The sequence below is a fragment of the Equus asinus genome, chromosome 4 (assembly GCF_041296235.1).
Source record: "Equus asinus isolate D_3611 breed Donkey chromosome 4, EquAss-T2T_v2, whole genome shotgun sequence".
Taxonomy (NCBI): domain Eukaryota; kingdom Metazoa; phylum Chordata; class Mammalia; order Perissodactyla; family Equidae; genus Equus; species Equus asinus.
The window spans coordinates 120,692,284-120,764,372 of record NC_091793.1 but is presented as its reverse complement, the minus strand read 5'-3'; the positions used below and the strand labels follow the sequence as shown (position 1 = coordinate 120,764,372).

The 72,089-nt window shown below is 36.8% G+C and overlaps 1 protein-coding gene across 2 annotated transcripts; it reads right to left on the bottom strand.

The window, feature by feature from the left end:
• Positions 1-24,200: 24,200 nt before the first annotated feature.
• On the bottom strand, positions 24,201-64,014 carry NUP35 (nucleoporin 35). Of its 2 annotated transcripts, none has more exons than XM_044768603.2 (9): positions 63,878-64,014; positions 54,384-54,554; positions 52,231-52,358; positions 49,491-49,551; positions 33,224-33,365; positions 30,068-30,137; positions 28,911-29,039; positions 27,676-27,840; positions 24,201-26,733 (listed from the first exon to the last, which is right to left on the bottom strand). In XM_044768603.2, exons 1-9 carry the CDS (start codon positions 63,915-63,917, stop codon positions 26,656-26,658), a joined length of 984 nt encoding a protein of 327 aa, XP_044624538.1. In that variant the 5' UTR covers positions 63,918-64,014; the 3' UTR covers positions 24,201-26,655. The 2 variants fall into 2 exon arrangements, with proteins under 2 accessions (XP_044624538.1, XP_070364322.1); XM_070508221.1 differs by lacking the exon at positions 63,878-64,014 and adding an exon at positions 63,266-63,497.
• Positions 64,015-72,089: the final 8,075 nt, after the last annotated feature.

Here is a 72,089-nt window from a genome sequence, read left to right as displayed (position 1 = left end):
AGCCATTGTATTTAGCAACATGAAAGTCATTGGTTACCTGCATACAAGCAGTTTCATTGGAATGTTTGGGGTAAAAACACATTGTAGCAGGTTTAAGACGAACTGGAAGAGAGAGACTGGAAGCATTTGAGTTTTGCTATAAAAAAAAATTAGAGTCGTGCCACTAAAGGAGGGTAAAATTGCATTGGGAGGATGTGGTAGTGTTGTTGTTGTTGTTTTCAATGGGCATGTTAAGGACTAAATGTTTGCATCTTCCTCCCAAATGCATATGCTACAATCCTAACTCCCAATGTAATGGTATTAGGAGGTGGGGCCTTCAGAAGGTAACTAGGTCAGGTGGGCAGAGCCCTCATGACAGGATTTGTGCCCTTATAAGAAGAGACACTGAGAGCTTGCTCTCCCTCCCTCTGCTCTTCGCCACGTGATGACATAGCAAGAAGATGGCCTTCTACAAGCCGGGAAGCAGCCTCTCGCCAGACACCAGATCGGCCAGCACCTTAATCTTGGACTTGCCAACCTTCAGAACTATGAGAAATAAAGCCTTGTTTTATAAGCCACCCAGTCTATGATAATTTGTGATAGCAGTAGAAACTGACTAATACAGGACAGAAAGAGTACTACATTTGCTTCCTGATGAAATGATTCACAGCAAGCAAAGAACTGATGACTCAAAAGAGAAGGGAGAAGTGTTGCAGTAGGCAAGAAGGGACAGGATCCAGCGCCCTAGTAGAAGTGTTTGGCCTTAGATGGAAGACGAGACAATTCCTCTATAGTTATAAAAGTGAAAATAGAGTATATGGTCACAGAAGTTTGGAGGTGAGGGAGTGCAGTGATGGAAATCTGTGGAAGTTCTCTTCAGATTACTTTCACTTTCTTAGTGAGAAAGGAAGCCAGGCTATCAGCTGAAGGTGAGGACTAGAGGGGGAGGGGGCAATACAGCAGACTCATTAGCAAACTCTCAAATTTACACTACTCCTAAGACGAGCAAAGAAAAGTCTAACTTCTGTATTTTCTATAACTCGTTTAATAGTCTTCTCAATACTCCATCCCATTTGGAGGGAAGTCAGAACACAGAGACTTATATCTCAAAACTGCCAATTAACCGTTTCAGTCTAACAGTCTATAACGTAAACTATTCAATCAACTCAACGTTCAGCTCCTATCAGAGCCATTCTACTCACCCTCCTCTTCCCAAGCTGGCATCTGGGTATATGGGAAAGCTTACAGAATTCAAGGAATTGTCCCTTCCATGTAGCCTACCACCCTCGTCCTGGTCTCCACTGTGGGAGAGCTGGTATGATCCTTGGGTGTGCCAAACTGTGTGACTGAGGAGGACAAGATCTGTTTTCTTTGCTCAGTCATGGCCTGGTGAGACTCCATCCTCTATCCACCCAACCTTCAGTGACAGCACCCAGTCACACCCTGCTTGCTGAACAGATGTCCTCATGGAATCTGGTGGTAACTCCCACTGAGTGTCTGGCCTTGCCCACCACTGCAGCAAACCACTTTGGGCAAGATCGCAGCAAGATCCCAGTAAGATCCCTTGCAGACAGGCCTGGACTGTGGAGCCAGGAATGCTGCCTCAGACTCACCCTTCTAGCCACCTTCCTCAACCACTCCCACATTTTTGCCTGCCATGTTGGCACACGAGCCACCCTGAATGGCAGCCTGATACCAACATTCCAAAAGGAGCATGAAACAAAAGCTACTCTATTTTTGGCTTTCTTGCAAATTTATCAGCCTGAAGAAGGAAATTCAGACACCTATGTCTGCCTACCTCTTTCCCACAAATTCTGGGATCAGAAGAAACAAACTTGCCCTTTCCTTTTGGCAGAGTCTTCCAGAGCAAACACCCTCCTTCTTTTCTTTTGCGTACTAAACCTGACTCCTCAGTCTGAATGGTAGAAGGGTTATCTTTACTATGTAATGGAAGAAAAGATGTGATCTGAGTCCTCTTGACATGACTCAAAATAATGGAAGCCTTGGATCAACTTGGAACTTGGGATTACTACTAAAGATGAAATGTATTGGTTTAACATCCCTTTTATACCAACAACTACTTTCTCCTTGCTCTGTGTAATTTGGAGTTGAGTTAAAAATACCTGACCACCCACAATATTATGTCATTAAAAGAGTGACTTTTTCATTCTGTGTTTTAGTCGTTCATGTTTTGTTGTCATCACCATCTTTTTGCTTTAATTCTGCACTGAAGTGATTTCCCAAAGGGCACAATTTGTAAAAATCAAATCAATCAATAAATATGCTTTACTGCTATCTAAACTGTAAACCCAAATATTACACCAAGTGATTATGTCGAGATTATTTATGCACTCCCTTTTAAAGGACACTCCCCTAAATTGAAGGCTTTCTATCAAACTGACATTGCCTGTGTTTTGTTCATCATTATCTAACCTCTAACAAACCTGTTTTCCTCTTGGGAGGAGAAAAGCTCGTTAATTCACATTAATATACACAAGTTTGACAGCCACTGCTTTTAGGACTTCAATGCTTATTAATACTTGTGTACCACAACCTTACTGAGAACTTCGCTTCTTGTCAAATAATGCACGGAAAACATTATATAAAAATATAGCTTCCCCAAAGAGGTTTGCTTGTGAATTAACATTGTACATAATGGATCAAAAATATTACTCCATTGATTGTTCCTCTTCAATTCAAGGATTAACAGACTACTTCATTAATCATATAGAGCTGTTTTATGAAGGAGGGAGTCGATTCATTTGTGTTAAATGTGTTTTTGTGATGTGAGAACACGGATTTTTTGGGGCCAAACTACCCATATATTGGAGGTTAGGTAGAATGGTAAAGTAGTAATATGAATGTTTTATAATGGAAAAATAAGTTTTAAATTATATAGCAGGAGGAACTTAATGATATTGGGTCTATAACATCCCAAAATTTTATATTTCATTGTAGTGTTTATGTTATATCTTGTTAGTGGAATTTTTCTATTAATATTTTGTGCTTTATTTTATTTCACATTGAACACAGAAAGAGTCCGGAAAATATTTTCCAATCTAGCCAATTGAGGAAAAACATACAATGACAATTAAAACTATTTGTATTTATTAAATTTTCATCTTCTTATAAATGCCCTAAGGAACATTAAAAATAATTGATGGTTCTCGTCCTCAGATACTCCCAGTTTCCAGTTTTCTAGGACCAGTGGTTCCTACTTAATGAAAGCACATCTTTCACTGTCCTGGAGTCTATTTAATGTGAGCAGATATTTAGTGAACACCTACTAAATGCGTGTACTACTACACTAGGTAAATGAGAGGGATAGGTTCTTTTAAAAACTTGCTTTCAGTTCTCAAGGAGCTTACCACCCAGCTTTGAAGAAGCTGACACGTCTAACAGTTAAATAATAATCTAATGTATTTCCACGTGAGTGCACTAACTGTCCTATGTAATCATACAATGAGTTTCAAAAACGTCTAAGCTGTATTCAGAAGTCACCTTGTGTGAAAGTCCTAAACATAACACAGAGAAACAGATGTGCTCTGGTTAAGCAGCTGCATCAGAGGGTCCTGCAGAGCCAACTTGAAAATCACCATTTCTGCCTCCCTCTTTCACTTATTAGTACCCTCGTGATCACATTGGGTCCAACCAGATAATCCAGAATAACTAACCAAGAGCCCTAATTTGATCACATCTGCAAAGTCCCCTTTGCCACGTAAGGTAACATATTCATAGGTTCTGGGGATTAGGATATGGACATTTTGGGGGGCCATTATTCTGCCTACCACACTGAGGTTTTATTTTACAATTAGTTACCTATAAACCCTTTTCACAAACACTTCCAGGAGTTGCCATTTTTATTAGAAGTTTTCAGAAATAGACTGCATAGGGAGGGTGCAGTATCTAGAGACCTAAAGATAGGCAGTTCCTGGTATATGAGAAAGTCAAAATGAGAAAATTAGCCTTGTTACAACAGTCAAGAGGGGCCTATTGTTTGTGGGCTTCATACATGCAAGTAATCAATGTATTTGAAAAAGTGCTACAGCAATGTTCTTCCACAGAGGCGGAACTGATTCTTCGGTAGCTGGTGGATATGTCAGTTAGTTCTCTTGGTTAGTGAGCAGTTAGAGGGGATGTTTTTGGTTGTCAAAATGATTGGGAGGGTCACTAGCAGCATGTAATGGGTGGGGGTCAGACGTCTCAGATACACTGCAACGTGAGGACTAGGACTACACAAATTAAGTATGAAATGGCAACCCCCATGATTTGTATAGGTGAAAACCTGTAATTACTTGAGCTTAGAACCTAATTCCATTTTCCATGTAAATACAAAGTATTTTTTGCATTCTTTTATGCAATGATCATATATGTGATATCATGTAATCAAGGAAAAAATGCATTTCTTAAATTCAGAAGTTAACCAGGAGTTGCTCATCATTTTGGAAAATCATATCATCATCAATCAGGCTTTCTCAACATATCAGTACTAGATAGTCTTCATTAGGAGCTATTGCGTTCAGTGCGCTTCTACGTACACATGCAAGCCCCTCACAAAACCCTGATGTCTTCCAGGGTAACTGTGCTCGTGGATTTACATACTGAAATACATGTTTATGTCATTTTACTTTTGTTCCTTTATTATATTACAATTACAGCATTATATTTATTTTCCTAAATTCGTGAGTCTAAGTAGGTTAAATGATCTGTGAATTCCATGTTAAGACAGTAAAGGAAGCATAATGAAACATTTGTTATAAAAAGGGAGCCTTAGGACTGTCCTAGATTTTCAGGCCTATCACTAGCATCGATCTTCACTTTGGCATCGATTTTACGTAGCCTTTGAAAATTACAGATGCTTTTTACCACAATCACCAAATGACTCTGAAGATTTTGCTGGCCACTTTTAAACTTCAAACAATTTAGTCGGCTGCTTAGAGCTGTGTTATGTACCATGCCTAATTGTCTACTGTGTCCCTCTACTAGACCCCAGGGACTTGTTCCCCAACACTACTCAATCTACAGTTGTGGACTGTGGAGAATATAAGAACATTAAATAAAGTATTTTTTTTACACTAGTAATACAGGGTAATAACAAAATAGATCCCAATTTTTAAAAATGAAGAAGTCTTATGATATCAGCTGTTCAGAAAACTACAAGAAGAATTTGGCTTGTGTAAAAAGTGCATTTTATGTCAATAAGATAAACAGTATGCCCATAAGAAGGAATTAGATGTAGAGTGTTAGGTAGCAGGTGTCTGTAGAAGAGATAGTGATTTATTCTTTTTTAAAAAATGAATTAATATTTTCTATTCCTATCTTCAAACTTGGGGAAATAATTTTCCATCTCCTAGAGAATTTTTGATGTATATGTCAAGTTCTTAGAGGGGAGGCTCACTCTTTTAAGGGGAGATACACTGGAGAACCCTAGGTAAGAGGAGATACAGATGTAACCTAAATACCTCCTCCTAGCTGGGCTTCCATGAAGCCTATTTCTGCTTATCAACCAAAAAGAACTAAAAAACAAAAAAGCATTGCAGAAGACTTGAAAAATTATCTATTTACCACAGTTTTCCTAAAAAAGGCAGTACAAGGTAAGTTTTACATAGCACATAACACAGAAAGCTGCCTAAACTTCCTCTTGACATTTTTCCCTCCTCTCAAAGTGTCACATACGTGGCCATTATTAAACTTTCTTCACAGTCCCCATATATTTCCAAATTATGACCCTTCTTAGTAGCCTTTTAGGATAAGGATTTTGTACCCCAGGACAACTGCTTTTCTTAAGAGACCAGTCCACCAAGAACTCTGCCAAAGAAAATTCTCCTCAAATTTCCAGATTAAGGTTTATTAATCACATATCCCAAGTGGTTTGCAAGGCTTCTGCGCCCCCTCTTTGGTTCTGTCTTAGGGATCATCTTCCTCAGGTGCTCTGGGCACTTCTGCATCTCACCAGTCTACAAAACCACTTGCATCCTCCCAAATCAGGAGCCAGACCAGAAGTTTCTAAATCTGAGATAACTCTACGGTATCTGAGCCATTATAGTTATCACTAGAGTCTACTTGCATACGTTTTTCTGTGCTTTTCTTCATCTTCAAGTGCTTTCTTTCTATGAACCCTAGACCCAATTCCACCATCTCCAAAATCCATCCAAGATGGAGTTTTGCGTCTTCAGGAACTAGCCACATTAAACGGATTAGGAAGCAAGCATTTCAACCATTTTCCTTTCTTAAGATTTGTCATTTGTTTTGGATTTCTTAATGGTGAGACTATTTAAATATTCATTTTAAATTTTCTAAAATATTATTTACTGAGAAACCATTTGTACAGTCTTTATTGACAGAAAAACATTAAAATGTTGTGTGACTCAACTCCAATAAATCCTTTTCATTGCCTCTGTTACTCAGCAATGCGGGATTAAGTACAGTTTTTGTCCAGCGTTGCCCAAAGGAGACTGTGTATTTGGAAGACCTGACTGAGCCTTGTAACTAGAAATACGCATCCTATAGAGAAGAGTTCCACACAGTCTGCATTAAAGAGACCACAGAATTCCCCACCCTTTGCTCTGATTTACTTTGATACCCAACAGTAATCAGTGCATTGGAGTTAACTGGATAGATATGAGATAAATGGATGATAGATAGACAGATTACCTATTGAGGACTTTTTACTCCTGAAAATTGTGCTTTGCTTAGGTAGTTCAACCTGCAAATAGGTCAGCCATTTACTAGAACTAGTATATAGTCTCCTTATTACTAATTTGGTTATATCAGCTTTCCCATAACACCTGATTTTCTATTCTATGCAAAAATTCTCAAACAGAAAAACAAAAAAAGGAGGATAGACAAAATGAAGAAACAATTTCCTATTTATGTTCTTCAACTGATGTTCCTTTTAAATAATTTTCAGCCTGTTATATTGTGTATATTTTTGGAAGCTACTTCCAATGTTTTCTGGAAAGAACCAGAGTACAAACATAGACATACATACTTACATAACACAGTTATATTTTCTTCTGACCCTTCACATTCTAATTCTTGTAAAAGTATTTTTCCCAGGACCGGCCCGGTAGCCCAGCAGTTAAGTTCACATGTTCCGCTTTGGCGGCCTGGGGTTCGCTGGTTCGGATTCTGGGTGCAGACATGGCACCGCTTGTCAAGACATGTTGTGGTAGGCGTCCCACATATGAAGTAGAGGAAGATGGGCATGGAAGTTAGCTCAGGGCCAGTCCTCCTCAGCAAAAAGAGGAGGATTGGCAGTAGTTCGCTCAGGGATAATCTTCCAAAAAAAAAACATTTTTCCCCACTCTGGAAAAACCTCTTAAACAGACTGTGGTTTAAAAAAAAAAAAAATTAAAGCAACATCTATCAAGCTTAATATAAATATAAATAACTTTTTAAGAGCCTCAAATATCACCATCTTTAGCAGGGTGCAAAGGGCCTTATAGCTGCATGGTAATATTACTAGCTTCATGCCCAGCAAAGAACCAAAGCTAAAACTTTCAAGGATGTTTTTAAAGCTCTAAGGGTCCCTTTTTTTTGTACAGTCACAGTATGGCTAACCTCAAACTTCTATAGCTCTAAAACCACTCAGGGAAGCTCGCTTTAGCACATCTAACAGACTGGACATTTGCTCCTTGAGCTGATCCATAAGTGCTGTCACTTTTCTCCTGCCTGCTTGCCTGACGCTCTTTTCCAGCAAGGAAGTCTAAGCACATTTGGAGAGAAGGGATTGGAAATGGAATAAAATATTTCAAGAACATTAAGATTTATCCACCTCACTAATAAAATGATTTCTTGAAGACTGCTCTCTTTATGAAGTAATTTTTTTAAAGTACATTAGCTTTACAATTTCCTGCTAGTAGGAAATCTAAGCTTAACAATACTAAAAATAACTTGCTTAACATTTACGTATATAATATTTGCTACTTGTCGGGCATTATTCCAAGCACTTTATATACATTAACTCATGCAGTTCTTTCATCAGTCCCATGTGATAGACAGTAATAGCATCTCCCAAGATCACCCAGCTAGCAGGTGGAAGAATCTGCCCCAGAGGCCACACTCTTCATCATTACACTAAACTGTCTTCCATTTGTCTCTGTTGTGGAAACACGTTATTTTTAGGAGCATTACTGAATAGGATGTCTTTTTTTACGGATGTAGGTGATCAAAAGTGGGATGAGGGAGAGATGTGCTTTTGGGGGGAAACATGACCCTTTGTCACCACAAAATCTGTAATACTTTGAATTTAATTGACTGAAAATCTTTATAACTCTTTTTTTAGTGTCTATATATGTTTCCATGTAAATATACTTCGGGTAACTAAAGTTAGGCTTGGGCCACATAGTAATTATCAACAACAATGCTGCTTAATAAACTATCCCAAAACTTAGAATCTTAAAATAACAAGCATTTATTGTTTCTCATAAGTCTATCAGTCAGCTGGGCAGTTCTTCCGGTCCCAGCTGGCCTCACTCATACCTCTGCAGTCAGCTGTGGGGCAGGCAGGCAGCTCTTCTGATCTGCACCAGGCAGCATCCATTCAATTACCTGGGGTGTCTTGGCTTTGTTCTACCTACTCTCTCATCCTTCATCAGGCTAACCCAGGCTTGCTCTTATGATTAAGACGGCAGGGTTGCAAGAAAGAAAAGACGAGTGCAAGGTTCTTGAGGCCTAGATTTGGGACTTTCACAGGATCATTTCCATTGATTCCACTGGCCAAAGCAACTCACTAGGGCATCTCAGATTCAAGGGGTGGGAAAATGGATTGCACTTTGTGAAGCAAGGAACTGCCAAGTCACATTGCAAAGGGTATAGACATAAGGTGAATAATTGGGCTTTTTTGTGATCTAGCTGCCATTTCACATGCCATTTCTTTTGCAGTATTCTGAAACATTCTAACGTATTGTCAATTCCCAATTATTTCCAAGGGTATACAGAATACGCAACAAGATAGATTATATTCAAGGCCATAAAATAAACCTTATCAAATTTAAAACAGCAGAAATCATAAAAGTACATTCTCAGACCATAACAGAAGTAACTAGAAATCAATACTAGAAAGGTGTCTAGAAAATCCTCAAATACATGGAATGTAGACAACACATTTCTAACCAACCCATAGGTCAAAGAGGAAGTCGCAAGGAAATTTTAAAGTATTTTGAACTAAATGAAAATTAAAATACATTTCGAAATTTGTAGAATACAATTAAAGCAGTGCTTAAGGAAAAATTTATAGCATTAAGTGTCTATATGAGAAAAGAAGAAAGATCCAAAATCAATAATTTAAGCTCTACCTTAAGAAACCAGAAAAAGAACATATTAAAGCGAACACAAGGAATGAAATAATATTAGAGCAGAAATCAGTGAAATTAAAAATATAAAAACAATTGAGAAAAACCTATGAAATCAAAGTAGCTCTCACTAAATGAAACTGAAATGAGAACGTCCTTGAGATATTATAGGGTATTGGTTCTCACACTTCTTGGTCTCAGGACCCCTTTACACTCTTAGAAATTATTGAGAACAACCCCCCAGAATTTAAAACACAAGAATACACAATCACGTTTCATTAGCCATCACAGAGATATTATCATCACATGTCATGTAGCTTCTGAAAAATTCCACTGTGCACTCATGTAAGAACAACAGAACAGGCAAATAATGTCTTATTATTATGAAAAAACGCTTTGAGCTCATGGTCACCCAGAAAAGCTCTCAGAAACCCCCGGGTGTCCCCAGACAATACTTTTGAGAATCTCAACAGGAAGATATCCAAAGGATTAGGTAGACTGGAATGCTAGAGGAACTGATCATTTAAGACTTGCTCATCTACCCCCTAACTATATCTCCTGCCAGGGTCCAGAGGACACTCCTTTCACCAAGGCTGGGAACATCATTCATGAGGAGAGTCCCAGCATCCTTCAGCCCCAAAGTGCCTGTTCTCTGCAGGCCAGGAAAGATAGAGGAAACTCCTGCTATTGAACTAGGCTCCTTGAATTCAACAGGGATAGTGGCAGAGTGATGGAGTCCAGGTTGCAACACTAAATTGCCAAAGACAAGGTTGATGTGGTTGCCCATTCCAAATGGGTAAGAGAGCCAAAGCATTAATCAGAATAGTTTGACGTAAACAGATATCTTTGGCGTAATTGATCCTGGTGTCCCTAGAACTGAATTAGATGGGCAGCCTGCTAAAGTCTTAATTTGTAGAAGTGGAATGTTCTAGGTCTGACTTGAATCACCACAATAAAGAGTCTGGGTCCCCCACCAAATTCCCAGAGTGAAGCCTCTTAACTTATTATGCATAAGTTTATATTAAATTTCACCAGCCCTCAGTCTCCTTGGTTTTCAGTGCTGCATAGTACTAACTTTTCTTTCCTAAATTCATCACAATGTTAATCATTAATATTTTAAAAGTTATAGTACTAAATTTTCTTTCCTAAATTAATCATAATATTAAGCATGAATATTTCATAAGTTTTTACTTAAATCTGACAATGTTACTTTGGGGTTGGGTTTTAGTGGGAATAGGAACATGCTGCCCTGAGAAATTGCATTATGCTAAAGAGTCCATGTGAACAGGCTTTACTGACCCTTTGAGAACCAATTGCCTTAATGTTTGGTGCAATTTACAATGCATAAGTGAATTTAATCTTAGGTAAAGTAACTTCATCTTTTTTAGCTTAGAAAAAATTGTGGAAGCAGCAGATCCATTGTGCCCAGTATTTTACCACAAGGAAAGAAGATTAAATTCTTTCCTCTTCAGAGGAATGAGAGTTTCTCCCTAATACTTACATATTACAGTTCTATCACTTAAAAGTGATTGTTTAAAGCTAGTGGCCTTCTAGTACAGAGTTGGCCAGTTTATTTTGAAACACAAAAGCACAATAGAGGATTGGCTTCCATCAATGTGTATACAATACTGAACACGGATGATTTTGAGGAAATCTCTTTTTAAGAATATTCTATTCGTAACTGCTAAGTCTCATTTTTGGCCCTTCTGCATGCTGGCCCAGAGGTTTCCCTTTGTCATACTCTCCCACAGCTGCAAATTCTTATCAATAGCTGATTGGAGGGGCTCTGTGGGCTCCAGCTGAAATGTGTGGCCTCAGATGGAGCTGGGCTTTATTGAGTTACATTCCATACAAATTTAGAAGACAAACAGTTATTTACTGAAGGTTGTCTCACAAAACTCATGTGCTGCTTCTGCTTGGAATGCTGTGGAAAATATACCAAAATTTTAAGAAACATTCAGACAGGAGCTTAAAGACAATCTTAATATCTTTTTTTTCCCTGACTTAATCTTTGGTAACTTTGGTTTTAACAAGGACTTAGTTTGCGGAAAGAAAAAGGCAAAATAAGAAAAGAAATGGAAAAGGATTAGGATTGGCTTCGAAGATAATTCAGGTTTGGCTTTGCTATTAGGCATCATTTTTCTCTAAATGAATGAAATAATTTTACATTCATTTAATTGTTCCCGTCAACGAAAATAATCCATAACCAATCTATAAATGAAAATTTGGGTGAGTTTATTCTGAGTTTAAATCTTAGGATTATAACCCAGGAGAGTCTTTCCACAAAGGAACAGAGCACGCCAAACAAGTGGGGGTATACAGGGTGGTTATATACCCTCAAAGAGTATGTTTCACATATGATTGAAATGTCCCTTTGACAATAGTCACGAGGCTGCTCTGTCAGCACAGCGATTGATGGAAACGGCAGATAGGTCTGCTGTCTCAGTGAACACCGCGGGGTGGCAGGTGTGTGGCCTCCGGCTGGGGGGTCACAGATGAGCGCTACAATTGGTTCCCAGCCTAAAGAAAGATGCTTAATCTTTAAGGAGATGCCAACGTTGGGAGGGGGAGAGAAGTTGCACCTTTATCTCAAGGGACTTTTGCTCTTGCCATAGGGAATCTCTAAAGCAGATATACAATGCACGCTCAACGGCCTCGGTCAGGCCCTTTTGGAAAGACAGGTCAGGCCGAATTAGGTTTACACAAAATGGCTTCCTCATATACTCCAATATATCCTATTACTTGCCATTTTTATTTGTCATTCTGGATCAAACTACTCTGGAGTTCCCAGAAAAGAAATATATATTAATGGTGAAATTCGGAAAGTGAAAAAGAGTCTTCAAATTGTCAAAATAGCGTCCGATATCAAGGATATAAATTACTTGGCTTTCAACTACCAAAGTCAAAAGGTGATTACCCCCTAGTGAGAGATTAATTACAAAAACCACTTGTGTTCTCAAGAGATCACAGAAATTCACATAATTACTAAAAAAGACACAAGTCATATCATGATAGTCCTCTACTAAAAAGTATCCAACCACTCCCTGTCTCACTCAGAGTGCATTAGTTTTCTCTTACTGTCAAATCAAATTATCGCAAACTTAGTGGCTTAAAACAAGGCAAATTTATTATCTTACAGTTCCCATAGGTCAAAAGTCCAGTGAGCTCAGATGAGTCTCTGCCTAGATTCTCACCAGGCCAAAATCTGGAAGCCAGCAGGATGTGTTCCCTTAGGGAGTCTCTACTGGAGATTCTGTTTCCCTGCTCCTTCAGGTTGTTGCCCGAATTCTGTTTCTCGCAGCTGAAGGACTGATGTCTCCACTTCCTTGCTGGCTGTCGGCTGAGGGCTCTTCCCAGATTCCAGAGTCTCTATCTCTGATTTCGGGGAAGGAGGAGGCCCTCTGAATTTAAGGGTTAATGTGATTAGATTGGGCCCACCTGAATGAATATTCATTGATAATCTCCCTATCTCAAGGGCCATATTCTTTTGTTTGTTTGCTTGAGGTATCATTGACATATAACATTACATCAGTTTCATTACATTAGTATACAACATAATGATTTGGTATGTTTATGTATTGCCAAATGACCACCACAATAAATCTAGTTAATATCTGTCACCACACAGTTATAGAATTTTCTTGTGATGAGAACTTTTAAGATCTACACTCTTAGCAACTTTCAAACATGCAGTACAGTATTCTTAACTATACTCGCCATGGTATACCTTACATCCCCATGACTTATTTTATAACTAGAAGTTTATACCTTTTGACTACATTCACCCATTTTGCCCACCCCCACCTCTGCAACCACCAACCTGTTTTCTGTATCCATGACCTGGTTTGGGGTTTCTGCAGGGTTTTTTTAGATTCTATGTATAAGTGAGAGACATGGTATTTGTCTCTAACTTATTTCACTTAGTATAATGCCCTCAGGGTCCACTCACGTTGTTGCAAATGGCAAGATTTCTTTCTTTTTTATGGCTGAACAATATTCCATTATATGTATACGTGTATTTATATATATACACACACATCTTCTTTATCCATTCATCCATCAATGGAAACTTATATCTTTTCCATATCTTGGCTATTGTAAATAATGCTGCAATGAACATGGGAGTGCATTTATCTTTTTGAATTAATACTTTTGTTTTCTTTGGATAAATACCCAGAAGTGGATTGCTGGATCATACGATAGTTCTATTTTTAATGTTTTGAGGAACCTCTATATTGTTTTCTATAGTAGCTGTACCAAGTTACATTCCCACCAGTAGTGCACAAGGGTTCCCTGTTCTCCACATCCTCGCCAACACTTATTATTTGTCTTTCCGATAACAGCCATTCTAATACGTGTGAGGTGACATCTCATTATAGTTCTGATTTGCATTTCCCTGATGATTAGTGATGTTGAGCATCTTTTCCTAAGCCTGTTGTCAAGGTCTATACTTTTAATCACATCTGCAAAGTCCCCTTTGCCATATAATGTAACATATTCACAGGTTCTGGGGATTAGGACACCAACATCTTTGGGGGACATTATTCTGCCTACCACCAAGAGTAAAAGCCAAAATCCTTCTAAAGATCTAGAAGAGCCCATGTGATCTGAGCCCCACTACCTCTGATCTCTTTTCCTACTACTCTTCCCCTTGCTCACTCACCTCTAGCCTCCTCAATGCTGTTCCTTGAACACACCAGGCAAACTCCTGCCTTGTCCTTGCTGTTCCCTCTACCTGGAATGTTCTTCCTCAGATTCCACTCTGACAACCTCATCCCCTTCAAGTCTTTGCTCAAATCTCACCTTCTCAATGAGGCCTACCCTGAGTGCCCTACTTAAAACTCCAGCATTTCTGATCATTTTTTCCCCATTGTACCTATATGCCCTTTCATTACTCCATAACTTATTTATTACGATTATTTTCTGCTGTCTCTTTCTGCTGGAATATTAGCTCCACACAAGTGGGAACCTGTCTTTATTCCTCTGATGCATCCCAAGGTTCTAGCACATATTAGGAGCTCAATAATACTTGAATTGGCTGTTGAACAAAGTTTTCCAAATATTAACTGATTGATGGAATTACAGGTCTATGTTCTATGTTCTTTTTGTAGGTCATAAAAACTGCAGAGAGCTACTTGAAATACTGAATTATATCTCCTTGATCCTTACTAATTTCTCCTTTTTAAACCAAGGACATACCTCAATGTTTGCATATTTCAACTCATCAAGACCAACATTCCTTTTATTCTGGCTCAAAAGAAAACTTTGAAAAAGAAAAATGACTGACTTATACATGTCTATTCTCTCCAAAAAATATTTTTGATCTTTTATGATAAAAGTAAATATGTATGATAAGACGAACATCAAGCCTCAAAAAAAGGCAGAAAGAAACAAAGATGCAAAAAGGAAGTTGTCATTATTTCCAAAAGTTTAAATACAGCAATTGCTTTTTATCTCAGATTTTCCAGCTTCTGTTTTTAAAGTTTACTGTAAAATCTTTTCATTTTGGACACTTCTGACAGCCACCACAAGATGGAGGTACATCTGTAGTTTGAGTTAAATATGCTTCTGAAGTATTATGAACATGAATGTTATTTTAACAATAGAAAATCCAGCTATTTAAATTACACTTGAAATTACGCTTCAAAAACCGCCCCTGCAAGACTTAACAGCTACTTATAAGAAATAATCAGGAAGAGAGAAATGGTTAAAATTTATAAAATATCTTCCATCGATTAACCAAGAAATAACCTGATCATTTAAAATGTTACCCAAAGGCTCCAAAGAACCCTGTTTCACTGACCCACCTCTTAGAAGAAAGCTCTGAGTCACCTTCCCAGTGCCAATGTCCCTACTCCAGCACACACTGCCCTGAGGTTTATCCCTGTTTGCAGAAACTTGGAGCTAAAGGACACATATGTGTCCTCCGGGCCAGAGATGCCTTTTTGTCCCAAGAAGTTTCCCATGATCAAGCCTAGATAATAAGTGCTAGGACAAACAAATACACGAAGAATTCAGCAAACTTTAATAATATTTAAATATTCGTAATTAACAAATGTGTACAGTGATTTATGTTGAGATGATCCTTTGTATATTGTAAATTTTTAAGTAAACTTTATATGGCCAAAAATAATTCACTTATTTGGCTTTATGTTGTTTTTAATACTTTGTTTTCAAACATTCTTTTACATAGTAGTTAAATCTAGACCTGCAATTGGAACCCAGGAGATTCATTTAAAACACTCTTAAACTCTAGTGTATCTTGAATTGAAATGATTTAAAAATCAAGTAACCTAAGTATTAAAGAAAACACAATATGATTTCACAATGCTACATTCTAGAGTAAAGGATCTGAATTTCTGTCCTACTGCTATCAGTATATATCTATGTGATCTTAGATGAAACATTTATGTATTTTGTGTTCTTACCTTCTGTTCCAGTTGCTATGTAACCTACTCCCTAAAACTTAGCTTCAAACAACCACCATTTTACTATATCTTACAATCTTGTAAATCAGGAATTCAAGCAAGCCTGGGTAATTCCCCTGCTCCATGTAATGTGAATGGGCTCTTGGTGATGTTGAGCTGGCAGTCAGGCTGTGCAGAAAGGTCTGTGACAGTCTCACTCACATGCTTGGTACCTTGGTCAACTGGAAGGCTGGGTTTAGCCGAGTCCCTTTCCCACTCCATGTAGTCTCAGGCTCTTTCCATATCTCTCCCACAGGGTAACAGGTCTTCTTACATATAAGATCAGGAGTTCAAGAGACCAAGGTGGAAGTTGCTGGTCCTCTTATAGGCTAGTTCTGGAGCTGACACACCATCACTTCCCCTGTACCATATTGGCAAAAAAAAAAAAAAACCCACAGGGAGGAGAAATAGATCCTGTCTCTCAATGAAGAGGAATGTTAAAAATTTGCAGCCATCTTTAATCCATCACACACTCATTTTTTTAAAATGAGGCTAATTAGCAAGCATACTAACTAAACTTGCTAACTACTTAATAATGATAGTCAATGTTTAATGGGTGCTTAGTACATGCCAGTCACTATTCTAAATGATTTACATGTATTCATTCATTTATCTTTTTATTTGTCTATTTATCTATTCATTTATCTTCTTTGAAGAAGATACTATCATTATTACCATTTGATAGATGATGAAGCTGAGGCACAAAAATGCTTAAGGAACTTGTCCAAGGTTACAGAGCTAGTAGACAGAGACAGGATTTAGAACCAGCCTCACTCTAAAATCCATGCTCTCAATCATTATAAAAAGCAAATTCTAAGATTCCAGTAACTTTAACCACTACTTTTTAATTAACCAGTTAGTACGACAGTAATCTGAACTGCATAAGTTTACTGCAGAATGTTTACTGAAATTTTCAGCAAATTTGATATTGGACTCTGCCAATAGACAGTGCAGAAGGAACACTGCAAAGCTGGAAGAGGAAGAAAGGTGAAATCAAAATTGAGCAGGATAATGACAATGGAGACAAAAGGAAGAGAAATCCTTTTAAAAGTGGGGGAGTAAAACAGAATCAGAAAATAGCAAAAGGCAGGTGCCGTACTTTTGAACGCTATAAGAAAACAAAAGGAATCACTGTGAAGTTAGGAAGGGTTCCCTGAAACTCACCTTTTGTGAAAAGTTCAGGAAAACTAATTTCATATAAAAATAAGCGAGAGCAAAGTACTGAGGTCAAATCCCATACAAAGTTATTATGGGAAAAAAGAGAAGAATGACATAGACAATGAAAGCATGCCAGAAAGACATGACCCTGAAAAGATCAAAACTGTGACCTTCTATTTCACACTGTGCTAAAAGACATCAAGAAAATGATACAAGCACGAAAGAACAACATGAATCAGAATTAGAAAAACTAAGAAATGAGGTACAAAATTAAGAAAAGAAACAGAAATTAAAGAAAAAAATCATTTCAAAATGAGGACTAAACAAGAAGGAACACAAGACTGAAAAAATACAAGAAATAAAGCCATAAAAACAGAGAGCGAAAAGAAGGAATATTGAAAAACTCAAAAAGATACAGAAAGTATTTAATTTAGCTTTTCCCACCTTCTCTGTTTTTACTCATTTTTCCTCTCCTACTCAAATGGACAAGATTACATATTCTAAAAATATCTAGGATGGTGCTTTTACTGGTTTTTAATTTATAAATGATAAAATGCATTTCTACTACTACCTTCTTTCCGTGTTTCCTAGCACTCCTGTGCTGTCCAAACACTGACAACCAAATAATTAAATCGAAATAGATTATTAACTTCTTTATAAAACTTGCTCTGAAAAAAATGTCACGTTGGGAATAAAGCATTTGTCTAGATTCTCCCATTTATTCCTATGCTTTTAAAAAAGAACAACTGTGTAGGAGAAAAACAAATTTCCCTAGTCACTCCTTCTACTCTAATTATTGGAGTTAAGTAGAAAATTAAGTAGCTTCTATTATGTATATAAATATTAAAGAACACTATAATTACAAAAATAATTTGAAGATGAGCATATGTATAAACAGCATATAAGAAATATATTAAAATATACGTATTGTTCATATATTTTTTAATGCATTTAAGAGAAAGCAACGAATACTGAAGGTAGGCAAAGAAGATCCAACATACCAAAAATAGGGGTTTCTGCAAAGGAAAATCAAACCTATGGAACAGGATAAACAATAAAAGCAGTAACTCAAGAAAATTTTCCTAAAATTTAAAAAAAAAGATCTGAAAATAAATATGAAAATCTTATGGATCAGTATATTTACATACAATATTGAAGTTTCTGGATCAGAATTCACAGGTACTGCATTATATATCTGAGAATATTGACCCAGAATGACCAATACCAAAACATATTCTAGTAAAATTACTAAATTTTAAATTTAAAAAAATATTTTAGGGGCTGGCCTAGTGGTGCAGCAGTTAAGTTCACACATTCTGCTTTAACAGCCTGGGGTTCACCAGTTCAGATCCTGGGTGTGGACCTACACACCACTTGTCAAGCCATGCTGTGGTAGGCGTCCCACATATAAAGTAGAGGAAGATGGGCACAGATGTTAGCTCAGGGCTAGCCTTCCTCAAAAAAAATATATTTTATATATATATAGTTTATTATTATATATATTTTTTATTTATATTATGAAATATATATATATTTCATTCACGTAGGCAAAAAAAGCATGTGACTTATAAGGAAAATTAGAATATCATCAGATACTTTGACAGCAACACTATATGCCAGAAGAAAATGGAGTTATATATTTAGGATACTCAAGGGAAGAAAATACAAGCCAAAGGTTTTATACCTAGCAACACTGATTTTCAAGTATAAAGGGTAAAAACTTATCTACATGTAATAATTCAGTGTTCAAGCTTCCATGAACACTTCCTTAGCAATGTACTAGTTTCAACAACGAAAATGAATAAAAAGATATCTACATAAGCATGAGCATTAAATAGTTACTTGTACAACTAAGATAAAGTTAGAAGGGAGAGAGTATTGTATTGTAAAGGCCAAATGCTCAGAAAGTGTAGATATAGTAAAACAACTAAAAATGGGTGGGGCAGGGGAAGGTAGATTAAAAAAATGGTTTTCAACGATTATGTAGATGGAAGGAGTATTAGCATCATTATTCTGATGTGTATATAATGCAGGATAAAGTGAATGATTAATAATTCATTCTAATTCTATCATTACATGTCTTTTTCTTTTCAGCTTTACTGACGCATAGAAATTGTATATATTTAAGGTGTACAGTTTGATGTTTTGATATATGTATACATTGTGAAATGATCACAAGCAAGCTACTTAACATATTCAGCACCAAGTTACCATCTTTCTTCCTTCCTTCCTCCCTCCCTCTCTCTCCTCCTTCCTTCTTTTCCCTGTGTGTGGTGAGAACATTTAAGATCTTATCCTCTCACCAAATCTCAAGTATACAATACAGTACTGTTAATTGCAGTCACCATGCTGTACATTAGATCTTCAGAACTGATTTCTCTTGCATAACTGAAACTTTGTACCCTTTAACCAGTATCTCTTCATTTTCCCCTCTCCCCTGCCCCTGGTAACCACCATTCTACTCTCTGCTTCTATGAATTTGACTATTTTAGATTCCAGATACAAGTGAGATCATGCAGTATTTATCTTGCTGTGTCAGGCTTATTTCACTTAGTATAATGTCCTGTAGGTTCATCCATGTTATTGCAAATGGCAGGATTTCCTTCTTTCTCATGGCTGAATAACATTTAACCACATAATCTTTACTCATTCATCTGTCAACAGACATTTAGGTTGTTTCTGTATCTTAGCTACTGTGAATAATTGTGCAATGAACATGCGAGTGCAGACATCACTTCAATATCCTGTTTTCATTTCCTTTGGATAGAAATCCAAAGTTGGAATTGCTGGATTATATGGTAGTTCTATTTTTAATTTTGAGGAACCTCTATACTGTTCTCCATAGTGGTTATATCAGCTTACTTTCCCACCAACAGTGTACAAGGGTTCCCTTTCCTCCGTATCCTTGTCAGCATTTGTCATCCCTTTGTCTTTTTATAATAGCCTTTCTAGCAAGCATGAGGTGATACCTCATTGTGGTTTTGATTTGCATTTCCCTGATTAGTGATGATGATTAAGCACCTTCTCATGTCCCTTTTGACCATTTGTGTGTCTTCTTTTGAGAAACGTCTATTCAGGTCCTTTGCCCATTTTTTAAATCAGGGAGATTTTTTGCTATTGAGTTGTATGAGTTCCTTATATACTTTGGATAGTAACACTTGTCAGATATATGATTTGCAAATATTTTCTCCCATTTTGTAGGCTGTCTTTTCATTTTGTTGATGTTTCCTTTGGTGTGCAGAAGCTTTTTAGTTTGATGCAATCCCACTTGTCTATTTTTGCTTTTGTAGTCTGTGTTTTTGGTGTCATGACTAGTAAGCTGTTGCCAAAACCAATGTCAAGAAGCTTTTTCCCTATGTTTTTCTTCTACAAGTTTTATAGTTTCAGGTCTTACAATTAAGTGGTTAATCCATTTTGGGTTAATTTTTATACATAGTGTGAGGGTTCATTCTCATTCTTCTACATGTAAATATCCAGTTTTCCCAAAACCATTTATTGGAGAGACTATCCTTTCTCCATTGTGTTCTCAGCTCCCTACATTACCTATGTCTTTAAAAGCCAGAATTCTATGAGATATGAGTGTAATACAGAAGATATTAAGTTTATCAAACAAACAAAACTGTAGTCCTGAGTTTAAATTCTATCAGTATGAGCTCATGAAGTACTTTATTAAATATAATAACCAACTTAGTAGAAACAAGCAATTCCAAGTACTCAGATTACGGTCTGATCAAAAAGTTATTTTCCCTAAAAGGAGTTGGGGTTTATTGGAGAAATGAGGCAGTAAAATGTAACAAAATGACCACAGAACATCTTTTCACAGCAGATAATGAAGAAACTATCAGAGTACAAGGGTTAAGATAAAAGGACTCAGGAGCCAACTTGAGCCAACAAAGAAGCTCCCAAAGATGGGATGATTTGAGCTTCAATGTGTTTGTTATAATGGACTGAAACCATCAAACATACTTAATTTCAGGAGTTTGTAATGAAATAAAATTAATTTATTGGTCACCTCCAGAGAATGATAGGGAACTAATTCAGTAACTTCAAAACTGATACATACACATTCTGCTTTTTGTATAACCATACCATTTGGTAACAAAATGCAAGTGAAGGGAAAGTGTCTTTTTATAAAAACGCTATTAAATATAATAATAAAATTAGAACATCACCCTTTTTAACCCCCAGTGAATTAATGGAACGTTGATAAAAGAACACATTAGCTGTAGTCTTGCCAAGAGATCAAACCTGAATAGATCAAGTCTCTGGATCCATGTGTCAATTTGCAAAATACAGATGACAGAAGAACATGCAGAACCACTCAAGAGGATACAACCAGCAAACCTTGAATGTGGTCGACTCTATACATCAAATGACACTGATTCTTCAACAATAAATTGTAAGCAAAGAAAAGGATGCAGGAAGACTCTGTAGATTAAAAAAGATTAAAAGACATCAATTCTTTTTAAAGGGCAAGCTATAGTATCCAGGAATGTACATTTGAATAATAAAACTATTACCAATAAAGTAATTATAAAAGTTATATTAATTTTGTGGGGAAGGAGAGAATAAAGATTGGAATGGGGCATATGAAGACAGCTGGTAAAATTCTCTTTCTTGACTGAGTGATAGTTACAAGATAATTCACCTTACAATTTATTAAGTTGTATTTATATTTTATTTGGTAACTAAAATGCTTTTTATAAAGGAGGAAGGGGAAGGAGGCTAACAAAAGTATTGCTTTACATACAACTTCAAAAGATTAAGAGCAGATACGCAGAATGATGTCAGCTGCCACACAGCAGACATAATTCTTAGACCCAGGGTAAATGAGAGGGCAGTTCCAATCAAGAAGGAATTTTCAATGCCACAGTCAAGTTTCTACAGTAGCAATTCTCCCAGGACTTCCTCATTTCTTGGAGTAACTGTACACTGAAGAAGAGGAATACCCACATATTTCAAGGGCTGTTAGATACAGGGTCTTAGTCGACACTGATGAACCAAAATATTCTCATGGTTCCTGTTAGGGTGGGGCCAAAAGGAAGCCAAGAGATAAATGAAACCTTGGTCCATGATTGTCTCGCAGCAGGCAAGTCACAGTATAGTAAGAGAACTCTTGATCATTTGGACATTGTGCTGGTCCACTACATTGATAGCATCACGTTCACTGAACCTGCAAGCAATAAGTGGCAAATACTCTGGGCATCCTGGTAAGGCACATGTACGCCAAAAGGTGAAAGATAAGCCACAAACTCAGGTTCACCACATTGGTGAAGTTGTAAGTGGTCCAGCGGTCTGGAGCATGATGAGACATCCCTTCATACAGGATAAATTATTGCATCTTGCTCCTCCCATCACTGAAGAAGAGAGACAGTACTTGGTAGGCTTCTGGATGTTGGAGACAACACAAAATATAGATGGGAAAAATGCTTTGATCCACTTCTCAGGTGACTTGGAAGATTTTAGTGGGGTCCAGAGTGAGAGACGGCATAGAACAAGTGACTTAGCACCTAACCATCAACTACATCATAGCATATCAACTATGTGACAAAGCTGCTCATCATAAGCTCAGTCTTGTCAGATCCATCAAGCGATAAGCCTGGACCAGCACAGAAGTAACCCACTGTACATTCAGAATGTGGCTCAGGCATGATGAAAGGCTCCAAGTTTCATGAAAATGTGTCCCAGAACCCGACACCACTTACCTCCAAGACACTAACATCTCTCCCTCAATTCACAACCTATGACTTCATTGAAGTTCACTACCATCAGCTGGCAGAGGAGAGAAAAATCCAGGTTTGGTTCACAGATGCGTCAGCTTGGTATACTGCTGTAAGCCAAAACTTGACTATTGCCATCTTAGATCGAGAGTGGACTTGAAAGACAGTAATGAGGGAAAATCCACCCAATGGGCTGAGCTTCAAGCAATAAACCTGGTCAGCACTCTGGTCTAGTGATGTGATGTCAAATTTAATGCTTACCACAGACTTTATTTCAACATCTTTCTAGTTATTTAACTTGCCTGAGGGCATTCTCTAGTCCACTCTCTAGGAAGTACTCAACGGAAACATTGTTTCCTGAATTCTTGCATGTTGATAACGTCTCAACAGTGATTTACTAAAAATTCAGTTGTGTTAGATATAAAATATTTTGGGGTTTTCTGTGTGTGAGGAAGATGGTTGCTGAGCTAACACCTGTGCCAATCTTCCTCTATATGGGATGCCACTACAGTGTGGTTCCACCAGCAGGGCTAGGTCCGCCCCCAGGATCCGAACCCACGAACCCCGGGCCACTGAAGTGGAGCATGCAAACCATTACGCTACCAGGCCGGCCCTGATATAAAATCTGCTCACATTTCTTCCCCACAAATATCTTGAATGTGTTACTTTCTCCTGGCATAGTGCTGCTATTTAAGTCTTGCTCTTATATTTTAAGTCACTTGCTGTTTTTGTCTGGATAGCCAAACTCAAAGTTTTTATCTGGAATAATATTCTCAGTAGGCAAGGAGTTCTTTCAATATGTAGATCCAAATATATTTTTTTTGCAAAACATTCTTCACATAATTTTGCTCTGTATATTTTTATTTTGTCTCTAAAATTTGTCAATTTTCCCAATAATCCCTTTTTTTTCTGATTCCTAAAGCCATTCTTCTTTTTCACATTCTCTCTCTCTTTAGGCATTATCTGTTTTGTGTTTATCCTAGTTTAGTCTTCATTTCTAAATGATTTTTTCCCTTTATCTCTAACATTTTCTCAAGTGTTTCAAATTCTGATTTTTGGTATTCTTTCATATTTTGTGCCATTTTCAAAACATCCTGTAACCCATTTTTAAATAATAGGTCATAGTTTTAATCTATAGTCATGCACTGACCACATAAACACATTTCAGTCAACAAGAAACCACATATATGACGGTAGTCCCATAAGACTGGTACCATATAGCCTAGGTGTGTAGTAGGCTATGCCATCTAGGTTTGTGTAAGTATACTTCTATGATGTTCACACAATGACAAAATCGCCTAACGATGCGTTTCTCAGAACTTATCCCCATCACTGAGCAATGCATGACTGTATTTTATGGGCATGTCTTTCTGGTGTGCTTTCAATGTCTACAGAATGGTATTTTGTTCCTTATCTATTTTTGGTAAGAACTTTGCATGACTATCGTTTTACGTTACTTATTTTTGTGTGAAACCACCTTCTCTAAACTTTTCGAAAGAGGCTTTGTCCAGGGCAACTTTTCTAGCTTCAGAGATTTCCCACTTCTGTTGCTTCTGTATAGAATTGAAAAATATGGTAGCTTGGTTTCAGAAACTTTCCTGGCTCTCTTTCTCTTTTTTGGTTTCTTTTATTACTATATTTTTTTATTCAGCTATAGTTGACATAGAACATTGTGTAAGTGTGAGGTGTACAACGTGTTGGTTTGATACATTTATATATTTCCTGGCTTTTTAATAAATGATGTGATGGATACAAAGATAGGGAAGATACAACATTAGGTAAAAAAATACACCCAAACATAGCAAACAAATATTTTTAGCCACAAAGCAAACTTCATGCCCCTCAAAGGTCTATGGAAATAAAACGCTCTCTCAAAAAACTTTAAAAAACACAGCCCTTATACAAAAATGGATATAACTCAAATAGAAATGCAAGAGCTTAATGGAATTTAGTAGCCAGTTCTACCTTGAATAATTGAGTTCTGCACAAAATGAAATAGGATATAAAATACAATATTAAGTTTCAGATGAGAAATGCTTTCATCCATGCCAGTGCATTCCTTAGTAGCACCTCACCTCGAAGAACCAAACAAGTCTGCAATGGCACCTCGCTGTGACTGAAAAAGCATATCAAAACCTTCCATACAATGTGTTATTTTAATTATTCTCTATAAAGATCTGTTAAAGATAAGGAAAGATGCAGATTATCTAGATGTACTACATACACATGTACTATGGCGAAATATTATTTCAATTAAAAACTTCCTTTTCACACAAGAGCCAGTCTGATAAGGTCCTCACTGGCCAAGGGAGATAATCTGAACAAAAGAATAATGACTGCAAGTGATTACAAGTGAATTAAAAAACAAAAAATAAGCTACGAGTGCATAGTGATACCAAAGGAAAAAAATTGTTTTAACTCATAGGACATCAGTGGAGGGTGCTACAGTACCAAAAATTATTCTGAAAACTGATAAAGGAAAAGGATTAAATATTTGTCCTGCCATTCTGGTATCAATGTATTCCATGATAACCAAATAGGCCTTGTGGATGAAACAAAGTTCTTCTATACTAAAGAATTCCAGCTAATAAATCCAACTGGAATGACAGATTTGGAAAAACATCATTTTGCAAACCTTAATGAAATAACTGATTCAGGCAAGTATCATTAATGCATGTGTTTAAAAGCATTATGTAAAAAGGTTACAGGGAACTTTCCAATGAAGGTGTCAAGCTTCCGCCCGTGTGCCCAATGACCAATCCGAGTATCATTAAAACCAGACAACCACAATTAAATACCTCTTGATCTAATATAATAAAAAGTGCACCATACTACTATCAAGTACTGCTGCTCAAAAAAACGAATCAGAATCTAATTAATCCTCTCTAGATCTACCTTCTAAGATATGAGATAAATGATAAACAAGTTAAACAAGAAAGCAATCAACCAAATTGAGTCTGTGGGACACTCTGCAGGAAACTCACACGGTTCCTTCAATAAGTCATGGTGTGTGGGATAGCGGGGAAAAGAGGAGGAACTAATGTAGATTTCAAGACACTCCAAGGACAAAACAACCAAACACACTGTGTAGACCTAGTCTAAATAATGATTCGAACAAACAAACCACAAATACATTTAGGAGACAATTGGGAAATTTTAAAATTGACCAGCTATCAGATGTTGAGAAATTAATAAATCTGTTAGGTGTGATAATAATATTGCAGTTACATATGGAGATGTTCTTTTCTGATATATCCTCAAGTACTTAGATTAAAATGACATTATATCTGAGATATGCTTAAAGTAAAAGGGGAAGAGAAGAAACAAGTATGGCAAAATATTGATTGTTATTTAAGCTGGATTACAGGTACATAGTGGTTCATGACATTATTTTCTCTATTTCAGCAAACATGTTTTTGTAATAATTCATAAAATAATAAATCACTCTTTCAAAAAATGTGCAATACATATAATTGACAAAGTTTATTATCAAGAAATTTAGTAGGTTTTTAAAAAGACTGCTTTGGTTTTAGAATACTGAAAAATGACAACCCACAACAGGACATATACAAACAAGGATAATTAAAATATTAAATACTACCTGAATTAAAAGACCATAATTCAAATTGTTAGTTGTAATCTTTGTGTCTTATTAGAAGTGTACAGTCACCCTTCATGTAATTCACCCCACCAACTCACGAAGACTACAAAGCCTCACCACAAACTCAACTACACAATTTACAGTAATCAATGCTGAAGTCTTTGTGCTAAGCATGCACTATCCCAGAAAGCACAAAATCGTATTTACAGTGATTTTTTGTTTCTTTAAAAGGTATCTCAAGCATTTTGTAAAGTGCGAGCTACAAATATGCTGTATCCTTAAAGAAAAAGGTTTCTAAAGGAAGTATGAGATAGCCATCCAGCACTGCCAAGAGTGGTTATATAACTAACCCAAGGAAACCTGGCAGTACTTTGCTAAATCTGTTTAGTGTAGCAGCCCCCTCCTTTGTAGTTGAGTTCTTAGCTCTTATTATACTACCAGCCGAACATGTATTCCATGGCTTTGGATACAAGACTTTCATCTTTTTTTGGCGTTTGTCTGTCAGAAATAACCTATTAAAAAAAACACACAATTGTTAGGTTATAGTTTCTTCAGTGTCAGTCAATTCTAGAGTTAATGGCTAATTTAAAAGAGCCAAACACTGATATGCATTTGTAGCAATCCACTGTGTATTAAAAGTCTAAAATATGAATTTAGTTAGAACATCCTTATGTTTTTAAGAACGGCAAAATCTTATTCCTTTGGCAAGGCAAATTACATCTGCTCTTTAAATAAGGGAACCAAAGAAACAAATAACACAAAAGCTACAAGAGATGAGGGCACCAAAATATTGGTAAAAAGAAAACAACTAAAGGAAAAATTTTAGGGGAAGTCAAAAGATTAAATTGTCATTACCTGCCCTATAAAAGCACAAGTGTTTTATTTGCTGTTTAAAGACCTGTGTCTGCAGTTAGGCAAGTTCAGAACTCCTGGCTAATTAAGTATAAGACAATAACATAACGAATGAGAGTCACAATGCTTCTATCACTCTTTAATGAATACGATGAACTTATCATTTAAACTATTTTGAAATGGTAGCTGGTCAATATGCTTTTGATAACCAAAGCCACTCCAACCTGAGGTTGTTCATTTGTGATGCCATCACATTTAGTCGTCAATTTAATAGGGTTTAAATATTCCCTCATGCTAGAAATGCTGACAGGAGAAACTTTTTATGTATGCAAATATAACTCAGAAAAAGCTAACCTAACAAACTCTCAAAATGTCTTAAAAATGGCAAAGAAATACTTTTTAAATCTAAGATAACTTTCTAATGAGCCAAACCTCTAATTTTTAAAATAGGAAATTTAAGAATGCGACATTTGTAGGCTTCATCAAGGCAATCACTTCAGTAGGAAATATATAATGGCATACAAATTAATCCAATGAAAAAGTTAAACATACGATCTCTTCAATCTTTAAAGTACTTCCTTCTTATCCAATCCTTAAAATACCTGATAATCGCTAGTAGAAGCTTTGTATGCTGTAGCAAGAGGTCTCATGGTAGAAATCCTAGGAGCACTTCCAGGTTGGGTTGGTGTACCTAAGGTTTTGATTGGTGGTGTAAAGGCAAGAGATGGAGATGATAAAGCACACCTGTCACTGTTTTCCATAACACTCTGGAGAAACAAAGACAAAGAACTTCTCTGTTTATAAACATAATACAGATTATCCAATATTACATCCCACTTACAAAGAAAACTTTACCAAAAAGATGCATACTTCATTTGATCTAATTAACTTTTCAAATAATTTTAGGCTTGATAAAACAATATGTGCTTCTTTGCTAGCGTTTGAGATCTAACACTGAGCCAGAAATCTCACTTCAATGACTTCAAATATCCTGAAGACAACTATAGACTCACAAGAGTAAGAATCTCCTAACACTATGGAAAATCAGCAAGGAAGAAAGAGAACTCTTGGGAAAATCTAGGGGGTGGGGGAATCAGAGTTCAATGCTATTTAGTATCCAGTAATGCCGAATTCTCCTCTAGCCTCTGCAAACATCTGTTACAGCACAGTATAAAACTTACACAACTACACAGCGACACTAATGTTGAGAAGAGCAGCCTTGTCTGCTTTGTGCTCTAATGTATGCATACAAGCACCAAGCATAGTGCCCAGTAGGTAGTAGTTCACCTATATTTACTTAAAGAATGATCATGCTGATTTTACAAGCCACGAAGAAAATTTTAAATTATACTTAGTATTGTTTTATAAGTATAGAAATATATAATAATTTTTTAATATTTTAAAACAGAAAAAAGCTTCTGCCGTTTAAGTTAACCCTCAGTTACCATTTATGTGAAATTTCATTCAGAAATAGAACCATTTCTTTAAAGTACTCAAAGAATTTGATGTTGCTCTGCACAAGAAAGAATGGGTTACGAGTTAAGAGACCCAGAATCTAGGCCTCACCTTTAACAACTCTGAATAAATTACTTAAGTCCTCTTGGTCTCTTATCTTTATCTGTAAAATGAAGGGGTTAAGATGGATTACCTCTAAATTCTAAAGTCTTGTGACTAAATACCTTTGCCTTACCATTAAAAGAGTACCATAATATCATCACACTTTACAAACTAAGAAAAAGAGGCACAGTGAAGCAGTGACATAACCACCAACGTCAACACTCAGACTTGCGCTCTTAATAGAGATTAAGCTATATTCTTTACATCAGCGATAACTTACTTTATCTATACATGGTTTTACACCAATCATGATGGACTCTCCAAAAATCCTCCCATCTTTGCTTAAGGCTTTCCGGGCCTGCAATTTAGACTGGTAACGAATATGCATCCAATTTCCTGTGTTAGACATCTGCAAAGAATGAAATTGTCTCAAAATATAAAATATATAAAATCTAAACAATGAGTTCCATTAGAAAATAGAAAATAACAACAATAAATCTGCTTCCACTTTTTATTTGATCCCCTGTAAAAAGCTGTACACTGGAATTCACAAAATCCTATTAAACAATAATCTCAATAATTTCAATAATCTCTATGTTGCTCTCAATTCTCTAATCTAAAGAATATGTGGAATACATTCTCTGAAAGTAAAAAGTTATCAAAAGGTAACTGTTTCTATAAAAAGGTCCTATCAACACTTGCTATGAAATTTTTTTAAACTATATTTATCAATCTGATTTTGTGTAGGAATTAAATAAGTCAATCTCTAGTAACAGAAAAAAGATTCGTTATCTATAACTTGTGCAAGGTAAAACAATTTTTTTTAAAAAAAACCTCTCGGGGCAGGCCCCATGGCCAAGTGGTTAAGTTCGCGTGCTTGGCTTCAGCGGCCCAGGGTTTCACCGGTTCGCAGATCCTGGGCGCGGCCATGGCACTGCTCATCAGGCCACGCTGAGGTGGCGTCCCACATGCCACAACTAGAAGGACCCACAACTAAAAATATACAACTATGTACCAGGGTCCTTTGGGGAGAAAAAGGAAAAATAAAATCTTTAAAAAAGTGCTCTACAAGCTAAAAAGACTCTAAGAAATCTATAAGTCAGGAACTTCTCCATTTTCCTTTATTCCAAATAAAACAAGCTCAAACTGAAAAACAGTAATATAATATTTGGCATAATCTTTTTTAAGAGACTGAACTATTTAAGAAAAGGGGGGGTGGACCCTGAAACTCTCGCTGTCTTGCTTATCTTCTCTCTTTATCAAATACTATGCAACTTTCAGCCTTCCAGACTCCAAAAAAGACATATTCTACAAAAACTTGAAAAAAGAAAGAAAACCTTTAAGTTTGGGGAAAAGGGACAAAACTCAGCAGCAAAGTTACCCTCAATTCACAGTTTTCTTTCCTCAACCTAAACATTGAAAAGAATTAAACCTTACCACGTGTTTTAAGATATTCCCATATTGTGCAAACTGTAGTAATATATAGGAAGCAGATGCTTGAGGAAACCTGAAAGAAACAGAGTTGTCCAAAGAGTCAACTTCCACAATACAAATGCAAATTACCATACTTGCAAGTGTTTCGAGATAAATTCCCCCCAACTATCTAGAATATTAACGGGAGGTCCTTGATCATCCTGTTTTCCCCTTTAATCAGCTAAATCTATCACTGCCCATCACCCAAAAACGAAGACATTAAAATTAGTTTTGACTCAGCCATTGTTCTACATCCCCAGGTTCCACCTCTGAAATCTCTAAAATTCTACTCTCACTGCCATTATCAGAGTCCTTAGAAAAGAACTATGACGTTGTAGTCCGGTATATAATTTATATTACAAAGAGGGGGTGTGTGTGAAATATTTAACTATACTACAATTTTTAAAAGGAAAAGAATTTTAAATTATATAGAGTCTTATCGTTATACATTTAACACCACCTGAAAATTCAGGAATTTAGTCCTGAAACAAACCAGTACCAAGATCAATGGTATAAAAACATTTAAAAGGAGGGTTACCAAAATTTTAATAGCCATATATCCATGTACGGGAATTTTAAGTGAATTTTACTTTCTTTCTTACAAAGTTCTGTATGGTTTGAATAGTCTACAATGACACATTATTACTTTTATAGTTAAACAATAAATCTATTTTCAATTTGAAAGTCTAGAGTTTCATTAACCAGTAACTTAAGTTATCTGGAGCTTGGATTAGAACCCTAAAGAAAAAAATCTGAGTCACAAAAATAAATAAGAAACTCCACACATTAAAATCTATATGAGTAAAATAGTCACTGCATTCAGAAATGGCATTTAATGTTTTATAAGTTTGGATATAAGACTTCTAACCCAAATGAGGCAGGGTGCCTATGAAGCAGAGCTAAAGAAAATAAAAATGAGGGGCCGGCTCCGTGGCCAAGTGGTTAAGTTCGCGCGCTCCGCTGTGGCGGCCCAGCGTTCAGATCCTGGGCGTGGACATGGCACCACTCATCAGGCCACGTTGAGGCAGCGTCCCACATTCCACAACTAGAAGGACGTGCAACTAAGATATACAACTGTGTACAGCGGGGGTTGGGGGAGATAAAGCAGAAAAAAAAAAAAAGATTGGCAACAGTTGTTAGCCCAGGTGCCAATCTTTAAAAAAAAAAAAAAGAAAAGAAAAATGAAATAAAGAAATAATGGTTGCAAGTGAGAGAGGTACTCGAGAAATGCAACATAATTCTAAGACTCTAGGACTAGATCAGTAAAAACATTCCAAAATTCTGTAAAATAATCACCCTAAAACAATGAATGATATTTCATGATGATCCTGAATGAGTGGGAAAAGATTAAATTATCAAAGAAAGACCATATATCATATATTTTAGAAGCACCTCCCTACAAATGATCAAAATAAAATGTTTTATCCCTTAGAAGAAATGGTTCAGTTCTTGCAATTAAACTCATATAGAGGGTTACTAGCACATAAAACCAACAGAAAATAAATAACTGGGAAAGTGTATGTCCTAAAAATGAAAAAAAGGACTAGCAGAAGTACTTGAAGTAATTTATCCAACTACTAAGGAAACTTAAAAGTGACAGCACTACTACTGAGCCTGAAAAACAGACTTGGTAGTAGACATCCAAGCTCAAAAACATACAGTCATTTCATGGGAGAATACAAAAAGTTAAACACAAAAGAACAACAATGACAACAAAAGTCAAGAAGCCAGCCCAAGTGCTACGGATACAGCGCTGGGCGTGGGCTTTCTGGAGAACAATGGAAAGCAGTGATCCTGCCTTTTACCTAAATAGAACCAGCAACACGTAGACTCTCTCTGGAAAGTTACGCAAAAAAAAGATGGCACTTATTACCCTAAAGGGGAGAAAATTTGTAGCTGAGGATAAAAGTGGGAAGGAAAAATTTTCACTGTCTATTGTTATATATGTTTCGAGTTTTTAAATGTTAAATAAATTGAACATATAAATTCCACTAGTATTTACTGCACACTGTTCTTCCTTCAAGGAACTCGTGCTATTTTTTTAATTTTTTACCCTATTACTATATATAGTAAGGTCCAATATCACTATGACATATCATGCTTTCAGAAACAAATCTTACGTAGTAGAGTCTAAACAACAGCAGCTTGAAAAATCAAAAGACCTGGGGTTTTGCTGAAGCTTTACTAATAACTAGATGTAAACCTCTGAATAAATCACTTAATCTGTCTATGCCTCAGTCTCTTCATCTGTAAACAATGCAATATGATCTCTAAGATGCCTTAAAGTACTTTTTTAAACCTAAAAAATCTATTCAAAATGCATCTAGGACCATCATGAAAAATTTCTATTAATATTCAATATTCTATGACTAGAATGTATCAACTCTGTAATACAGTAGATATGTTATAAATGAAATTCAATTTGTTAGTTCAAAACTGGTTAAGTCCACTAGAAGCAGAGAAATAGCTACTAAAAAGAAAGAAAGGCGCTCTCTAAGTCTAAAGGGGCAACCCTATTCCAATATCCAGTAAATATGCTGAAGAGAAAATAGTTTAAGATGCAAACAGATAAATGATGAAAAACTATAAACAAATATTGAACACTAGTTAATCATATGCATGATGAACTGTCAGGGTGATAGGTACACTGAGGTCTGCAACTTACTCTGAAATGTACCAACAACAATACAATGCATTAAAGGAAGGATACATAGATAGATGAAACAAATGTAGCAAACTGTGAACAACAGCAGAATCTAGGTGGTAGGTATATGTGTGTTTGCTGTACAATTCTTTTTTCCCCCTATGTTTGATAATATTCATTATGAAACACTGGGGAGGGAGTATTCTTTTTCAAAAAGGTAAATGATCCTGGGGCTGGCCCCATGGCTGAGTGGTTAAGTTCGCCCACTCCGCTGCAGGTGGTCCAGTGTTTCGTTGGTTCGAATCCTGGGCGCGGACATGGCACTGCTCATCAAACCACGCTGAGGCGGCGTCCCACACGCCACAACTAGAAGGACCCACAACGAAGAATATACAACTATGTACTAGAGGGCTTTGGGAAGGAAAAAAATAAAATTTTTTTTAAAAAAAAAAAGGTAAATGATCTAGAAACCTTACCCGAATACAGTCACCCAAGTGTCATCGAGGTGATCTTCCGAAGTCAGAGAATCTCCTTGAGTATAAAAAGGATCCAACTGGGCAGGAGATAATGTTGTCTTTCGTGGTTGACCAATGTTTGCTGGACTAAACATACTTTGCCCTACATTAGTATATTTAGTAAGTTAGTTACCAACATAAACATCTTGGTTTATTTCAAATCAAAGCTCTTAGTTTCACATGAAAAAGCATATTAAAAGTTGGAAACCACATAAATAGTTCAAAATATCCAACTGTAATCAACTAATTTTATACTACTGTACAAGTTGAGAGGAAGTCATTAATAATTGAGCATAATTTGTGATTTTGCAAATGTTTTATTTTATTATTTATTATAAATTTGCTAAATGTTTTATTAATTTCAGGTTAATCCTATACCAGAAGAACCTCCAGTCAATCTCAAGGACTTCTGTTGGATTCATCTCCCAAACTTACCACTTGCATCATGGTACTTCAGCCTTAAAAATATCCAATAATTGCTCGTTACCCACAGAACAGAATCCAAAAGCCTGGGCCTCCGCAATAGAGTTCTAATCTTACTTTTCCAATATGCACCCAAACAGTACCTACCCTAGCCCCTAACGTGTGAATGCAGTTTTCTTCTATTCAGATTGTTTCTACCTGAAATGTCTGATTCTGTTCTTTCTTTTCTTATCCTGCAATAACAGTGACCAATTAATGAGTACCTCTACATGTCCAACATGCCAAGCTAAACACTTCACATGTTCATTTTATCTCAGAGGCACTATCCTCTTGAGAAGACACATTTCTGAGAAGCACAGACTATTTTCCTTTCATCTTTGAAGTAGGAATAATGATTTACTCATACAAGAAATATTTTTTTCAGCACTTAAATATGCACCAAGTATCATTCTAGGTATTGAAGATACAGAAGAGAACAAGTTAGACCAAAAAAAACACCTGTCTCTAATGGAGCTTAAATTCTAGTGGAAGAGAGACAAGTAAGTAAATACCTAGTATGCTAGAGAACAGAAAATCCTAAAAAAAAAAAAAAGAGAGAGAGAGAAGGGAGCTAGGGAGTAAGTATGTACATATGTATGTCGAAGGGTTAAATGAAGAAAAGATTTCACTAAGATGTCATTAAAACAAAACCTGAAGGAGATGGGAGGCAGAATAAGCCAATTATCTGACTAAGTGAATGTTAGGTGGAGAAAAAAGCCAGTACAAAGGTCGTGAGAAAGGACATGACTGGTGTTTGAGGAACAGCAACAAGGCCAGTATTTGCGCAGTGTGGAGGGGCATTTGAGGTCAGAAGCACATGAGCACAGGGAGGTAACAAGATGTCAGATCACGAAGAAAAACTTCGTAAGCCACCATAAAGACTTTGGCTTTTACCTTAAAAGAGTTAGGAAGCCAACGGAAAATTATGAACAAAGGTGACACAACAGGACAGAAATTTTAAATGATAATGAATGGTACTGCTTTATTGAGTACTTCTTACACCATTCTTGACATGTATAATTTTATTTGATCCTAACAATCTTGTAAGATAGGTTCTATTAGTAGCTCCATTTAACAAATTAGGAAACAGGGTGACGATAAACAACATCCAGAAGGGAAGTTAGAATTCCAATCTAGGCAATCCAAATGCAAAGCACGAGCTCTAAAGCAGTCATCCAGCACTCGTGTTTACTCGAGCAGCAGTTCTAAAGTGTAGTCCAGAGACTCCCTCATCCCAGAGGGCTCCCCAAGACCCTCTCACGGGATCAGCCAAGTCAAATCACAACAATTTAAGATTTTCGTATTAATTTAAGGTTTCATTCGTCTTTTTCACTCTCACTCTCTCATGAGTGAACAATGGACTTTTCCAGAAGCTACCTGATGTGAGTCAATTGATTCAGATCGAATACAGAAGCAGATATGAGAATTCAACTATATTGTAAGGCAGACATTAAGATTTGAAAAACATAAAACAATGTCACTCTTTGCAAGAAAATCTTTTCTTATAGAAAATGGTTTTCACCTTAAAAAAGATTATTTATGTTTACATAAAACATTGTTAAGTGAATTAATACATACTTTAAAATGTTCTCAGTTTTAAATTCTAATGCAGTAATTATCAATAGCTGTAATCCAAAAGCTCCTTGGTCTTCAATTTTTAAGAGAGTATTAAGGGCCCTAAAACTAAAAAGTCTGAAAATAAATGCTCTATAGGGCCTTGTATATGATTCACACTCCATGTTTACCAATGTTCTAGAGGCTCTCTGCTCAACACATTCTAACTCTATATCTGCTGCCTTGTCATTTCTCCTGAATTCCCAAATGAGTTGAAAATATCCCTAAGTCATTCTAAAGTGTTTACAGTCAAATGGATTTCTCAAAGTATGCTCTTAAAAAATAAAGTAGATACTCTACAGAGGGGGAAAGAAAAAAACTACTGTGGTAAACGTTTTATGAAAGGTCATAATACTATACTGTCCTGATAGGAGATTTACAATGCACATAAAAGATGCTCAAAGGTTATTCAATAAAGAAATATTTATAACTTCATTCAACTCAAAATTTCCTACGCTATACCAGACCACATTTTACCCTCAGAAAACACATATTTTGGTAAATAATGTGTCAAATAACTCTGGTATGCCTTATAAATGCTTGGCTAACACAAGAATTTATACCCACCAAGCCTATTAGGAAATGAATAATAAAGCTACTATCCAAATCCAAAGCTGAGGTGCAAAAAGGGTTACCAACTGAGTTTTAATTTCCTACTCATGGATAAAGACTGACTTCCTCAGAATCATACAAAAAGTTCTGTTAACAAACAAGCTTATATTCAGTGACCAGTCACGGTGATACACTGTTAACCCACAACAAACAAGGACTGGGCAGTCAAGCTACTCAAGATATAACACTCAAAAGGTCAAAGTAAATTTTAAAAAACCTTAAACAGCCTCCAAAAATTAATTTTGGGAGATTACTACTTTATTCTAGATCATGTTCCAACTCAACTGAACTACAAAAAAATAAAGAAAATATCTTTAACGTATAGCAAGAAAAAGGCAGCACAACATCTCACTCTTTGGAAAGCAACATGTAATTGTGTTAGGAGCCCAGCTGTATCGGATTGGATGGCAGATGGCTAGTGCTGCTAGCCCTGAGCCAATCATTCACCTTGGCAGAGAGCACCATGTCGTGGGAAGAGAGTAATAGGCTTTGCAGTCAGTTCACACTGCAGTTCTATTACTCACTGTCATAACTAGAGCAAGTTATTGAGTCTCACTTCCCGAATAATAGAACAAAAATAAAAACAATAACAATATTAATGCTAATGATTGCCAGCATGTATTGAGCACTTAATACTACATACAGGTGTTATTGCAGATTCTTTGCATGTATTCATATTTAATCCTAAAGCAATTCTTTGAGATAGAAACTACCATCTCCGTTCCACATACAAGGAACATAAAGCACAAATGTATATGAAATGCCTATCCAACATAGTTGAAGATTAACTGAGAGAGCATGTTTAAGAAGTTCAAGAAATGTTAGTTTCCATTTTATGAGGCCAGCATTACCGTGATACAAACACAAGAAAAGGAAACTACAGACCAATATCCCTGATGAGTATGGATGCAAAAATTCTCAACAAAGTATTAGCAAACCAAATTCAACAGCACATTAAAAGGATCATACACCATGATCAACCAGAATTTATCCCTGGGATGCAAGGATGGTTCAACATACTCAAATCAATAAACATGATACACCACGATAATAGAATGAAAGACAAAAATTACATGATCACCTCAATAGACACAGAAAAAGCATTTGACAAAATACAACAATTTTTCATGATAAAAATGCTCAATAAATTGGATATAGAAGGAATATACCTCGACATAATAAAGGCCATGTACAACAAGCCTACATCTAACATCATACTCAATGGAGAAAGGTTGAAAGCTTTTCCTCTTAGGAACGACACAAGTGTGCTCACTCAACACTCCTATTCAACAAAGTACTGGAAGCCCCAGCCAGATCAACCAAGCAAGAAAAAAAAAAAGGCATCCAAATCAGAAAGAAAAAGGTAAAACTGCCCTTTTTTGCTTATGACATGATATACAGACAATTTTAAAGACTCCACCAAAAAGCTGTTAGAACTAATCAATGGATTCAGTAAAGATGCAGGATACAAAATCAACATAAAGAAATCAGGTCTGTTTCTATACCCTAACAACAAAGTATCGGGAAAAGAAATGAAAAAAATCCCATTTACAATACCATCAAAAACAACAAAATAGTTAGGAATAAATTTAACCAAGGAGGTGAAAGGTTTGTATCCTGAAAACCAAAAGACTTTGATGAAAGAAACTGAAGACACAAACAAATGGAAAGACAACCTGCGCTCATGGATCGGAAGAATTAATATTGCTAAAAAGTCCACACTTCTCAAAGCCATTGACAAAACCATCAACAAGATGAAAAGACAACCTGTCGAATGGGAGAAAATATTTGCAAACCATATATCTGATAGGGTTAAGATCCAACATACACAAGAAACTCATACAACTCAATAGCAAAAAGACAAACAATCTAGTAAGAAATTCGGCAGAGGAACTGAACAGAAATTTTTCTAAAGACATACAAATGGTCAACAGGTACAAAAAAAGATGCTTGACATCACTAATTATCAGTGAAATGCAAATCAAAACCACCATGAGATATCACCTTACACCTTTTAGAATGGCTATCATCAGAAAGATAAGAGATAAGTGTTAGCAAGGATTTGGAGTAAAGGGAATCCTTGTGTACCGCTAGTGGAAATATAAATTGGTACAGCCACTATGGACAACAGTACGGAGGTTTCTCAAAAACTTGAAAATAGAACTACCACATAATCCAGCAATCCACTTCTGGGTATATATCCAGAGAAAATGAAACAGGATCTCAAAGAGATATCTGTACTCCCACGTTCACTGCAGCATTATTCACAATAGCAAAGATATGGAAACAATCTAAGTGCTCATCAACAAGATGAATAGATAAAGAAGATGTGGTACATGTATACAATGGATGTTATTCAGCCCTGAGAAAGAAGGAAATCCTGCTATTTGCGACAATATGGATGGACTTTGAGGGCGTGGTGTTCATGATGTTAAGTGAAAAAGAAGTCAGACACAGAAAGACAAATACTGTAGGATCTCACTCATATGTGGAACGTAAAAAAAGCCAAACTCATAGAAACAGAGAGTAGAGTGATGGTTACTAAGGGCTGGGGGATGGGAGATATGGGGAGTTGTTGGTCAAATGGTACAAATTTCCAGGCATAAGATGAATAAGTTTGGGGGATCTAAAGTACAGCATGGTGATTGTTAATAATACTGGATTATACACTTGAAAGATGCTAAGAGAGTAGATCTTAAATGTTCTCACCATGATTATGTGGCATGACAGAGGTGTTAGCTAACGTTATGGTCATTTGCAATATGTAAGTGTATCAAACAACACATTGCATACCTTAAACTTACATAATGTTTTATGTCAATTATATGTCGATAAACCTATAATAAATGTTTGTTTACTTTAGTTATTATATCCATAAATTAACTTGTAACACAAGACTCACTTGTTATTCCAAGAATTAAATGGAATACTAGATAGACAAGAACTCACAAAAAGAACTGCCTTAACAATATATAACTTCAATATAAATAATGCACTTGGTACAATTACTCTTTTGCATCAACACCACAAATATATTCAGAGTCAAGTCTAAAAGACTTCTTAGGAATGACATCCATCTTTTGCCTCCAAACAGTACCAAACTAAAACTGCACCCTCAATAGGATCAAAAGTTAAAGGTATCACAAGTAAAAACTACAATGCAACAATGTGATTCTAACTAAGAGAAAAAAAATATGGTCACCAAAAGATTTCAAAATTCTTAACTCTTTAAGTATGCCATACGACTTAGATACCTTTACTTCATTTGGACTCAAATTTAGAAACCACAATTAATCTAATTTAATCTTTTAATGTAGCCTTTGCTTAAAAAAAAAAACACATTTCAAATCATCTCAGATCTATTAGGCTTATTAAAGGATCTATTTAATTCAGAACACTATCCTAGACCCTACTAGAAAACAAAGAAAGATGCTCAAGACTGATTCGTTATGTTCAGTCATCAAGTAACCAAGCCAAAAAATATTTAGAAGACAGAAAGCTTGAGAAAGGAATATTCAAATATTTTTATAAAAGCAATCAAGCAAGGAAGATATTCAACAATTATTAAACTCTAGGGAACACAAAAAGGTATATAAGAAGGAAACAGAATCCCAGTATATTACATGGCTCAGTCTGATAGATTTATCTGACTTTTAAAACTGAGTTCATGCTTAAAAAAAAAATACAAAATAAATAACTGAAAAGAACATCAAACTGCATACATGCTATAATACATTTAACAATTATTCTTTTTCCTCATCATCACAAATATATTTAATAGGTACAACACAATTCTAAAATGAGGCTGATTTAAAATGAAACACTCCACTTTGACAAGTGTATACTTATCAACTACCCCTTTAGTAAATAAACAGAAGCGCACAAAACATACTCTTAAACAAATTCAGTTCTCACTACAAAGACATGCCTTTAACACATAAAAGATAGTAAAGGCATTTTAGTATAAAATCTGAAGCCAATTCAAATTTTTTATGCTCTGTATTACCATTAAGAAGGTACAATTTAGTTATGCTACATCATGTAATAACCTTCAAGCAAGAAATTAAATGAAGGCTCAAAACAAGACAACCATTATGACCTTTAAAAATAAAACAAATCAAAATTAAGTCTCAAACGAATAAGCAATCTAATTTTTGCCCTGTCAACTACTCTGCAAAACATAATTACTTATACATAGTCTAAAACTATTTACATAACCCTAGCATAATTCCACCCCACCGTGTTAATGTTTAATTGCTCCGATGATTTTACTTCCTTTCAATCAGACTTCTGGTACCCACATGCTATGCTTTATAAGATGAAAATAAAAAATGTGCCTAGCAAACCACACCAGATTGGACTGTAATGTGTCTCCCTTGGTAAATCACTACTCAAACACTCTTCATAAGATCAGATTAAAGTGGAGGGCAAAAGACCTTATTATGCTTTATGAAAATGTCTTCAATTCAAGAACAGATTCAATTATTTCAAAAGAGACTACCAACCTAAAGGAAAACAAAAGATAAAAAGAGCGGCAAATTTGAAACAGTTACATGGCATAGAAACTTGGAAAAAAGAGGTTCCTGGCAGTGGTACCTTCTTACCATGAAATAAAGTAGCATATTGTGTAACAAAGAATTTGGCCTCAGCCAAAAGAGAGGTCTGGCCTTTGTCAGGTTCCTTGGAAGCTAACCTCTAAACCCTAGGAATTCCTCCAGCCACAGGAATGTTTCTGTTATTCAGGGCAGGACCCCTCAAGTGCACCTGTTTACAATAACAAGGTAACTCATGGTGGGGGCAGGTCACACCATAAAGACCAAGCCATCTGACAAAAACATTGCAGCTTTAAGCCACATGATACCATCTCACGTCTGGGCAGGGGAGAGGACTAGAGACTGAGTTTAGCCACTTGATTAATGATTCAATCAATCATGTTTACATAATGAAACTCCTATAAAAACTTTGGACATGGAGGCTCCAGAGAGCTTCCATAGTTGGCAATACTCTATGTGTATCAATGCCAGGAAGGTAACATGTCATGGAAGCTTCGTGTTTGAAACCCTCCCACACTTCGCCCTGAGCATGTTTCTTTGGCTCTAATTTGTACCCTTTTGCTATAATAAAACTTTAACCATAAATATAGCACTTTCAGAGGGTTCTGAATCTTTCTAGTGAATTATCAACCTTAGGGCAGGTTTGGAAACCCCTGAATTTGTAGTCAGCTGGTCTGAAGTGAGGGGGCCCTGGGGATCGCCAAACCCGCAGCTGGCCTCTGAAATAAGGGCAATCTTGTGGGAGCTGTTTCCTAAGACTTTTTAGTTTGACAAACTCATTGTACCCAAAAGAATATTGAACAATGGATACAACATCCAATCAAACATGAATGAAGACTCGTATTCATCTCTACTCCCTGTCAGACACCCAATGACAGTCATTCTAGAAAGTCTCAGGTTTTGGAGACCACAGGAATTGTGAAGGAGGCTGCTGGCTGAAGTCAAGGAAAACTAGTTTAAAGTGTGTAAAATAAGGGATGAGATGGCAGGCCCCTCCTTGTCTCAGGCAGCCAGATGACTGTCACTCAGCCACTGAAATCCCCCAAGAAACCACGGATTTTGTCTCTGAGGAAAAAATATTAAATGGCTCAAGACTCAATGAATCCAGTCACAGTAGAGTACAATTATAAGGAGACTGATTAAGTGAAAATCTGCCCACTAAAAAGGAGACTTCCCCCTTTCTAGATTCAGAACACCAGCTTAGAAATTAACACTGAATATTAAAGCACTCTTCTTTGGGAAAATTTAAAAGAAAAAAGGACTTACATATGTTGAAAACAGAGATTTTCCCCAAAAAATCTAGCTAACTGTCCAATCCCCTTAAAGTGAAGCCCAATAAGAGACAAAACAGCCTCTCCCCACCAATTTCCCCCTTCCTGCCAACACTGATCCACATACACGCAGAGATTCCAAGTAGCTTCTCAGCACCTCACTCAAGAAATAAATATGCCTCCACCAAGAAAGACAGAAGAGGTGGAAAAAAGAAAAAAGAAAAACTAGAAGGAAATAGACAATATGAGTAGCAATAAAAACGGCCAACATCAATCTCATTGATAATATATTTTACCCATGAAACAAGAACAGGATGCTACATTTTTAAGTACATTCAGAGAATAACCAAAAAAAAGGTTCTTGGAAATTAAACGGCAAAATAAAAAATTACTACCAGAGTTGGAAATTGAGAATGAGAACATCTCTCAGAAAGTACAATACATATACAAAAGACAAAGAAAGGGAGAAAAAGTAGAAAATTGGAAATCTCCAGTGCTCACAAACAAGAAATTCCAGCAAGAGAGAACAGAGAAAACAGAGGGAGAGCAATCATCAAATAAATACAGGGAAGTTTCCCACAACTGAAGGCAAGTGTCTTGATCTAAAGGATCTAGCAATTAATTCCCCAGTAAAACAAATGAAAAAGTCCCATACCAAGACACATTTGTGAAACTGAGAACACTAACCATACAGAGATCTTAAATTTTTCAAAACCAGGCCACATACAAAGACTCAGGAATCATCAATGCAAATGACTTCAACGGAACACCAGAAGCTAGCAGACAATGGAATGATGTCTCCAAAATTCTGACCTAAAATACTACACACAGCCAAACTAGCAATCCAGGATGAAGACAGAAAAAATGTGTTTCAGACATGAGGTCCTAAATTTCACTTCCCATGCAAGCTTTCCTAGAAAGCTACCCAAATATGTTCTTCACCAAAATGAGTAAATAAACTAAGAAAGAAGAAAACAGATTGTCTAGGAAAAATAGCTCAACTCTAGAAACTTGTTAAGGCAAGTCCTAGGATGATAGCTGCATACCGTGCTGAAACAGGAAACAGCCAAAAGAGAGGGTGACAGAGAATTTCTCAGTTTAAAACAACAACAAAATGTGTTTGAAACTATGTTTGAGCATTTTTAAAAGATAAATATGTATCATAGCAACAAAACATTTGCTTAAAATAAAGGAACAAATGACACACAGAAAACATTGACAAAGGAATAAAATTTGATATAATTATATTCTGATAATGTGGGGGAGGTAAGATATATCTTCAATTACCTTAAGATAAACATAGCAATATTGAAAACTGAAACTCAAGAATTAGCAATATAATCATATAAGGCTGACTGAGTAATGGCCCTCCAAGATAACTACATCCTTGGTACATATACACAATGGCATACTACTCAGCTGCAAAACAGAACAAAATCATTCCATTTGCAATAACACGGATGGACCTTGAGAGAATTATGTTAAGTGAAATAAGCCAGCAAGAGAAAGATAATCTGTGTATGACTCTACTCATATGAGGAATTTAAAACTATGGACCAAGAACAGTTTAGTGGATACCAGGGGAAAGGTGGGGTGGGGGGTGGGCACAAAGGGTGAAGTGGTGCACCTACAACATGACTGACAAACATTAATGTACAATCGAAATTTCACAAGATTGTAACCTATCAATAACCCAATTAAAAAAAAAAGATAACTACATCCTAATCCCTGGAACCTGTGAATGTTACCTTATTTGGCAAAAGGGACTTTGCAAATGTGATTAAGGATCTTGAAAGGGGAAGACTGTCCAGGATTATTCAGGTGGACCCCCAATATATCCAGCACAATCCTGACAAGGAGGAGAGGGAAGATTTTACTACAGAGAGATGATGTGACGACTGAAGCAGAGAATGGAGTGATGCACTTGGAAGATGAAGGAAGGAGCCACAAACCAAACACAGGTAGCTGCTAGAAGCTAAAAAAAAAGAAGAAAATGGATTCTCCCTAGAGCCCCCAGGAGGAAGCAGTCCTACCAACACCCTGACTTAGCCCAGTGAAACTGATTTTGGATTTCTGACTTCTAGAACCTAAGAGAATAAATCTGAGTTGTCTTAAACCATTAAATTTGTGGTAATTTGTTACAGAGGCAACAGGAAAATAATACAGCACTTCATTTAGATAAATACAGGTAAATTCTGTAAGGAATAGTTCTAAGATCTGGACTGGTTAGTTCTGGAGGACTAAGGCTAAAGACCACTGCATTTCATTATAAGCATTTACATACTACAGTCATGCATCACTTAAAGACTGGGATACATTCTGAGAAATGCATCGTTAGGTGATTCTGTAATTGTGCAAACATCATAGAGTATACTTACACAAATCTAGATGGTAAAGCCTACTACACACCTAGACTATATGGTACTACTCTTATGGGACCACCATCCTATATGTGGTCCATCATTGACCGAATCATCATTACGTGGCACATGACTATATTCGATTTTTTTTAACTATCTGCATTTATTATTTTGACTGAAACATAAAATATTACTTCCACCAAAACTAGAAACCACTCAATGGTATTATGGCTAGTCTGGCATGAGACTAAATAAATGTCGGTGACTAATCTTAAGAAGTCTATGTGGTAGGCAGAAAATGGTCCCCAAAAGATGTCCATGTCCTAATACCCAGATACAAGTTACACTACATGGTAAAGAGGAATTAAAGATGCAGATGGAATTAAGATCACTAATCATCTGATCTTAAATAAAAAGATTATCCTAGACTATGCAGTAGGTCCAACACAATCACAAGTGATCTTATATGGGGAGGGAAAAGAGTGATGGAAGATTCCACTGGCCACTGCAGGCTTTGAAGATGGTAGGGAGCCATGAACCAAGAAATACGGGCAACTGTTAGAAGCTGGGAAACAGAGGGAAAAAAAAAGACTCTCCCCAAGAGCCTCTAGAAAAGAATGCAGCCCTACCAATGCCTTGATTTTAGCCCACTGAGACCCATTTCAGACTTCCAGAATTTTAAGATAAATTTGAGTTGTTTTAAGGCATTAATCTGTAATAATTTGTTTCAGTAGCAATAAGAAACTAACACAATCTAGAATAAGGTTAGTGTTTAGTTATTATTAAAGAAAAACTATGCTGTGCCAAGTTGGACACAAATATTCCAATCCTTGTTTGGTGTTGGGATGTCACTGCCTCAAAACACTATACACATATATTAGTTTCCTATGTCTGCTATAACAAATTATCACAAACTGGGTGGCTTAAAAAAACATAAATTTATTCTCTCACAGTTCTGGAGGCCAGAAGTCCAAGATGAAGTTTTCAGCAGGGCCAAATGCCTGCTGAAGTCACCAAGAGAGAACCCAGTGCTTGCCTCTTCCAGCTTCTGGTGGCTGCCAGGATATTTCAGTGTTCACTGGTTTGTGGCACAACACTCCAATCTTTGCCTCAGTCTTCACATCACCTTCTCCTCTGCATGTCTCTATTCTGTGTCAAATTTCTCTCTGCCTCTCTCCTATAAAGACACTTATGATTGGATTTAGGGATCATCCAGGTAATTATCAGGATTACTTCTTTCTCCCTCCCCTAACCCTCTAAAGTCTCCCTGAGAGCTCCTCCTCTCAAGATCCTTCACTTAACCATTTATTTTGGCCACAGAGTAACATTCACAGGTTCTAAGGATTAGGATTTGGACCACCATTCAACTCACTACAACTTACGCCCACCAATCTATTCAGCCAACAAACGTTTACTGAAGTCCCTTTATACCCAGCTCTGTGATGAGTAAATAATGAAGATACAGAAGGAATCTCTGTCCTGAAGGAGTTCATAATCCAGTGATGAGGAAAGAAGAGAGCTGAGCAGAAAGAGCTATTTACAGGAGCACATAAAAGGAGCAGCTAATGCATATCAGAAAAACAAGTGTAAGGGAAAGGTCCTTCACAGATAAATTAGTCCCTTTCCCCTCTTCTGGCAACACTATCAGAACTCTGAACTCCTAGGACCAATAAAAGCAGCCAGAAAGTGCTATAGTCTAAATATCACACTTAATCTGTTAACAATATGCTAACACAAACAGGGATTCTAATTCAGGAGATATAAGTGGTATACCATTTGAGAAGAGAGTTGACAGATTAGTGAAAGAACTTCTCCAGAAAAAAATTAAGCAAAAGTTTAAAAGATGAAAAAGCAGAGGAATATTTAAACAGTAGCTAAAGAAAACTGAGGGGTGAGGATGGGGAAAGATAGCACAAACATGTTCAATATTCTTTACCAGGGCAATAATATACTACGGTTGAAAAGAGTTCCTGAAATTCTTTAATCCAGATTTCCCTCTTCGTCATATGACCAAGGTTTTCCAGGACCAGAAACAAGATTCCAAAAGAGATTTTAACATCAGGTACAGAATTAAAAACAAAAAAAACCCCTTATGGAACAAAGACCTAAGCATAACATACCACTTCTGCCACTAAATCCCATGACATCTCTTTATAAAAGCTGTCCATCTTAGAAAGTTAAAATTTACAAATTATAAAAGAAATTTTCATTTATTTAACACTAAATATAGGAGATAAAAAAATAGCTCTAAGTGAAAAGTCTACATTTTCCCCTAAATTTTCTCAAGTCAACATCTTTTTTCCATTTCTTGTTTATTATTGGCCACGCATGATAGGTCTGCATACCAGTCATATCTTTTCAAAAATGTTCTTTTTCACTTATGCCCCACTAAGATTTTATAAATATAAATTCCTTAAACTCAAAGCAGAAGCAGCAGTGGCTCCCAGTGGCCAATTTATGATAGGTATATTTTCCTATCACAGTTCTTGTATTTTCATATATGATTTCCAAAATTGTTAGAACCCTAAAGAAATTACATTAGAAAAAAATAAGTTAAAAGACTATTTAGCTAACTTTAATCCTGTACTCTTCCCCTTGACAACAATAAGAATATTATCACACATGCTTTTCAGACAACTAAGAGATCCTTTAAAGCATAAAATACATTACTTAACATTATGCTTTCGCATTTTCAATGTCCTTGGGATCGCTTACTGACTCAATTAAAAAACTGAATAATCACTACTGCAACAAACAGTCACACATAACAAAAGCATTGTCATCTATCTACCTATTTGTTTGATCAGATTAAGACTGTTAAAACCTAAACTAACTCCCCTAGAAGATCCCACCCCAAGTATGTAACTGAGGCTGAGGTGGCATCCTAGATTTTTCACCATGATGTATGTGGTGGACAGAAATCTAAAGATATACCCCCAAAGTTTCTGTCCCCTGGTATGATTAATTGGTGGGTAATTCAATCAAATGCTAATAGGTTCTGCTGTGAAGAAACTTTGCAGATAGAATTAAGGTTACTAATCAATCAACTGATCTTAAAATAAGGAATTACCCTGGATTATTCCAGTGGGCCCAATGTAATCAAATAAGCCCTTAGCAGCAGATGGCAGAAAAGTCAAGTCAGAGATACAACAGAAAAAGGAAGTCAGAGAGACGCAAAGCATAAAACGGACTTGATCTTCCATTGCTGTCTTTGAAGATAGAAGGGGAGCCACAAGTCAAGGAATGAGGGCAGCCTCTAGAAGCTGAGAACCTTTGGGTGACAGCCATCAAAGAAAAAGGGACCTCAGCCCTAGAACCACACAGAACTGAATTCAGCCAAGAACCTGAAGACCTTGGAAGCAGAGTCATGCCAGAGCCTCCAGAAAGGAACACAGCCCTGCTGACACCTGAGCTCTGAAGCAAAGAGGCAAGCTGTGCCCAGACATCCGATCTAGAGAAACTGAGAAGATAAATTTGTGCTGTTTTAAGTCACTAAATTTGTGGTAATTTGTTATGACAGCAATTTAAAACTACCACAGATTTTGGTACCACAAGCGGTACTGCTGTAACATACCTGAAAACGTGGAAGTGGCTTTCGAATCGAGCAGTCAGTAGATACTGGAAGAAATTTAAGGAGCATGATAGAAAAAGCCTATATAGCCTTGAACAAACTGGAAGTAGAAATTTAGACTTTAAGGATACTGCCAGTGAGGATCCACAGACTGCTTGAAGAAATGTGGATGTGGAGGATAAAAAGATCTGACTTGTCATTGGACGTTGCTTTTGTTACCCATTCTGACACTCTCTGCCTTCTAACAGGAGTGTTTAGTGCATTTCGTTTTATAGAACTGTTGATTTGGTTCATTTTAAATCTACTGTCTTGCTATTGTTTCTTTGGTTCCATCTTTTGGTTGTTCTTTTTCCTCTTTTCTTCCCTTACCGCCTTCCTTTAAGTCTAAGCCACCAGCTCCTCTCATCTGGATTAACACAGTAGCCTCCCGTCTGTCTCCTTGCTTCCACCCTTGCCCCTTACCCCAAAGGCTCTTCTCACCACAACAAGCAGCCTTTGTACTTGCTATTTCCTCCGTCTACAACACTTTCCCTATCTCCCCTACCTAGGTCAGGTTTTTGAGCAAATGTTACTTTTCCCCTAACTTACCTGTAGTAAGCAGAATAATGGCCCCCCGCAAAGACATCCATACCCTTATCCCTGGAACCTGGGAATATGTTACATTACATGGCAAAGGAGAATTAAAGTTGCAGGTGGAATTAAGGCTTCTAATCAGCCAACCTTAAAACAAGGAGATTACCCTGGACCATCCAGAAAGGCCCAATGTATTCACAAGGGTCCTTAAAGAGAGAGAGGGAGATGTGACTACAAAAGAATGGTCAGAGAGAGGCAAAGTTGCTGGCTTTGACAATGGAGGAGGGGACAGCCCCACAACAAAGAAATGTGCAGCCTCTAGAAGATGGAAAAGGCAAGAAAATAGATAGTCCCCTAGAGCCTCCATAAATTAATGTAACTCTACCAATGCCTTGATTTTTACCCTTTGAGACCCACCTCAGACTTCTCACCTCCAGAACTATGAAATACATCCATATTGTTTAAGCCACTTTTAAGTTTGTGTAATTTTGTTATGGCAGCAATAGAAAACTAATACACTACCCTATTTAAAACCACAAGCCCTCACCCCACTCTCCTTTGCTGCTTGGTTTTCCTCCATAAAACATATTATCTTCTAACAAACTTTACATATAAATGTAAATTCTGTAAATAAATAAAAGTTCCATAAAGGCAAGGGTTATCTATTTTTTTCAGTTTCCCAGGGCCTGGTACATGGTTATGTGCTCAAATATTTGCTGAATGACATTTGATAAATTATAAAAATATGAATATGTTAGAAGAGTGATGCTGATGGTGACAAAAATACCATTAATCTTAAAGAAAAACTAGATATAATCAGTGGCTGTTTATACTCAATGACATTTAGATTTATAGCTATGCATTAACATCTCTCAAAACACTTTTATTATTCAGTCTCTGTATTCCTTTTCTTCTCAATTGCAACAGCTCTTTTTTTAACCACAGTTTTTAACAACTTAGGAGATAATATTAAGTATACAGATATTTTTTCAATTCTTAATATTTTTGAGCAAAATACCACAACTTATCTATAGGTTCAGAAAAGAATCAATATACAAAGTATTTCCTCCCTGAAGGAAGTTACTGACATTTGAGAAAGTCTGCCAGTTTGAAATATAAAAGAAAAAATTTTAGCAATTATCAACAAAGGTAGTATATTATCTTCATTCAAAGAGTAGAGAATAGTCTTTGGTGTTGAAAGGCACTACTCACCTGCTCCAGGAGTAGTTGTCATAACTCCAACAAGAGGACTCTGCATTACTGAAATGTTTAGCTACACAAAAACAGAAGAAAGTGTTCAGGCAAAAATGCAAAGTTCTAACCGTAACAGAAACACAGTAAGTGTTGAAAAGCTTCATTCAACAAGCAACTGAATGCCTACCAGGTACTGAAAGATACCTCTAATTAGCTAATAATCTAAGAGTACTCCAATGTTTCTTTAAGTTAAGCAGTATTAATCTAAAATATGCTAGACCCTTCAAAATATTTGTTTAAAATAACAAAAGTTACATTAGGTAAAAAGACGTTATTTTTAGTAGAAAGTAACACTGCTAGTTGTTTTTAGTTCTTAAGGTAGAATATTTGAAATCAGAGAGAATGGTGATTCTTCAAATTACCAAGCTCACATAGAAAAATAGAAAGATTGCACAATTCTATTTTTAAACAGCCATTTACAAACCATGAAATACTACAGATTCAAATCAGTCTACACAATAAAAGACAGCATACCTCTGCTTCTACTAGTTGAAAGTTACAAAGTTCTTTAAATGTGAGAAAATTAAAGATTAAAATAGTTAAATGTCCTTCTATAAACAAAGACAACAATATCCAATCAAGAATGAGAACAGGCTCTTTCTCTATAAGTAATTATATAAATAAAGATTTTTTTAAACAAGTTCTAATTAAACTAAAGAAATCTAAAATTTGGCTACTATCTAGCAACCAGAACCAAATGTTGAGATATGGTTAGGAGAGATACAAAATGTACTGGTCAATTTTTAATGTCAACTTCTTTCATGATTAGAGAGAGGTTAAACAGATTCTCGGGGAAAAACTAATTTGGGCGTTAATCTAATAATATTCTCATCAACTTTCAAGTCAAAAATATTCTCTACAAATTATGACCCACAAGACTTTTAAAAATTCTGAACATAGTAGTAACGGTGAACTATCTTTCTTCTAACATATCATCATCAGAGTAATGAAAACTAGCGTAAATTTATAAGCCAGTGGTTTCATATCAAACTAAACATCAGATTTATTTATCAACCTTTAGAAAAATATTCCAGAACAGAATATTCTAGATTTAGTGAGTCCAGAACACCACTGTCCCAAAATAACACAAGCCATACAAGTAATTTTAAATTTTATAGTAGATACATTAAAAAAATAAAACTAGGTATAGTTTATTTAACCTAATACATCCAAAATATTACCATTTCAATATCTAATTGACATAAAAAGATAAATGAGATAGTTTACATTCTTTATTTCTAAGTCTTCAAAATTTAGTGTCTATTTTACACTTAAGTGTATCTCAGTTAAGTACAGGACTAGCCACATTTCAAGTGTCGACAGCCACACTTGGCTAGTGGCCACTGTATTGGATAGTACTGCAGGTTTAGAAATGTCGGAAAGAGAAAGTATTCTGTTCAACACAGTGAATTAATTTTGCTTTGCTTGACAAATAGCCCTACCATGCTAGGCATATCAAGCGAATAAACAGACAAAATTTACCGAAAGATGCTTTCTACTATTCTTAAACTTTCCAACAACTATGCTATATTTTATTTAGGGAATTTTATTTATGCTATATCTTATTTATTTCTCCAAACCAAACAGCAGAAATATCTTTATACCAAGAACTTATCAGTTTAACTGATACTTTGTTTATGCTAAGCACAATAGTGATAGGAGAGCACTTGTGACTATAAAAGCTACTAAACTTCCTAATTAAAAGAAAAATTCATGCTATCTTTCAACTGACAACCAAGAGCTCTCATATAATATAAGCATGGAATGGCTGTCACAAACAGTGGCTCTAGATTCACAGCTGCCTGGGTTTAAAGCCTGGCTCTGCTAGATTGGCTGCCTTACCCTTGACAAATTACTTAAGCTTTCTGTGCCCTAGTTTTCCTCAATGATAAAACAAAGCTCATTCGTAGCTACCTCATAGATTCACTGTGAGGATTAATTGAGATAATACACAAGAAGCTATAAGATCAGGGCCTGTGCACAGCAGATAATTCATAAGAACAGACACTTTCTTGTAGCTATCAGTCCCATCAAAACAGAGAATCCCTACCTTGCACACTGTATGACTGAAAACACCACCATCAGACCACCTACACCTACACCAACCAAAACTAAACAGCACCATCAGAACACCGCCACCCGGAACATACTAAACCATCAGCTCATAAATATGCAGGAGGCAGCATTTTTAGTAAAATAAGTAAAGTGTGAACGTAGCTCTAAAAGGCTATTGGTCTTAAAATAATAAAATCATTCTTAAAACAAAGGTCTCAAATCATTACAAAGTGCCTTGCATCTGGATAAAACCCTGAATCTTCATTTGTTCTTTCACAAAATTATGTATAAATACTGAACTTTTTAAACAATACAAATGACTTAAAACCATGATCATTTCTACCTGTATATTAAGTAGGTTGGGGTATGGACAGATAAATAAGCCATACCTATAAAAACCTCAGAACTGCCTATATGAGAAAATAATCTGGAGCTCTGCTACATTTTAAAATACATTTCATGATAAACACAGTTTAAGTAGATTCCATGATAAACGTCCTTAATGCTTATTCTGTGCAGCTACATATTTCGTTACATTAAATAGACCTCAGGGAACCATTTCAAATTACTGACCCTCACTGTATAGCCACATAAAAACATGAAATTATCTATTGTGGATCGTGAATGATGGTACATGCATCACCTGTTTTCTTGAAGTTAAAGGTGTTGATCCAAGTCCAGGGCTGGAAATGTCATCATATATACTTCTAACTGGTGGAGCTCCACTTTTATCTTTATGAGCTGGTACAACTGGCTGAGGTGGTGACCCCCCTACAATGTACAAAAATTACAGTTAGATGAGTAAACAAATTTTCCATCTCTCTGATAAGATTTTTTCAATTTATATTTTTAAAACAGACAAACTCCTGTCTCCTAGTGCTTCTCAAACTTTAATAGACCTAAGAGTCACGTCAGGTTCTTGTTAAAATTCAGATTGTGATTCAGAATGTTAATTAGGCAGAGCCTGAGAATATGAATCTCTAACAAGTTCCCAGTAATGCCAACACTGGTGATCCACAGACGGCACTTTGAATAAAAGTGTCCAGAATAAGTAAATAGAAACTTGAGTTTTTAGTAAACATATGTAACTTTTGCTTTTTCTACAAAACGCTTAACATTTCAATACAAAATTTGATCCTATTTCTCACTTGAAAGTAGGTATTAAACAGCTCCAGTTTGTATACACTTTAATAAATAGCATCCCCTAAAGTGGAACTTGACTGTCAAGATTAAACAGATCCCATTCATGTTTCTCACAGTAGAAATATATTTAAGTACATCATGAAGATACAGGAAAAGGACCAACTTTTGGGGATATAAAGATGTCTTTATAAGTCAGAGTATGAGCAATGCCAAATAGTGAAGTAGTTCAGGCCCTCTGTAAGATTAATGTCTGAGCCTAGACGGTACAGCATAAGCCATTGAGAACAGGCTATAGAACAAGACTGACCTGGCTTTAACCTCCTGCTCTGTCAGTTATTAACAAGTCAGCTTCAGCAAGTTCTTTTTTTTTTTTAAAGCCCCAGTACATAATTGTGTATCATAGCTGTAAGTCCTTCTAGTTCTTCCATGTGGGGTGCTGCCACAGTACCACTTGGTGAGCAGTGCTAGATCAGCAACCAGAATCCGAACCAGCAAACCCCAGGCCTCCAAAGTGGAGCGCACGAACTTAACCACTAATGCCACTGGATCGGCTCCTTCAGCAAGTTCTTTATTGCAGTTAGCCTCAGTTTTCTCCTTTGAAAAACAGGGATACTACTACTAGCCTTTAAGATTGATGAAAGAGTGAAAGTAACATATAAAATGCTTAGCATACTGCCTGGCTCATACATACTCAATATATGGTAGCTACAATAACAAATACATTTGAAATATATAAAAAACAAAAATATGTCCAGAATAAGGTTTTCTAGTCAACTATTTCAAATACAATTTAAGTAATTCTCCCTGATCAATCCTAAAAAAATTAATAAACCACTTTAAACCAAACAATAGCTTAAGGACAATTAAAATCAGAAGAGTTTCTATTTAAACACCTACTAAAGGGATATTAGCTCACATTTGGAATTCAACCACTTTTGTAGCTAATCCTCACTACTCATAGTCAAAACTTCAAAAGTTATCTTTCAAGATCTTTCCTTACTAAAGGAGTCTTATAAAAGATACACATTGCATTTAGGTAACAATATTTTGTGCTGACAACCGCAAATTCTGCGTAAAAGATTTCCCCATAGTTTGTGGAGTTAGTCCTTTCAGAAAACACACAAGTGAGAATTTAATTCATTATAATTAGAAGTACAACTCATATCTACAAATTTCAAATTACACTTCTTTTAACTGAATATTTGCCCATTATTATATTTACTAGGAATTATTTAAACTGAATTCAGTTGAAGTTAAACGACCATATTTTTCTTGCTCCCACACTTCAACATCTCTGAAACAGGGACACTTTACAAAAAATTGGCATCTTGGCACTGTATCATATTTAGTGTTTTTCTTTCTCAGTGGTACTTAAAATAATGGTGAGTTTCATAATCAATAACATCTTAGATTGGATGAAATGTAGTACACATATTTTTAATAAGTGGTTCTTGGAATTATAGTAGCTTATATATAATAGCTTACTGCTTACACCTCTATTCCAAGAGTCTTAAAATAAAAAACAGATGCAGTGATTAATTTTTTTAAATTAAAAAACATGTTGATGAGGGTGAAAGTTGCACCATTATTCTTTTTAAAATTCTAGTACATGTACTGATAGTACTATGAAACTATTTTAAGCAATTTACCTACCTGCAAGTAAAGGTGATCTCATTTCCATTACTCCTACTGAAGGGCCACTAAGTGACCGAGGTTGTGGAGTCACTGGAGCTGGTAAATCTCCCATTAAAAATCCAGGTAAGAACTGGGCATTCACCCCTGGCTTTGGAGACGTGGGTGAACCCAGCATCATTGGTTCAGATCCTAAATTAATCAAAAAATAAAAACGAAGTAAGGATTTTAATGGTACAATATCTAACAAAAAGATGCAAGAATATAGCATAATTTTGATAATTTAATCAAAACTGTTAAATACTAGGCACAAGTGAGAGCAAAATGGCTGGTGAGCTGACCCGGGACTCTCTCCCCTCCAAACTACAACTGAAGAACCGGAACAACTGAATTTCAACCAACAACCCTAATACAGAGACTGTCAGAGACCTACAGCAGCAAGACGACAGAGGATGAAGAGGGTGCAGCCGGCCTTGGAGGAGCTGGAACGGGGTAAGAGAGAACTTCGCTCCCTCCCCTAGAGACTGGGATCGCTGTCGCAGGTGAGGGTAGGAGCAGGGGGCGGATCGTGCGTCCAGAGATCGTCCAGGACTCCCACCGCCAATGCAGTGGAAACCCACTGACGGGGGAAACCTTCTGAGTGCGGGGACCCCATCAAGCCAGGGCCCTGGGAGACCAGAGAGTGAGAGCTGATCAGAATCCAGATCAGCACATGAGAGAAAGTGCCCCTCCTTCCCCAACCCGCGCTGCGCACCTGCCATCGCGGCTGAAGGCGGAGGGCTCAGCACACACGGCTCTTGACCCCCATCTAGTGGTGACAGGCTGTAACTGCAACCGAATACTACCATCATGTGCAAAAACTGCTCCTCTACCATTCAGCAATTTATAAAAGCTCCAGACCAGAAGGAAAACAATAAAAACACAGAATTAAGTCCTGAGGACTTGGACATAGGTAAACTAAGTGAAAATGAGTTCAGAGTAGCTATCATCAAAAAACTCTATGAGGTAAAGGGAAATATAGAGAAACAAGTCAACGAGTTCTGGAGTTACTTCACAAAAGAGATTGAAACTATAAAGAAGAATCAATCAGAAACACTAGAGATGAAAAATACAATGGATCAGATAAAACAGAATACGGATTCCCTGAATGCCCGTGTAGACACCATAGAGGAGCAAATTAGCATAATCGAACATAGACAGGCTGAATGGCTCCAGACAGAGGAAAAAAGAGAACTAAGGATTAAAAAGAACGAGGAAAATATCAGAGAAATAGCGGATTCAATGAGGAGAACCAATTTAAGAATCATCAGAATTCCTGAGGGCGTGGAAAAGGAAAATGGAGCAGAAAGTGTGCTTAATGAAATTATAGAAGAGAACTTCCCAAATCTAGGGATTGAGAGAGACGTGTGTGGAGGAAGCTTTCAGATCTCCTAGATTTGTCAATGTAAAAAGACATACTGAAAGGCATATAATAGTAAAAATGGCAAAAATGAACAACAAAGAAAGAATACTCAGGGCAGCAAGACAGAAGAAAATAACCTACAAAGGAACTCCTATCAGACTTTCAGCGGATTTCTCTACAGAAACCTTACAATCTAGGAGAGAATGGAGTGACATATTCAAAACTTTAAAAGATAAAAATCTTCAGCCAAGAATACTCTATCCAGCAAAAATATCATTCAGATGTAAGTGAGAAATTAAATCTTTTCCAGACAAACAAAAGTTAAGGGAATTTGTAACCAAAAGTCCTCCACTACAAGAAATTCTCAAGAAGGCTCTCTTACCTGAAAAAAGAAGAAAAGGCAGAAAGCAGTCACAAACCATAGAGTAGGGAGACAGATAGATAGATCCAGAACAGGATACAAATATTCAACTATAGCATTAGAATAAAGGTAAGGAAACCACCAAAGCAAAGACAAGCTTATCACTCTAACTATAAACTCATAACAGGAGTAGGAATAACAGATGAAAATAATAATTTAGGAGGGGAAGAGGAAAGGGATTAAATCAGTCTAGGCCAAGTAAGTAAGAGACCACCAGAGAATGGACTATATTATACACGAGATTCTAAATACAAACTTCAGGGTAGCCACTAAACTAAAAAACAGAACAGAGCCACAAAACATAAATAAGGAATAATCTAAGAAACCCAGCATAAGAAATTGCAGAAGTCAATGGGTAGGCTAAAAAACACAGGACGAGAAACAAAGGTAACGCAGGAAAAGGAGATAAAGAGCGACAGATTGACAGCTTTAAGCCCTCATGCATCAATAATCACCCTCAATGTAAACGGATTGAACAAGGAGATAAAGAGCGACAGATTGACAGCTTTAAGCCCTCATGCATCAATAATCACCCTCAATGTAAACGGATTGAACTCTCCAATAAAAAGACACAGAGTGGCAAAATGGATTAAAGAACAGGATCCAACAATTTGTTGCCTCCAGGAAACACACCTCAGCCCCAAGGACAAACACAGGCTCAGAGTGAAGGGGTGGAAGACAATACTTCAAGCTAATAGAAAGCAAAAGAAAGCAGGTGTTGCAGTACTTATATCAGACAAAATGGATTTCAAAATAAGGCAGGTAAAGAGAGACACAGAGGGACAATATATAATGATCAAAGGGACACTTCATCAAGAAGAAATAACGCTTATAAATATCTATGCAGCCAACACAGAAGCACCACAGTTCATAAAGCAACTATTAACAGACCTAAAGGAAGATGTTAAAATCAACACAATAATAGTAGGGGACCTCAACACCCCACTCACATCAATGGACAGATCATCCAGACAGAAAATCAACCAGGAAATAGTGGAGCTAAACGAAAAGCTAAAACAATGGGACTTAACAGACATATATAGAACACTTCATCCAAAAGCAGAACACACATTCTTCTCAAGTGCGCATGGAACATTCTCAAGGATAGACCATATGTTGGGAAACAAGGTAAGCCTCTACAAATTTAAAAAACTTGAAATAATAACAAGCATCTTCTCCGATCATAATGCTATAAGTCTAGAAATTAATTACAAGAAAAAAGCTGAGAAAGGCACAAGGATGTGGAGACTAAACAATACGCTATTGAACAAGCAATGGATCATTGAAGAAATTAAAGAAGAAATCAAAAAATACCTGGAGACAAACGAAAATGATAACATGCCATACCAACTCATATGGGATACAGCAAAAGCTGTATTAAGAGGAAAACTCATCACAATACAGACACATATTAACAAACAAGAAAAATCCCAAATAAGCAATCTTAAACTACACCTAACTGAACTAGAGAAAAAAGAACAAAGCCCAAAGTCAGCAGAAGGAGATAAATAATAAAAATCAGAGCAGAAATAAATGCTATTGAAATGAAAAAGGCAGTAGAAAGGATCAATGAAAAAGAAAGAGCTGGTTCTTTGAGAAGATAAATAAAATTGACAAACCCTTAGCCAGACTTACAAAGAAAAAAAGGGAGAAAGCTCAAATAAACAAAATCAGAAATGAAAGAGGAGAAATAACAACAGACTCTGCAGAAGTATAACAGATTATAAGAGAATACTACAAAAAACTATATGCCAACAAAATGGATAACCTAGAGGAAATGGATAAATTCTTGGACTCCTACAATCTCCCAAAGCTCACTCAAGAAGAAGCAGACAATTTGAACAGACCAATCACAAGGAAAGAGATTGAAACAGCAATCAAAAACATCCAGAATAAAATAAAACCCCAGGACCAGATGGCTTTCCTGGGGAATTCTACCAAACTTTCAGAGAGGATTTAATACCTATACTTTTCAAGCTATTCCAAAAAATTAGGGAGGATGGAACACTTCCTAACACATTCTACGAAGCCAACATCACGCTGACACCAAAGCCTGACAAAGACACCACGAAAAAAGAGAACTACAGGCCAATATCGCTGATGAACACAGATGCAAAAATTCTGAACAAAATTTTGGCAACCAGAATTCAGCAATTCATCAAAAAGATTATACATCATGATCAAGTGGGATTCATACCAGGGACACAGGAATGGTTCAACATCTGCAAATCAATCAACGTGACACACCACATCACCAAAGTGAGGAATAAAAACCACATGATCATCTCAATAGATGCAGAGAAAGCATTTGACAAGATCCAACAGCCATTTATGATAAAAACTCTGAACAAAATGGGCACAGAAGGGAACTACCTCAGCATAATAAGGGCCATATACGACAAACCCACTGCCAACATCATACTCAATGGGCGATAACTGAGCACCATTCCCCTGAAAACAGGAATGAGGCAAGGATGCCCTCTATCACCACTCTTATTTAACATAGTACTGGAGGTCCTGGCCAGAGCAATTAGGCAAAAAAAAGGAATAAAAGGAATCCAAATAAGGAAGGAAGAAGTGAAACTCTCACTGTTTGCAGATGACATGATCTTATATATAGAAACCCCCAAAGAATCCATTGGAAAACTTTTAGAAGTAATCAACAACTACAGCAAAGTTGCAGGGTATAAAATCAATTTGCATAAATCAGTAGCATTTCTATATTCTAATAATGAACTAACAGAAAAAGAACTCAAGAACACAATACCATTCACAATCACTACAAAAAGAATAAAATACCTCGGGGTGAATTTAACTAAGGAAGTGAAAGATCTATACAATGAAAATTACAAGGTCTTTCTGAAAGAATTGGATGACAACATAAAGAGATGGAAAGACATTCCATGTACATGGATTGGAAGAATAAACATAGTTAAAATGTCCATTCTACCTAAAGCAATCTACAGATTCAATGCTATCCCAATCAGAATCCCAATAACATTCTTTACAGAATTAGAACAAAGAATCCTAAAATTCATATGGGGCAACAAAAGACCCCGAATTGCTAAAGCAATCCTGAGAAAAAAGAACAAAACGGGAGGCATCACAATCCCTGACTTCAAAACATACTACAAAGCTACAGTAATCAAAACAGCATGGTACTGGTACAAAAGGTGCACAGATCAATGGAACAGAATTGAAAGCCCAGAAATAAAACCACACATCTATGGACAGCTTATCTTCGACAAAGGAGCTGAGGGCATACAATGGAGAAAAGAAAGTCTCTTCAACAAATGGTGCTGGGGAAACTGGAAAGCCATATGTAAAAGAATGAAAATTGACCATTCTTTCTCACCATTCACAAAAATAAACTCAAAATGGATCAAAGACCTAAAGGTGAGACCTGAAACCATAAGGCTTCTAGAAGAAAATGTAGGCAGTACACTCTTTGATATCAGTATTAAACGGATCTTTTCAGACACCATGTCTTCTCAGAGAAGAGAAACAATAGAAAGAATAAACAAATGGGACTTCATCAGACTAAAGAGCTCCTTCAAGGCAAATGAAAACAGGATTGAAACAAAAAAACAACCCACTAACTGGGAAAAAATATTTGCAAGTCATACATCTGACAAAGGCTTAATATCCATAATATATAAAGAACTCACACAACTCAACAACAAAAACTCAAACAACCCGATCAAAATATGGGCTGGAGACATGAAAAGACATTTCTCCAAAGAAGATATAGGGATGGCCAATAGGCACATGAAAAGATGTTCATCATCGCTGACCATCAGGGAAATGCAAATCAAAACTACACTAAGATATCACCTTACACACATTAGAATAACAAAAATATCTAAAACTAATAGTAACAAATGTTGGAGAGGTTGTGGAGAAAAAGGAACTCTCATACACTGCTGGTGGGAATGCAAACTGGTGCAGCCACTATGGAAAACAGTATGAAGATTGCTCAAAAAATTAAAAATAGAACTACCATATGACCCAGCTATCCCACTACTGGGTATCTATCCAAAGAGCTTGAAGTCAGCAATTCCAAAAGTCCTATGCACCCCAATGTTTACTGCAGCATTATTTATAATAGCCAAGACATGGAAGCAACCTAAGTGCCCATCAACAGATGAGTGGATAAAGATGTGGTATATATATACCATGGAATACTACTCAGCCGTAAAACAGAACAAAATCATCCCATTTGCAACAACATGGATGGACCTTAAGGGAATTATGTTAAGTGAAATAAGCCAGTTAGAGAAGGACAATCTCTGTATGACTCCACTCATATGAGGAATTTAAAAATGTGGACAAAGAGAACAGATTAGTGGCTACCAGGGGAAAGATGGGGTGGGGGGTGGGCACAAAGGGTGAAGGGGTGCACCTACAACACGACTGAAATTTCACAAGATTGTAACCTATCATTAACTCAACAAAAATTAAAACAAAAACAAAACCTGCTAAATACCAGAACCATAGTTGAAGTTATTATTTTAAAAACCAATAAAAATTGTTTCTAGAAAAATGTGAAAGTATTTTGTACTAACAATATTAATCTTTGACAGCTGTTTTTGTTTACATTTCCTCACAGGTTTAAGAATCAACATTTATCTTTAAATTTAAAAATTTTAGTTTATTATCTAAAAAAAATCCCTAATACATACAGAATGACCTCTTTCCATTTCTGGGTCAGCTTCTACTATATAACAATCAAAAACAAGGATAGAGCGCACTATCCACTCACACAAAGCTCCTTAGCAAACCAAACACGATGTGTTTAGCTCACTACATGTCCCATTTTTTTCTTCCCCATACACAAAAATTGCAAATCATTTTCATAATAAAGGTGTAATCATACACACATTAGAGCACATATGAAATAACAGTGATGATTAGCATCCCAACTAAGAAACAGACTGAAAAGATTTGGAAAGATTATTCTTTGGATCATTTTTTAAAATCATTCATTTTAAAGTTAGAAATAATCAATAAAAGTCACAACCAATTTAAAAAGAGAACTGACACTCCACAATCAATTCAAAATTAATCTTCACACAGAGTACAGTGTAGGTATTATTATTCCCATTACGAAATAAGGAAGCCATACTTAGTCTAATTTCAGAGCAAAGTAGCGCAGTAAGGAAAACAAGGGCTCTGGAGTCAGAAACCTGGGTTCTACTATCTCAGCAAAATGGGCATAATGGTAGTAGCCACTCACACAGCTTTGATTAGAATTATAGCAAGTGAAACACTTGGCCCAGTGCCTAATAGACAGTAAGCATTCAACAAATATTAGTTATTATTCCAACAGTATCTTATAATAGCAAAAACTGAGTAACTAACGTATAAATGTAAAATTTGCAATTTCTGCTGATGAAAATTTAATTTTTCAACTAAGTGACAAGCGGAATGTGACTCATGGCACTCAGAAAAGTCAAACATTTGCTATGTTGTTTATACAGTCTTTATTAAGTATTACTTAACTTCTAAAGAGTATCAAAAATTTGTTTCTTGAGGCCGGCTCCATGGCTGAGTGGTTAAAGTTCAACACATTCTGCTTCAGTGGCCCAGTGTTTGTGGGTCCAGATCCCAGGCCCGGACCTACTCCACTCATTAGCCATGCTGTGGAGGCATCCCACATACAAAACAGATGAAGACTGACACAGATGTTAGCTCAGGGCTAATCTTCCTCAAGCAAAAAAAGAGGAAGATTGGCAACGGATGTTAGCTCAGGGTGAATCTTCCTCTCACACACAAGAAAAATTTGTTTCTTGCTATCCAAATGCTGTCAATTATTTATTCTTCCTCTTATTTCTCATTACAGTTGACCTAGATATGAACAATGCAAGCATATAAAAGAGAAAAAGACAAAGTAATTCTGGAAAAGAATAAAACAAATACTGAAATAGGTGTAAAGAACTATAGTTTCATTGTAATTATTTTAAAATGCTAGTTATTATGTTACTATGGTACTATTACATATTTCCAAAGAACATTACACACCAAAAGCATATTCTGAATAGATATATGCTTATCTGTTCCACCATAATAAATACAAAATTTTAGGTACCACCAACTACCTTCACTCTCCCATCCTCCAAAAGAAAAAACATATACAGGGCAAGTATAAGAAGAATTAAGTCAAGAAAAGTTCTGATATATCTGGAGATATATTGTGATACAGCAGAAGGGACCAGAGCGAGGAGAGCACAAAGGACTCAAACAAACTGTCATTAACCACCCCTCGGGATAAATATCCCTTAAAGTCAACTATACCAATGGATCCTGCAAGTCTTACATTCCATTTCACAGTCTGTACTCCTAAAATAAGCATTATATGTTACTCGGCTAGCACTGTTTGCCGAAGTAACCCTTAGTTTTAAGATATCATCAGGTGCCGAGAAAATGTTTATTCCTCACCTGGAATATCTGCAATATATGGGCTTGAACAACTAATATCAGTTCATGTCAGATTTCTGACCAGGCAATAAAAAAGGAACAGGTTTATTCACATTTGTAACCCCAAGAAATATGCACTCCAAAATGTTTCTGTTGAGTACAAAACTCTCGAACTGGAAATGAACAGTTTTCTGATCTCTAAAATAATACAAAACATAAATACCTAGACCAACATCTGTACATAAGTTTAAACATAGCCGAGTATCTGCACTGACATGCATTTAGTTTCTCATGACTAACACTAAAACAGTTCGTTACTCAATTCTCAAAAGAAACTTATTTTGCACAAAAGATGGCATTATATAGCCTTCAAATCCAAAAACACTCATTCTACTGATAGATATAGCACTTGCTCTTTTCCAAACTCAGCAAGACGTAACCCAATTTTCAAATGTCTCTATGACAGCAGACAGTTTACTTTCTCTTCTAAAATTTTCGACGGTTCTCACAAGTCCCAAAACTCAAGAGACAAAAAGGAAATCGACATCCTGTTAATTCGGTACATTTTCTCCAACGACAACAAATTTCAGCAAGGCCCCCCATTAAATAATGGAATGAATTTTCACTACGTGACTAATTATAGGAAAAGACCACCTACAATACCTGGTCACTCTCAAGATAAAGGCAGATGCCAATTCCAGGCTTCCTATTAAGGCCAATATCTCGATGGCTGTCATCACCTGGTTAAATAAATGTCGCTTGACTCAAGCGTCCATTAATAACACATTCCTTTTTGCAAAGCCCAGAAGACGGAAGGACTCAGGAACTAGAAGCCTAGGTGACCAGAGAGCGGAGGCCTGCAACCCCACCTCCTGGGCACCGCCCACCCACGTGTACTCCGGGCAGTTCCTTCCCATCGACGCTTCGCGGGATCCCGGAACCCAGCAGCGCGTACTGGGCACTGGGGGAGTCTCAGGTATGGGCAGGTGTGGTGTGGCTGTCGTGTCGGGGCACAAAACGGCTCAGTCACCACTCGACGGCCGTTTTCTCCCCCTCCCCAGGGCCCGCGGCTTCCCGGAGCCGCCTTGGTAGCGGCAGTGCGGCGACGCCTGGAGCAGGGGGCCTCTCGGGAAGTTGGGGCCGAGCCAGGGACTCCCCCTGCGCGACTCAAACTAGCAGAGGAGAGCCTGATGACCGCTGCCTGTCAGTGTTTCCCGCAGCCAGGCCGACGGCGTGGACCGCAGTGCCAGCGAGGAAAAGCAGGTTCTCACTCACCCAACGTGGGCGCCTGGGACTCCACGGCAAAGGCTGCCATCGCGGCGGCAACTACACTTAGCTCCAGACCTTCCGATTTTCAAAAATGGCGGAAACTCTCCCCATGGGGAGGGGCACCCTACCTTATGGGGTTGCGCAACTTCCGGACATGCGCCGTACTTAGGTAGTGGGCGCCGGAGCCGTCATTTTGGAATAGGGCAATAGTCTGCGCAAACTCAGCATCTGGGAGGCGGCTTTCACTGGTAAGGGGATAAACCAGCGTGGGAACTGGTTCTGGGAATGCTTTTGCTCAAAGCTCAGGATGCTGTGAGCCTCCTGATTGGTTGCTCCTTGAGTTTCATAAAAGCACAAGTTCTTTTACTCACGGTTTTATAGTCAGCGTGAGTTTACCTAGTGCTCTGTCGTCTGTCAGCTTTTCCAAGTAAGAGCCCATTCTCAAAGCGTGTTTTCTACCATATGTATGCCATTTTTTAAAACTTTGTGTGATATAGGCGCAATTTTATATTAAAGCATAACGCATACTTAGTTTTATTACATACTAATACATACAAAAGATATTAAATAACAGAGGCTAATAATAAACATCCGTGAACCCACTGCAGCGCGGAATCCTGTGTGCTGCTCTCTGTCCCATCCCGACTGTCCTCCCCTCACTTTGGTGCTTTTCTTTAGAGTATATTCCGATATCACACACACATTCTATATAGGTGTGTACAAAAATATGTTGTTTAGTTTTGCTCACTTACTGACTTTGTAAAAGTGATGTGCTACATGTTTATGTTCCAGGATGCTCTCTGGTCCATACCAAACTCATTATCCTCAAAATACCCACCCAACTTCCGTCACTATTTCCTCTGGGATTTCCTGAAATCCCAAATCCAGTAAGAATTTTGTAATTTGAGTAAGGCAATAACAATTCCAGCATTAAGTGGCAACTTCCCAGAAATTAAAATTTAAAACCGCTTACAGATGACTTGACCTTTTTTTTTTAACAAGCGTATGGGTTGAACTGTGGAAAAAGATATGTTTAAGTCCTAACCTCCAGTACATATGAATATGACCCTATTTGGAGAGTCTTTGCAGATGCAATCAAGTTCAGATGAGGTCATACTGAATTACCACCAATTTGATAGCTTAAACCAACAGAAATTTGTCTTTTATAGTTCTGGAGACCAGAAATTCAAAATGAGTTTATGGGGCTAAAGTCAAGGTGTCAGGAAGACTGGTTTCTTCTGAAGGCTCCAAGGGAAAATTTTTCCTTGCCTTTTCTAACTTCTGGAGGCTAACTTTATTCCTTGGCTTTTGCCCTGTCTTCTCCCTTCAAAGCCAGAGGCATAGCATCTTCTCTCTCTCTGACACTGCTTCTCTCTGCTTCTGTCATTACATGGCCTTTTTCTCTCATAGTAAAATCTCCCTCTGCCTACCTCTTATAAGAACATGTGGAATTACATTTAGGGCCTACTCAGATAATCCGGGATAATCTTCCCACTTCAATATCCAGTTGTGATGATTGAGTTAATAATCACATCTGCGACGTACCTTTTGCCATATAAGCTAACATTCATAGGTTCCAGAGATTTGAGTGTGCCTACCTTTAGGGGCTATCATTCAGCCCACCACACCCAGCAATCTCCTTTGTAGAATTTAGGTACCAAGAAAGGTTCATCAATGAAGGAATTTCTGTATAAATTATGATTTAGCCAAACAAAAGAACATTATACATCTATTAAAAAGAACTAAGGTGGATTTGATATGTGTGTGTGTATTGACCTAGAAAAATCTCCATGATTGATATACTGAAAGAAGCAATTTGAAAACATATATATGGCATCATTTTATTTTCATTTAACAAAAAAAGTATATCTGGGCACAGATGCAAAGAGAGAGATGCTTGTTTAAATAAGGGAAGAAGTTGGAAAACATTTGTGCCAAACCATTAAAAGGAAAGATGGAGGGGGAGAGGAGTTTGTAAATTGGAGGGCTAAGAAGGGCCTGTAATTCACTTTATATAAGTTTTAGTGGTTGATTAGAGGTGTTATTATTAGGTGTTATTTATTATTTTTAGTATTCAAATTAAAAACTTTTTTCCTTTAAGAAAGAAAGTCATTTTCCTTTCTTCACTTTCATTTCAATCTTCTACCCTTTCAACTGGCTCTTTCCTTATTAAGTTATAAAGATGCCCAGTTTACCATATCAAAAAACCTTTCCTAGAAGTCGCTTTTTCTTCTAGCTATCATGTACTAATTTCTTTCACATGTCTTCTTTTTTTCAAGATCCAAAAAAAAGGTCTACAGACTTTAGTAGATGTTCTGTTTCCCTAACTTCACCAGTTCACTAAACACTGCTTCCTGTGTAAATCCTCTTCTGAAACCACTGACCCCAACTATTTTTCTCCTAATTGCCAAATTAGACCTGTCTCCTTGACTCTGCAGTATTCAACAGCTTTGACGATCTCTCCTTATATATGAGTGTTTGCCTTGTTTTGGTGATGCTATGCTTCCTGTTTCTCCTCACAACTTTCTACTCTTTCCTTGTATTTTCCATACCTAATCCCATTTCATTCTCACCTGGACATAATCTTGTTAGTCAAGCCTTTGTCCTCTCTCTCTTCCTCAGTTCTTTATGGTCTCCCTTGGAGTCCTCATCAGTTGTCACGTCTATGCAAATAATTTCCGCTATTGTCTGCCCCACTTCTTTCTAAAGCCAAATGATACTTTTCCAGATGCGTGCTAAACACCTACCAACGCATCAAACCTTAAAAACAAATTCATCTTACCCCTAAAACTAGCCCTGTTCCAGTTGTGCCTTTTTCTGTTAGTCTCTTAGAAACTGAAAATTAAAAGCACAGGGTGTTAGAGCAGAATTTAAAGCCAAACAGACCTAAATTCAGAGCCCAACTTTCCAACTTAAATCTTATATTATTTGAATTTGTACTAAATCTCTGTAGATTTTATTTTGTGTAAAATAGAAACAATACCTACTTTGAAAGGTGGTTATGCTTAGTTCCTGGGCCACTTTGGTTTTTTTGGCTTCCACCTTACCTGCCATCAAACCATCAGATACAAGTCCTATTCTTTCCCTCCTCAATTCCTAGACAATTTCAGTTAACTCTTTACATCTTCCTGCCTTCAGTGGCCCCCACCAAATCTAACACACCACTAGCCAATACTCCCTTCTTTGTTCATGTTACTTGGCTACCCAAAACCCCTCACTGACTTCCAATTCTCTACAGCAGCCTGTTTTCTTCAGCTCTACAAGATTCACGTGTGCAATGCATGACACCGAACAATGTCCCTCATTACACTAGATACATTCTCACCCGGGCAGCAAGGAAAGGGGAAAAACAGAGTCTCTTAGGGTGGAAGGTGTCATAGACTGAATGTTTGTGTCCCCCAAAATTCGTAGTTGAAATCCTAACTCCCAATATGATGGTATTTGGAGGTGGGGCCTTTGGGAAGTGATTAGGCCATGAGGGTGGAGCCCTCATGAATGAGATTAGTGCTCTTATGAAAGAGATCCCAGAAAACTCCCCTCACCACCTCCACCTGCACGTGTAAGGATATAGCCACAAAACTGCTGTCTATGAATCAGGAAGCGGGCTCCCACCAGACACCAAATCTGCTAGTGCCTTATCTTGGACTTCCCAGCCTCCACAGTTCACAGAACTGTGAGAAATAAATTTCTGTTGTTCATAAGTCACCTAGTCTATACTATTCTGTTATAACAGGCCAAACAGATTGAGACAGGAGGGTAGGAGCATCAAGAGATTTCAATAGGCACCACTAAAGGGAATACACATTCACCTAGTATGATTGACAATCCTGGCTTCAAAAATAAGGCCTCTTTACCCTCTCACCCTAACCTTCTGCTCCCATTAGTTCTCCCATTATTCCCCTTTGCAAACCTTTACCCTGTGAAGGATCTTCACATTGTATTCCTTGCTCACAGCACCCCCCTGCCTAGCATCTCTTTGCTTTCCACCCCAATTTACAAAGTCTTGTCCTTCCTACAAGTAGCAGCTCTCTTGCGCCATGAAACTTGCCCCAGCCCTGCCAGCCCTCAATCATCATCCCATTTTGGAACACATTATTTCTGCAGCTCATTTGCTGTAAGATACTTGCTTTGTAAGTTTTCTTTTCGGCCCCACTAGATGGATTTTCTTGAGGACAGGGACCATAGCTTTTTCTTTTCTATATTTCTATCTCTTTTCAATAAATATATGTTGTAAAAGTAAGTGAGTGAACAAATTAATGACAAGCTCTAATTAAATAAACATTGAATAAAGGGTAATTACCTGACATAACTTATTTGATGCAATTTTGCATGTTTTCAGATTTTTAAAATCATAATTTTGCACATTAATTCTATCAGAAGTGCTTATTATTTATATTATAAAATGAAGACCTGTTTGTAGTTATAATTATCTTTTTTTTTGGTAAAATGAGATTTTCATACCTGGATTATCTTGAATGAGAAATACTTGTATGGCACAATTTTACTTTTTTATAAAATTTCTTGTTAAACAGCAATCTTTAGAAATAACGCATGTTCACCATATTCTTCTGTACATGAATATTGTTATCTTAATTACAATATTTGCTTTCCTACTTTCTTTTCTGAACATATTAAATAAAATATCACAAAGTGGAACACTTGGATTTGTGCTTCCCTGAATGCTGCCCTCCACTGACAAAAGATTTCATCAAAGTGCTATTTTTTTAGACATTGATTTTCAAACTTAGATGGGGAATCCTTTCTTTAAACAAGGTATTATGCAGATACTTAATACCTACAACAGAACTACTCTGGTTGGGGGGGAAAAAATGGAAGAATACAAGTCCCACTAACTCAGGGTTCTTGCCCCCTAAACTGTCGGCTGACTCTCACACCTCCGGATGACCCCTGAAATACCTAGGGCTGCAGAGAGGCCAACCTCAAAATTAGCTCTGGGCTATATATATTTCAACTTTCTTCTAGACTCAAAACAAATTTTTAAAAATTCATAAATATGTGAAATCTAAAAATTTATCTATTTTCAATATATTTGATATATACATAGCCAAACTGCTTGTGTATCTATCACATATGCTGAATACCATCATCTTAGTTATAAGTGTCTGTTAATATGCAGTATTTGTAGATAAATATAAATTCAACTTGTTTATCTTAACATCTCACTCTCAGTCTATTTTAAAAATAAAAACTAAGAATTTTTAGAAATTGAAATGAAGAGAAAAGATACCCACCTTTAGTAAGACTTTAGGAAAAGGATGGAGTTTGTCACCTTCGGAAAGAGAGCAAGGAGAGGGAACATCTTGTCACTCATGTGCTCATCATCTCAGTCTTTGGCAGTTGGTGTAACATGGGCTGTCAGTCACTTAGACTGTGATGTCACATAAAGCACACAGAGGAACCATGGCTTCATAGGGCCCAAGGACAAGTGATCCCCAAAAGAGGTTCATGGTGTTTAAGATGTGGAGATGGTGTCCAGAAAAATACAAGTCCATTAGTGGTTATTTGCCTCTATAAATAATAATGACCAAACCTACATCTTTATAGATTAAAACAGTATTACTTTTGGAAATTTATGAGTTTTTTCTGATCATTCCAGTAAACAACTGGCACAAAGGGGACAGCCAAATATCAAAGGAAACATGAGTTTGGCTGATTCCTCTGTTGTGTTTTAATCAATTAAATGCTTCCTATCACCTACTGGAAGTGAAATAGTAACATCAAAACTCACATAACTTTGGGACAGTCTCTTCAATAAATGGTGTTGGGAAAACTGGACAGCCACATGCAAAAGAATGAAAGTAGACCATTATCTCATGCCATACACAAAAATAAACTCAAAATGCATGAAGGCTTGAAGACAAATCCTGAAACCATAAAACTCCTGGAAGATAATATAGGTAGTACACTCTTTGACATCAAACTTAAAAGGATCTTTTCAAATACCATGTCTTCTCAGACAAGGGAAACAAAAGAAAAAATAGGCAAGTGGGAGTTCATCAGACTAAAGAGCTTCTGCAAGGCAAAGGAAACTAGGATCAACACCAAAAGACAACCCACCAATTGGGAGAAAATTTTTGCAAATCATATATCCGATAAGGGTTTAAGCTCCTTAATATATAAGGAACTCACACAACTGAACAACAAAAAAACAAACAGCCCAATCAAAAAATGGGCAGAGGATTTGAACAGACATTTTTCCAAAAAAGATGTACAGGTAGCCAATAAACACATGAAAAGATGTTCAACATCACTAATCATCAGGGAAATGCAAATCAAAACTACACTAAGATAACTAAGATAGCACCTTATGCCTGTTGAAATGGCTATAATCACTAAGACTAAAAATTACAAAGGTTGGAGAGGGTGTGGGGAGAAGGGAACACTCATACACTATAGTGGGAACACAAACTGGTGCAGCCACTATGGAAAACAGTATGGAGATTCCTCAAAAAACTAGAAATAGAACTACCATATGACCCAGCTATCCCACTACTGGGTGTCTACCCAAACAGCTTGAAATCAACAATCCAAAGTAACATATGCACCCCTATGTTCATCACAGCACTATTCACAATAGCCAAGACATGGAAACTATCGAAGTGCCCATCGACTGATGATTGGATAAAGAAGATGTATATACAAAGGCATACTACCCAGGCATGAAAAAAGACAAAATCATCCACTTTGCAACAACATGGATGGACCTGGAGGGAATTACGCTGAGCGAAATAAGCCAGACTGAGAAAGACAAACACCAGATGATTTCACTCATATGTGGAATATAAACAAGCACATGGACAAAGAAAACAGTTCAATGGTTACCAGGGGAAGGGGAGTGGGAGGTGGGCACAGGGGATGGAGGGGAGCACCTATGTGGTGACAGACAAGAAATAATGTACAACTGAAATTTCACAATGATGTAAACTATTATGAACTCAAATTTTTAAAAAACTTACATAACTTTGGGAGGGAGGGATGAATGGGCAGCGCACAGAGGAATTTTATGGCAGTGAAACTATTCTGTATGATACTATAATGGTAGATACATGTCATTATAAATTTGTTCAAACCCATAGAATGTACAACACCAAGAGTGAACCCTAATGTAAACTATGGATTTAGAGTAATAATGATGTGTCAATGTAGTTTCACCAATTGTAACAAATGTATCACTCTGATGGGAGGTGTTGATAATGAGGGGGTCTAAGCATGTGGGGAGGCGAAGGGTACATGGGAAATCTCTGTACCTACTGCTCAATTTTGCTGTGAAAAACTACTCTAAAAAAACATAACTTTCAGGTTGAATTTTATTTCCTGCTTTTACATTTGAACGATCAGATGGGTTTAATCAGATATTTGAAAGCCCCTTGGGAGTTTATAGCAGGCAAAATGGACGTTGGAAAAAATATAGGATTGACTTTAGAAAGAGCTTTGTATGGGATTTGCCCTGAAATAATTTGCTGGAGTAGGGGAGGGCAGGAGCAGGGGAGGAGGAGGATGGCCGAGGGTGTCCTTTAAACAAGAAAAGCCGTGAGCTGATAACTGTTGATGGGTAATCGATAATGCTATTCTCTATAATTTTGTGTATGTTTGACATTTTCCCCTCATTAAATTCTTTTTTAATCAATAAGCCTAAATTCTAGGGTGTTCAAAGGTCATATATTCTGTCCCAGCTCGTGTGAAAAAATGAGAGTGAAAAATCAATGAAAAAAATAAATCTTTTCTTACTTGATAATGTCTTCATTTAGTGAAGTAGCATTTTGTTGAGGATGGGTGCAAATCTTGACTTTAAATACTTAATAGTTGTGTGACATTAACATCTCTAGGACTTAGTTTTTTAATCTGAATAGTGGGAATAATGGTAGCTACCTCATATGTAATACATTGACTTATTCACCTGGTGATAGAAATACATTATATGTAATATGTATTTACTAACTGAAATTTATCCTAACGCTCTTATCTGTGATTCAGCATATTACATAGCTTTTAATAAACTAATTTGGCTTCTTCCCCCGTTAATCCACCCAACAGCTCTTGCCAAGGTCACCAAAGACCTCCATGAGGCTAAATCCAAGACATTTTCAGTCTTTGGAACTCTCAATAGCATTAGTTCACACTAAATACTCCAAAATTCTTCTGAGTGTCTTTGACTCCCTTGGTTTCCCTCCTACTTCCCTGACCATATGTCTAAGTC

Bases quoted from the DNA above. Each gene is read 5' to 3' on its own strand.
- NUP35 (XM_044768603.2), bottom strand. From the start codon at position 63,917: ATGGCAGCCTTTGCCGTGGAGTCCCAGGCGCCCACGTTGG. The intron at 54,555-63,877 runs GTGAGTGAGAAC...TGATTAATTTAG, and splicing joins GTCCCAGGCGCCCACGTTGG to GATCTGAACCAATGATGCTG. The intron at 26,734-27,675 runs GTATTTTAAGGA...TTTTTTTAATAG, and splicing joins CTTCTACTAGCGATTATCAG to GTTATTTCTGACAGACAAAC.